Source organism: Chanodichthys erythropterus, chromosome 10 (genome assembly GCF_024489055.1).
Source record: "Chanodichthys erythropterus isolate Z2021 chromosome 10, ASM2448905v1, whole genome shotgun sequence".
NCBI classification, from domain to species: domain Eukaryota; kingdom Metazoa; phylum Chordata; class Actinopteri; order Cypriniformes; family Xenocyprididae; genus Chanodichthys; species Chanodichthys erythropterus.
In genome coordinates, this window is record NC_090230.1 from 25,725,180 (window position 1) to 25,797,268 (window position 72,089).

The window sequence follows — 72,089 nt, forward strand, 5'->3', positions numbered from 1 at the left end:
GGTTTTCTGCCATAACAAAAGTGGCTTGCAAAAATAGTTTAAGCAGCCAGAGAAAAAAACAAAAACTGATGGATAAAAAGTCAAGGGTCAGTGCCCGGTTGCATAAAGTACCTTAAGTGTAATTTTCCCTTAAGATCGCCCTTATGTTTCCCTTAAACTTAAGTCAAGTCAAGTCAAGTCACCTTTATTTATATAGCGCTTTTTACAATGCAGATTGTATCACAGCAGCTTTACATTGATAACTGGTACATAATTTTTGCTGCAGAGCAGCTCTTCAAGAGTAGTGTCAATGCAGGCAGATCAGAAGCACTGTTGAATAAATGTCAAGAATACTGTTGAATATCAAATGTCAAGTGTCCCCATCTAAGCAAGCCAAAGGCGACAGCGGCAAGGAACCCAAACTCCAACAGGTGACATCAGGTGGCAAACAAATGGCAAATAGGTGTTAAAATGGAGAAAAAAAAAACCTTGGGAGAAACCAGGCTTAGTCGGGGGTCCAGTTCTCCTCTGGCGAACAGTGCTTTGTTACGAATCAGGTTGCTATCATAAGTCTGATAGCAGAGGTGGAAAGTCCAGGGGTCAGAAAGTAAAAGTCCTGCCATATTTTTTTTTCCACCCACTGAAGCATTAATGAGATAAATAAGTGATTAACTGAGTGATGATTGAGCATTATTGAAGACACCTGATGATAACAAGCAGAATCACCAAAGGAGAAAATCACTATTTTTAAGTTACCATCATCGAGGTCAGGGTTTGCTTTAGTTGGGCTCTTGACCCTTGACTTTTTAACATTAGATTTTACTTGGGCAGTTTTAACTGCATTAAAACCAACCAGACAAGCAAAGTTAAAACATGATCAGGTGGTGTTGGTTATGTTTTCATATAATTCTTTGATCTAAATCACTGAACTCATTTAGAGTCCAATCTCTGAGTTAGATTTACATTATTGATTACAGCAGCACTGTGATTCTACAGCACAAGATCCAGTTATTTTTTTTTTCAAAATAATTCAAAGGTTTCATCAAAAGTTCTTAGAAAAAAAGGCTCACATTTAGACACACATATCAAGAATCAGCCTGTGAATCTCAACAATGGTGAGAATAATTAAGAATGTTGCAGTGCATTCTGGGTGCTACCAATCAAAATTCATCCACGGCTAACAGAAAGGATTTTTTTTTTTTTTTTTTTGATCAGAACAACTTTTAAGAAATCCTTCATATTTTATTGATAAAGCTGATCTTCTGTTTAATCACAGTGCTGCTGTAATCAGTAATGTAAATCTAACTCATAGATTGGGCTCTAAATGAGTTCAGTGATTCAGATCAAATAATGATTATGTGAAAACATAACCACCTGATCATCTTTTCTCTTTGCTTGTCTGGCTGTTATAACTCAGTTACAGTAGCCCAAACAAATTCTAACATTAAAAAGTCAAGGGTCAAGAGCCCAACTAAAGCAAACCATGACCTCTGTGATGGTATCTTAAAAAAATGTGATTTTCTCCTTTGATGATTCTGCTTGTTATCATCAGGTGTCTTCAATAATGCTCAATCATCACTCAATTAATCACTTATTTATCTCATTAACTTTAACACTGCTTCAGTGGGTGGAAAAAAAAATATGGCAGGACTTTTACTTTCTGACCCCTGGACTTTCCACCTCTGTCTGATAGTATCGCAACAATCAGAGGTGGGTAATCCAGGGGTCAAAGAGTAAAAGTCCTGCCATATTTTTATTCCACCCACTGAAGCATTAATGAGATAAATAAGTGATTAATTGAGTGATGATTGAGCATTATTGAAGACACCTGATGATAACAAGCAGAATCACCAAAGGAGAAAATCACAATCTTTAAGTTACCATCATCGAGGTCAGGGTTTGTTTTAGTTGAGCTCTTGACCCTTGCCTTTTTAATATTAGATTTTGTTTGGGCAGTTTTAACTGCATTAAAACCAATCAGACAAGCAAAGTTAAAAGATGATCAGGTGTTGGTTATGTTTTTACGTAATCATTATTTGATCTGAATCACTGAACTCATTTAAGGCCCAATCTCTGAGTTAGATTTACATTATTGATTACAGCAGCACTGTGATTCTGCAGCACAAGATCAACTTTATCAATACAATTTTTTTTTTTTTTTTAGAGTTCTGATTTAAAAAAAAAAAAAAAGAGCTCATTTAAACACACAAACATCAAGAATCATCCTGTGAATCTCGACAGTGGTGGCCATCATAAAGCATGTTGCAGTGCATTCTGGGAGCCACCAATCAAAATTCATCCATGGCTCCCATCATGCATTGCTGCATGAATAAATTATGAGCTGAATTGTCTTAGTAATTTCATTTATTCTTACTATTAAAATTTTGCTGTTTTTCTGTGACTTTTTTTGAAGCTTGTTTTCTGATGTTCAGAGTTGATCTGTTGATCAGAATATGTTGCTTGTCACCATTGTTGAGATTCACAGGCTGATACTTGATGTCTGTGTGTGCCTAAAATATTTTTTTTTTTTTGTGATAAGGACAACTTTAAAAAAAAAAAAAATTTGTATTGTATAAGCTGATCTTCTGTAGAATCACAGTGCTGCTGTAATCAATAACATAAATCTAACTCAGAGATTGAGCTCTAAATGAGTTCAGATCAAATAATGATTATGTAACAACATAACCAACAACAATAATTATCTTTTAACTTTGCTTGTTTGGTTAGTTTTAATGCAGTTAAATCTGCCCAAACAAAATCTAATACTAAAAAGTCAAGGGTCAAGAGCTCAACTAAAACAAACCCTGACCTCGATGATGGTAACTTAAAAATTGTGATTTTCTCCTTTGGTGATTCTGCTTGTTATCATCAGGTGTCTTCAATAATGCTCAATCATCACTCAATTAATCACTTAATTATCTCATTAATGCTTCAGTGGGTGGAATAAAAATATGGCAGGACTTTTACTCTTTGACCCCTGGATTACCCACCTCTGGCAACAATCAAAGTATTTATTTCAGTTCTATCCAGTTGAGGGTCGTATTCATCACGCCGGTATGGACGGTCTGTTGAGGAACTGTGGCACTGGCTGTTGTGTCGATGAGGCCTTCACAATGGATAATCTAGTCGACTTGATCTCTGCTGATACTTCAGGGCTGCGTTGTGGTCGTGTCAAGGCGCAGGTCCTTGGTCTCAGCTTGATACGGCCCGGATCCGGTTGACTACGGTAAACCTCGGGATAAACAGAAAGACTAATATTAGCGTAGATGCCATTCTTCTTCTGATGTAATGAGTACATCTGGTGTTATAGGAAGTGTTCCCGGTTCCGGCTGACCTAATTTATGCAGCCTAATAATCCTTTAACGGATTTGAAAATATGAATTGATAATGTGTTATGTGTATGCCAGGTTAAAGAGATGTGTTTTTAGTCTAGATTTAAACTGACAGAGTGTGTCTGCATCCCGAACAATGCTAGGAAGATTGTTCCAGAGTTTAGGTGCCAAATAGGAGAAGGATCTGCCGCCTGCAGTTGATTTCGATATTCTAGGTATTATCAGCTGGCCTGAATTCTGAGATCGCAATAAACGTGAAGGACTATAATGCATTAAGAGCTCGCTTAGGTACTGGGGAGCTAAACCATTTAGTGCTTTGTAAGTAATTAACAAGATTTTAAAATCTATACGATGTTTAACAGGAAGCCAATGCAGTGATGACAGAACTGGGCTAATATGGTCATACTTCCTAGTTCTAGTAAGAACTCTAGCTGCTGCATTTTGTACGAGCTGTAGTTTATTTATCAAGCGGGAGGAACAACCACCCAGTAGAGCGTTACAGTAATCTAGCCTTGAGGTCATGAACGCATGAACTAACTGTTCTGCATTTTTCATTGAGAGCATATGTCGTAGTTTAGATATATTTTTAAGATGGAAGAATGCAGTTTTACAGATGCTAGTAACATGATTTTCAAATGAAAGATTGGTATCAAAGAGCACACCCAGGTTCCTAGCTGACGACGAAGACTTAACAGAGCAGCCATCAAGTGTTAGACAGTATTCTAGATTATTACGTGAAGTAGTTTTTGGTCCAAAAATTAGAATCTCTGTTTTTCCTGAATTTAGTAGTAGGAAATTACTGGTCATCCAGTTTTTTATATCAGCTATGCATTCTGTTAATTTAGCGAATTGGTAAGTTTCGTCAGGGCGTGAAGAAATATAGAGCTGAGTATCATCAGCGTAACAATGAAAACTAACGCCATGCTTCCTAATGATATCTCCCAAGGGTAGCATGTACAGAGTGAAAAGCAACGGTCCTAGTACTGAGCCTTGCGGTACTCCATATTTAACTTGTGATCGATATGACATCTCATCGTTTACTACTACAAACTGATAACGGTCAGATAAGTGTGATTTGAACCATGCCAATGCAATTCCACTAATGCCAACATAGTTTTCAAGTCTTTTTAAGAGAATATTGTGATCAATAGTGTCAAATGCAGCACTAAGATCCAGTAACACTAACACAGAGATACAACCACGATCTGATGATAAGAGCAAATCATTAGTAACTCTAATGAGAGCAGTCTCAGTACTATGGTACGGTCTAAATCCTGACTGGAAATCCTCACAGATACTATTTCTTTCTAAAAAGGAACATAGTTGCGATGAAACTGCCTTTTCTAGTATTTTTGACAGAAAAGTGAGATTTGAGATCGGCCTGTAATTGACTAATTCTCTAGGATCAAGTTGTGTTTTTTTTAATAACAACCAGCTTAAAAGTTTTTGGTACATATCCTAGTGATAAAGATGAATTAACAATATTAAGAAATGATCTATGACCTCTGGAAGCATCTCTTTCAATAGCTTAGTCGGTATAGGGTCTAACATACATGTTGTTGATTTTGATGATTTAACAAGTTTAGACAATTCTTCCTCTCCTAAAGCAGTAAATGAATTGAATTTTTCTTTAGGGACACTACAATGCACTGTCTGACACAATACTGTAGTAGACGGTTGCATGGTTATAATTTTTTCTCTAATATTATCAATCTTGCAAGTAAAGAAGTTCATAAAGTCATTACTGCTGTGCTCTTTGGAAACATCAGAAGTTGAAGCTTTATTTCTTGTTAATTTAGCCACTGTATCAAATAAATACCTAGGGTTGTGTTTATTTTCTTCTAAAAGTTTTGAAAAATACACAGCAAAAACTGCAGTGTTAAATTAACTCTCCTGGGAGTACATGTGAGACCATACTCAAGAGTGTTAAAGTGTTAAAATAAGAGTGTTAAATTAACACTGAAGCGTGTTAAAGTTAATGAGTTAATTAAGTGATTAATTGAGTGATGATTGAGCATTATTGAAGACACCTGATGATAACAAGCAGAATCACCAAAGGAGAAAATCACAATTTTTAAGACACCATCGTGGAGATGAGAGTTTGCATTAGTTGGGCTCTTGTCCCTTGACTTTTTAAAATAAAAAGTGGTTTGGGCTGTTTTAACTGAGTTACAACATCCAGACAAACAAATGGAAAAGATGATCAGGGGTTGTTGGTTATGATTTCACATAATCATTATTTGCCCTGAATCACTGAACTCATCTAGAGCCCAATCTCTGAGTTAGATTGACATTATTGATTACAGCAGCACTGTGATTCTACAGCAGAAGATCAGCTTTATCAATATAATCTGAAGGATTTCACAAACAGTTCTGAGCAAAAAAAAAAAAATCTTTCTCTTAGGCACACACAGACATCAAGAATCATCCTGTGAATCTCAACAGTGGTGAGAATAATAAACCATGTTGCAGTGCATTCTGGGAGCCATCAATCAAAATTCATCCATGGCTCCCATCATGCATTGCTGCATGAATAAATTATGAGCTGAATTGTCTTAGTAATTTCCTTTATTCTCATATTTTATTTTGTTCCGTTTATTTGACTTTTTAGTAGCTTGTTTTCTAATGTTCAGAGTTGATCTGTTGATCAGAATATGTTGCTTGTCACCGTCCTTGAGATTCACAGGCTGATTCTTGATGTCTGTGTGTGCCTAATAGAAAGATTTTCTTCTTTTTGCTCAGAACAACTGTTTGTGAAATCCTTTAGATTATATTGATAAAGCTGATCTTGTGCTGCAGAATCACAGTGCTGCTGTAATCAATAATGTAAATCTAACTCAGAGATTGAGCTCTAAATGAGTTCAGATATTCAGATCAAATAATGATCATGTAAAAACATAACCAACATCACCTGACCATTTTTTCCACTTGTTTGTCTGGATGTTATAACTGTTAAAACAGCCTAAACAAAATTTTATTTTAAAAAGTCAAGGGTCAAGAGCCCAACTAAAACAAACACTCATCTCCACGATGGTGGCTTAAAAATTGTGATTTTCTCCTTTGGTGATTCTGCTTTTTATCATCAGGTGTCTTCAATAATGCTCAATCATCACTCAATTAATCACTTAATTAACTCATTAACTTTAACACGCTTCAGTGTTAATTTAACACTCTTATTTTAACACTTTAACACTCTTGAGTATGGTCTTACATGTACTCCCAGGAGAGTTAATTTAACACTGCAGTTTTTGCTGTGTAGGCAGATCTAGAAGTTTTTAAGGCCTTGTATTTTTTTCCGTTCTTGTTCCTCTTTTCAGTGGTTCTGCTTGTTAACAGCAGGTGTTCATCATTAATGCTCAATCATCACTTAAATATTAACTTAATTATCTCACTGCAACACAGCGTCAGTGTTTCTTTTACTCTGTAGTGTGGACACTAGAGGATGTTCCTGTGGGGTTGAAAGGGTTAAAGGTGTAAGATAAAAAGACATACCCACAAAATATATTTTAACAGTAACAAACTAAGTTTAAAAAAAAAAAGTTATATAATGGCAACACTGTTGTTATGTTCTTCTTAAAAGGAGAGAAAAATTATGAATGTAAAAATAAAATGTTATATCTTTAATTCAGTATGAGCAAATGAACAACTATTATGTGAGACTAGCAATTAATATTTTTCTATATTAGTTACACCCGTAACACTGGCAAGAAGTGGCTTTTCAAGTTTTGTCAGGGTACTTCTTACCTTCGTAAAATAACTGCTCCTTGCCCGTGCATCACCCTTCAGAATGTGACCCAGGGTCTGATTATTAATGGCCATTTGTTATGGCCAGAGAAAGTATGATCTGGGCTGCCTTTCCCAAAAGCATCATAAGTATAAGTTGATGACCTACAAAGACCAGGTCACGATGGTTGTGTTTTGATGATGAAGTTTTCATTGTGTAACAGCCTGATTCACTGATCACATCCAAAATTAACTGTTTATATAGATGTTTTACAATTTTTTCATTACAATAGTCTGAAGTTTTTTAAAAACACACACAGACATCAAGAATCAGCATATGAACCTCAACAATGGTGACAATCAAACAAAGTGCTTCATGTTGCAGTGCATGATGGGAGCCACCAATCAAAACCCATCCATGGCTCCCATCATGCATTGCTGCATGAATAAATTATGCAGCTGTAATTTTCATTGATTGTTCCTGTTTGCTTTTATTTTGCTGTTGTTTTGTTGTGACAGTAGCTTGTTTTGTGACGTTCAGAGTTCATATGTTTGTCAGTATTTTGTATTTATTTATTGTCACCGTTCCTGAGAATCATATGCTGATGATGTCTGTGCGTGTCTAAACACAATAGTTTCTGTGCGCAATGTATTATTGAAATTGTTCATGTTGCTGTTGGATCTAAAGCTGTAAAATCACGGAGCTACAACCACCAATACTGAAGTTACACATCAAACATTATCAGAGATTTAGACTCTGAGTGATATCAGGTAATTACATGATAATAATGTCATCGTCAAAACAAATTGTCATATTTTCTCTTGACATAACAAATGTGCTTTACAAACACAAAGTTGGAGCAGCCAGAGAGAAACTGCTATTAAAAAGTAAAGGGTCAAGAGCCCAACTAAAGCAAACATTCCATACAACATTTTTTCGCTTTCTTTCAATGATTCTGCTTATTAACATCAGATGTCACCACTAATGGTCAATCATCATTTAATTATTCACTAATTATCTCATTAACTGCAAAACTGCTTCAGTGTTACTTTTAACACCCTGGACACATATGTACACTGAGGGGTGTTCATTTAACACTGGGGATTTTGCTGCGTAGTATTAACGGGAACGGACAAAGGAACAGACAGAAACTCAGCATGAGGCAAACAAAAGAGAATAATCAGGATCACAGCTGAACAGATTAGCTTATCAATCAGTAACTCAAACAGGTAGGCAAATGGGAAAAAATAATCAACAAACAGAACATGACCAGATACGACTACAGTCACAAATTATTCAAAAGGTACAAATATTCCAAGCGTTCCAATGCAAAACGATTTGTGTGATGAAAAGAAACAAAAGCGATCATCATCTCCATTTGCCGTATCGATCATGCACACATTAAAAAATTGCTGCCCAAAGAAACGTTACGTCAGCTTTGATAGTGAAATTGCATTGGCTCTCGTGTGTCTCATGACTAATTGTATCATTACGTCAGCTTTAATTGTAAAATGTCATTGCTCTCACATGTCTTGTGACCGGTTCTTTCATACTAAAGAGATCGGATGGGTGTATTTTTTTTTTTTAACATCTTTTTATTTTTATTTTAACAGTACATATACAATACAGGATTTTCATAAAAAAGAAAGAAAACCCACCCTCCTGACCCCAACAGGAGAGCCATAAAGGTATATACACACCCATTTAAAAAAAAAAAAAAAAAAAAAAAAAAAAAATATATATATATATATATATATATATATATATATATATATATATATATATATATATATATATATATATAATAAAAGCCCAAGATCACATTATTAGTATTACTCAAGAGTCATTCCATTCTGTTCTAGAAAATGGAGGAAGGAGTCCCAGATCCTGTAAAATATGTGCTTTTTTTGTTTGATTGAGTAAGTCAGTTTCTCCATTGCTATACAAGAAGACAATTCTTTGATCCAGAGTGATAAAGATGGACAACAAGTACTTTTCCAGTGTATGGCAATCAGGCGTTTCGCTTGCAATAATCACAGATTTATAAGCTTCTGTTCATGTAGTTCCAAAGATAAGGCAGGTGGAAGTAGACCAAGAATACAGATTTTGGGGCAAACTGGGATGTCTTTAGCAATAATTTTAGATAATACACCGATTACTTTCCAAAAGGATTGTAAGTGCTCACATTGCCAGATGCAATGAAATAATGTTCCTTTGTGAGTTGTACATTTTCCACAGATATCTGGGATATTTGGATTGAATCTATTCAACTTTTCAGGTGTTATGTATGTTCTCATTATCCAATTATATTGGATCAATTTAAAGCGAGTGTTGATCGATAATGTTTGTGCTTGGACACAAGTTTTTTCCCATTCACTTTCTGTAACATCCATTTGGAGATCATCAATCCAATCCAATCTTTTATGATTTGTTGAGTCTTTAGAAGCAAATTGGCTGTATATCATAGAGATTTTACCTTTATCACTGGAATTTTTAACTGCCATTTCTTCTAAGCTACTTAAGGGAGGACACTGATATGAATGAGTCTTAGATCGTATGAAATTACGGATCTGGAGAAACTTAAAAAAGTGTGACTGGGGGATTTTGTGTCTTTCCCTTAAGATTTCAAAGGTCATCATTGTATTCTCTGCATAAAGGTCTGCTATTTTCTGTATGCCTTTCTGCCACCACAACTTAAAACCTGAGTGTGATTTGCCTGGAGCAAACATTGCATTGCCCCAAATAGGGGAGAGTTAAGATAATACAGGTGTCACTCCCAGCTCAACTTGTGATTCGTGCCATACTGAAATAGTGGTTTTAGCAAATGGGTTAGTTGTATTTTGTTTGAGTCTCCTTACAGAGTCAGAGTATAAATATGTATCAAGACTCAATTCTCCTGCGCCTTTTTTTTTCAATCTGAACCCATGGAGTATGAGATGGACTAGCAAACCAGAAACATGCGGCTCTCAATTGGGCTGCCTTAAAATACCATAAAAGATTAGGGAGTTGTAACCCCCCTCTTTCGAATGGAAGGTACAGAAGCGATAAGCGGAGCCTGGGGCGTTTCTTGTTCCAGATAAATTTAACAAATGTGTTCTTTATATTTAAAAAAAAAGGAAGGAGGAGGAGTTAGGGGGATTGATTGAATGGGTGTATATTTTGATCTGAAATCAAAGGAGTATCCTGTGTTATAAAAAGTAACACACAGGTGTCCTGACCAAGCGTCGTTATGTGACGAGTGTGAGAATGTTTTGATTTAGGGAGAAAGTTTCCGGAGTTAAAACCATATCCTCATCTGACGGGACGTATTTCCTGAGTAAGCTGAGAGCTGGAAAGAAAAAGTGCAGGGCATTTGACATTACTGACTCACCGGAAATTAAGGCCTACTGGAGCTCTGAGTGTTTATTATTTAGCTGAAAAAAAAAGCAAGAACGTCACATAAATTAACACTTAAATACGTGCAGATATTTTAGTTTCACTTCACTTTACTACAGACCAGCCTCACATCAGTGCATCTGTCATTTTATTAATGAACCAGAGTTTGTCTTTTCATGTTGTTGAAGATGTTTCACCCTGCTTTGCTCTGCTTGTGTTTGTGGCGTCTGGTTGGTGAGTTTGAAATGTGTTTTTATGACTTCAGTTCTTTCTGTGGTAAATGACTGGTTAAATTAGTCAGAGAAGATCAACATTCACTGTTATTCTCATATAACTGTGATTTTACTGTGAAATAACACTCTTATTTGAGTTAAAAGTCTCTCTTTTTAATAGTTATTGATCCATATAAAAATCTGTTTAACTATTTCTCCTGCAACTATTATTCAGCATCTTTTTTCTTTGTACTGCTGCAGAATATTATTCACTTCACATTTAAATTCACTTCACATATCAAAAGGATTTTAGTGAAGCTTCATCAAACCAACATCAAGTGATTTTAATTAAAGCTTTAATCTGTGAAAAACTCTGATCTTCAGGTGCTACAGGAGTGAAGTTTGTGCCCGTGTTTAAGGGAGATTCAGTCTATCTGAACTCTGATCTTACTAAAATGAAGTATGGTGATCAGATTCAGTGGTGGTTTGAAAATAAAAACACTTTAATAGCTGAAATCAATGTGACAGCCAACAGATTCACTGTATATGATGATGTTCATGTTGGGAGACTCAGAGACAGACTGAAACTGGACAATCAAACTGGATCTCTGACCATCACAAACACCAGAACTGAACATGAAGGATATTATAAACTACTGATAAACGGAGTGAGAAAGAATTTCTATCTCACATTCATTGGTGAGTTAAATTTGTTTCACCATTTTATGTTTTATTCACCAGACACAATATTAATCCAAACACCATTTTTCGTCTTTTCTGTTTTTGTTTTATGATATTATTCACTTGAAATCATAAAGTTATTTAAAAGTCTCTCTCTGCTCTGCTAAACTCTGTTTCTGTTTGGTGATACAGATGAAATATCAGTGAAGGAGGGAGATTCAGTCACTCTAAACTCTGAAGTAAATGATGATGTGATTCAGTGGAGGTTTGGATATGAAGACACTTTAATAGCTGAAATCAATGTAACGGCCAACAGAATCGCTGTATATGATGATGTTCTTGATGGGAGATTCAGAGACAGACTGAAACTGGACAATCAAACTGGATCTCTGACCATCACAAACACCACAACTGAACATGCTGGACATTATAAACGATTGACTGGACCAGCACCATTTTCATCACCATTATTAAATATATTCAGTGTTTCTTTCTATGGTGAGTAGAGATAAATTGCACTGTTCTTAAAGTATTCTTGTTTTTGTCATCTACTTACACAGTTAATGATTGAATAATTTAGTTTGAGATGATAGATCATATAAACACTGACTTAGCTTGAACTAAAAATCAGATTGTTGATTAGATTTGTTCATATTTCTGTTTATTATGCTATGTTTTTCAGCTCATCTCCCTGTTCCTGTCATCAGCAGTAACTCTTCACAATGTTCATCATCATGTTCATTGGTGTGTTCAGCTGTGAATGTGAGTCATGTGACTCTCTCCTGGTACAAAGGAAACAGTTTATTGTCCAGCATCAGTGTGTCTGATCTCAGCATCAGTCTCTCTCTACCTCTGGAGGTGGAATATCAGGATAAAAACACCTACAGCTGTGTGCTGAACAATCCCATCAGCAACCAGACTCAACATCTGGACATCACTCACCTCTGTCACACATGTTCAGGTACGGCAGTGCTGATATTAGTTGATGTCAGCGCTGATATTAGTGTTTATTGACTGATCTGATCTCAGTTTGATGTTTTTATTTCTCAGTCTGTCCACTGTTGTGGTCCTACTGAAGCTGTGATCCGATTGGTCCTCTCTGCTCTGGTGGGCGTGGCTACTGTCATTATTCTGGTTTATGACATCAGATCCAGAAGAGCTGAACAAGATCAGATTTCAAACAAAAACCGAAAGAGTTGTCAGAATATTAAAGGACTGTCTATTTACAATAAGTGCAAATACTCTGCCTTGTTGGCAAAGGCTATTTACATTAACTCCACCCACTGGCGTCTGGTTCGGCTAGACAAAGCTATGAAGATGATGAATAGTCAACAGTAGCTATAGCATAGGGGTAAGGAGCACTGATCAAAGTTTTGAAGCAAATCGACCAGAGTTCGAATCTGTCTTTTGCCAAACTCACTTTACTCCTTATGGAAATGAAGTGTCTAAAGTGTGTTTGATAATAAAGTGTTTATCGGTTAGGGTTAGGTGTAGGAAGGGCTTTATTGTCCCAATAAAGTGGCATCCATTTAATAATTTTAATAAATATAATAATTTACACTCTATGTTATTATTGCATACCGTTTAATGTACAACTATACTGTGGTGCAAATAGTTTCTGCCAATATGTATAAATAGCATCTAACTACTATTTACACTTAGCCTATTTTAAAGAAAACATCACAGTAAATTCCCCGGTGTTAACACTGCTCAGTGATTATATGGGAACCACCAGTAGGGTGTTAAAAATAACACCAAAGCAGTGTTAGCAAAGGGTTATGACACTTACACGTTCTGTCTATCAAGATAATCTTTACAAGTTAAAACAACATTTATACATTTTGAAGCCTAAATAAAGTCATCAGATATCAAAGGCTAACAGTAGGCTATAAACGGACTACAGCACGCCATGGTCGCGGATCAACGTCGTCACCACCAAGCTTCCTCAAACTTTATTTAAAAAACAATTATATTTAAAAACATGCTCTCTGATTATGATCGGCGCTGTGTATGAATACTTATCCACTTTTTCATGAGCAATGCTGTCCAAATGTCCTGTTTGTCATGATGACGTCTAAAGTCCCCGCCAAAGGAAGTAGTCCCTTTTAGCAACTTGTTAGCAACCGCCGTTTTTAAGACACAGTAAAGGTTTAAAAAAAATCGCAAGCGGGTTATAACGTGTGTTTTATGTCATAGATCAAAACGTGAAAATATTTAGAGGCTTTGTTAACCACAGACCTTATTTCAGGCGATTTAGCAAAAACCCATTCGAAAAACTCATAGACTTTACAGCGTTGGAACCGGAAGCCCTAAAATGCTAACTCGCCTCCGGGTTTTGCCTACAAAAATGCATCATCCCTGAGGTACTGTATGGCGGCATGTTTCATGCCACACTGCATGCTGGGAGTCATGAGATTTATACTGTGGTGGCTCCCAGCAAGCATTGCGGCATGAAGCACATCACCATTATTGAGATACATATACTGATTCTTGATGTTTGTGTTTTTGTTTTTGTTTTTTTTTAAAGAAATACAATATATTTTTTAAAAATATAAGAAATTGTGCAACATTCAGATACACAAAGATCAAGAATCAGCATATGTTTGTCATGAATAGCCGCTTTTCCACCGTTGGGCCGAAAGGTTCTCATTGTGTAACCATTTCATTTGGTGGTGATCTGGGCCAGCTGGTACAGATACGGTTTCGTTTTCCACTGTGGGGCTGATAACGGCCACTCTTTAGAATTCAATATAAAAGTGTCTGTCGTTGCCTTGGTAATGCAACGGTTTACTTATTATGATATGAGATATAAATAACGACCACCTAATGGAGGATGATTAGGTATTTCTTTAAATTCAATTATTAATTTGTGTTCACGTCACTCAAATAGAGCGCTTAGCCAGCTACAGAGAAACTGGTAGCCAGGCAAGAGACAAGTGACCAATCGACTTCATTTCACGGATTCTACCAGCACGACTCAACATGGTTAGACAACCGTGCTGAGAGCGGTTTGTAATCGTGTCGTGTCGTGTCGAAACACAACTGGAACCATTCCTTACCATTCTAAGAACCGTTCAGCGCAACGGTGGAAAAGTGGCTAATGTTGACACGCTTCATGCTGTAATGGATGCTGGGAGCCACCGTAGTATAAATCTCATGACTCCCAGCGTGTCAGCATCGATGAGAAACATATGCTGGTTCTTGATGTCTATGGGTGTCTACATTTGTTTACCCACAATGTGTTTAAAAATTAAAATTTAAAATGTCTGATCTGTGCTATTAAGTTACTGTTGGGTAAATAACTTAATAATAAGCAACCACATTCTATCAGCAATGGGACTAGACCAGGGCTGGGCAAACTCAGTCCTGGAGGGCCGCTGTCCCTGCAGAGTTTAGCTGCAACCCTGATAAAACTCACCTGTGTGTAATCCTGAAGACCTTGATTAGCTGGTTCAGGTGTGTTTGATTAGGGTTGGGGCAAAACTCTGCAGGGACAGCAGCCCTCCAGGACCGAGTTTGCCCAGCCCTGGTCTAGACAGTCAGTTCTCTTCTTAATTGTGTAAACCATATCACCTGATTGCTCTTGATTATGGTCTCCTTTGTAACAAATTACATACTTTTGTAAACACTGTTACAAAGACCAAAAACTCACAGAAAAAGTCAAGAGTCAAACTGCCCTACTAAAGGAAACACTGATTGCTATAATGGTGACAAATGACAGAAATAAAGTCAATCTGTTTGTAATAATAGAGATTTAATGTATTTTCAGTTGCTTTCATCTAAGGCTGTGGTTGAAGTCAGTTGTAGTTCTTGAGTTTCTCTTTCCTTCAGTGATTCTGTTCGTTATCATCAGGTGTCTTCGATAATCGAACAAACATCACTCAATTAATCACTTAAGTATCTAACTCTAACACTGCCTAAGTGTTACTTTTAACACCATGCCTATGGTCCCCATATGAACACAGAGCGGTGTTTATTTCACACCGGGGAATTTATTGTGTAGCCTGCTGCTATTTTTTAAATAGATTAAGTAGAATCTATTGCTTCTTGCACTTGTGTGACCGTGACATTGAAGTCATGTGACTGTGGTGTAGTTCATTTATAGCCCACATTTAGCTTTTTATTTCTGGTTATTGTGTTTACCCTTCAAAATTCCATTTTTTTTTTGTTTAATAATTTTGTTTGAGATGATAGATCATATAAACACTGACTCAGCTTGAACTAAAAATCAGATTGTTGATTAGATTTGTTTATATTTCTGTTTATTATGTTATGTTTTCCAGCTCGTCTGCCTGTTCCAGTCATCAGCAGTAACTCTTCTCAATGTTCTTCATCATCATCATCATCATTATGTTCATTGCTGTGTTCAGCTGTGAATGTGAGTCATGTGACTCTCTCCTGGTACAAAGGAAACAGTTTATTGTCCAGCATCAGTGTGTCTGATCTCAGCAGCACTGTCTCTTTACATCTGGAGGTGGAATATCAGGATAAAAACACCTACAGCTGTGTGCTGAACAATCCCATCAGCAACCAGACTCAACATCTGGACATCACTCACCTCTGTCACACATGTGCAGGTACGGCAGTGCTGTTATTACCATTTAATGACTGAACTAATCTCAGATATTGAGATCTCAGTGTTGTTTGTGGTCATGCTGACAGACTGTTTGTCCATTACAGAACAGGATCCACCTTACACAGTGCTGATCTCTGTTGGATCTCTGCTGATTATGGCTGTAATTTGGATGTTTTGGATCTGCAGGAAACGCAGAGATGCAGGTCAAGTGAACCTACAGCTTAAACATCTGTAAAAACACATTCTTCATGTATTGATTGAACATGTGTGTCATTACAGGTCAGACCCATAAAGACGAGACAAATGTAACACTCAACAAATACACTGGACAAAGGACGGTAAGTGTCTCTTACCCCTTTTCTACCAAGGCAGTTTGAGTGCTGGTTCAGAGCCACAGCCAAATTTCAAATCAGTTCTTTGTCTTTAGACCTAAAGCACAAGCTCTGAACCAGGAAAAGAGGTTTATAAGTAGCACCAAACCATTGCTGGTCTAGAAAGTACACTGTAAAAAATGACCGTGATTTTAACAGTAAAATACTGTAAAAATGCTGCAGTGAAAAACTGTCAATTGGTTTACAGAAAGTTTCCGTACTATATACGGTGAATAACTGTAATAGATCTAACTGTACATTTAATGTAATTTTACGGTAAAATACCGTTAAATTCACAGTTTTTGAAAGTGAAAAATAACAATTCATTGTAAAATTTACAGTGAAAAACCGTAAATTGACATTCCCACAATTCCCTGCGTGACACTTCACATTTGATATATTTTCGTTGAAATAACTCTGTTTCTTCTTAGTTTTTCTCATTTTTTTCTAATCAGTTATGTACATTAGGGTTTTATGTTACATCTAATGTTGTTAAATTAATGTTTATTGCATTTTTAAAATTTCATGCATGTTACCATGATGGTGTTTAGTGTGTGTGTGAATGACACTGTGTGCGCCTTCTATATGTTAGTGTTGTCCTTCTCAGCTTGTGGAAAATCTGCTTGTGATGAAGTTTGATTCGTCATGTGACTCTTATCACCACTATGTTTGGTGACTGTCAGTGTATTATAAAGGTACAAAACAGATATTAGTACTTCATTAGGTTGGTAAATTAACATTATATCATTTAATGAAATACGTTATTTTACCGTAAATTTAACAGATTTTTTTTTTTACGTTGCTACTGTATTTTTTACGGTAAAGTTCTGGCAACCACAGCTGCCGTTTTTTTACCGTAAATTTTACTGGGATTTTTTTTACAGTGTAAGAACCGCTTGCGTCAGGGGCTATGGGCCAGGTTACCGTGACCAGAAACTTGTGACAGTGCTTTGATGTCATGCGCGATCGGTCCGCGAGAAGCTGATGCATCTCGAACAAGATGCTGCTGCGCTAGCGTTGCTGTGAAAGATGAGAGGTACACAGCAAAATCCACAGTGTTAAATGAACACCCCTCAGTGTACATATGTGTCCACACTACAGGGTGTTAAAAGTAACACAGAAGCAATGTTGAAATTAATGAGATAATGAAGTGATACCTGATGTTAATAAGCAGAAACATTGCAGGAAAGAGAGAAAAAAAGATGTTAATTAATGTTTTATGGAGTGATTTGTTTCAAGTCACCGTGATGGAGGTCAGTGTTTGCTTTAGTTGGGCTCTTGACTCTTTACTTTTTATGATTAGCTTTTTGTTTCTTTGGCTGCTCCAACTTTGTGTAAAGCACATTTGGTGTGGCAAGAGAAAATATGATCTGGCCACAATATGTTTTGAAGCTTACATTTTCATCTTGTAATGATCTGATTCACTGATGTCATTCAGAGTCTAAATCTCTGACCATATGCTTGATGTGTAAATTTAGTATTGGTGATTGTATCCCTCTGATTGTACAGCTTGAAATCCAACAACATGAATTTCAAAAATACATTGCGCACAGAAGCTTCAGTTTTTAGACACACAGACATCAAGAATCAGTATATGAAACTCAAGATCAACTCTGAACATCATAAAACAAGCTACTCTCACAACAAAACAACAGCAAAATAAAAGCAAACAGGAAAAATCAATAAAAATTACAGGACAATTCAGCGGCATAATTTATTCATGCTGCAATGCATGATGGGAGCCGTGGATGAGTTTTGATTTGTGGCTCCCATCATGCGCTGAAACATGAAGCACTTTGTTTGACTGTCACCATTGCTGAGGTTCATATACTGATTCTTGATATCTGTGTGTGATTTTAAAAAACTTTAAACTATAAAAGCTCTGCTGGATTTCAAGCTGTAACATCAGAGATTTACTGTAATGAAAAATAATTCATAAAATATCTATTTATAACCAGTAAATCAGTCCATTTCACAATGATACTGTCGTCATCAAAATACAACCATCGCAACCTGGCCTGCATTTTCCAAAGAATCATAAGCAACTAATTGTCAACTTATGCTTACGATGCTTTTGAGAAACGCAGCCCAGATTACAGTTTCTTTTACCATAACAAATGTGCTTTATAAACACAAAGTTGAAGCAGCCAGAGAAAAACTAGTATTAAAAAGTAAAGAGTCAAGAGCCCAACTAAAGCAAACACTGACCTCCATCACGGTGACTTGAAACGAAACATTCCATAAAACATTAATTAACATCTTTTTCTCTTTTCTTCAATAATGCTGCTTAAGATCAGGTGTCATCACTAATTGTCAGTCATCACTTAATTAATCAATTATCTCATCAACATTGCTTCAGTGTTACTTTTAACACCCTGTAGTGTGGACACATATGTACACTGAGGGGTGTTAATTTAAGACTGGGGATTTTGCTGTGTGTATTTTCAAACAGAAACAGGGTTCAACACTGAAAGATGTATAAAACAAATAAATAAAAAAAAAATAAAAACATTATTAATGTTTACACAAATAAATTGTGTTAACATTAAAATTTCAAATTAGTAATAATATAAAATGACAGAATAGACATGAAAGAAGCAAAATTGTGTTTAGATTAATATTATATCTGGTGATTTAACAGCGCAAGAGATCAGTTCCTAATTCCTACTCTCTCAGATCTTAGTTTTTATTTGAGCTCCATCAGATGAGGCATTACATCTAGGAACATTCAACATACTGTCACTTTCAGACAGCTTTCCTGGCAGAAGGATGGAATTTAATGATTTTACTTTGTTTTTCAGCTTTGATATTTGTATTTTGTGGAAACCGTTTTATTAAAGCAATAACAACTGGAGCCGTTCTGTATCGTGAATACAGTAGAGCGTAACAACACCCTTCAGCCTTGACTGTATTTACAACACAGCACACTTTGAATACTACAGCTTACATAAAGTTAGTATTCATCCAGGGGGCGCTCAACATAATAAATGTAATAAAACATAGAAAGACTTTTGAACTTCAGAGAGAAAAAAACTTTATTGATAAAGACATGCAAGTACATATGACAAATGGACAGAAGCAATAGTCAAGTGAGATCTGTGTGTTTTACAGAGAAATATAAATAATAAATCCTTTCAAACTGTATTTTTAAAAATATGAATATGAGAGAGTTCAAGCTCAAATAATCATCAATAGAAAAAAAAAAAAAATAGAAGAAAAATGCACATGTAACAGCCTTTAAAGTTTTGCATTCATTTCAATACTTTCTGAAAAAGATGAACATATAAAACATAAAGCCACATATACTGTAAGTATATTTCACAAGTTGACATCATCAATCATGTACCTGATGTGTGAATATGAGCTTGATCTCGTTCAGCTCTTCTGGATCTGATGTCATAAACCAGAATAATGACAGTAGCCACGCCCACCAGAGCAGAGAGGACCAATCGGATCACAGCTTCAGTAGAACCACAACAGTGGACAGAGTCTGAGGAATAAAAACATCAAACTGAGATCAGATCAGTCAATAAACACTAATATCAAGAACATCCGAATAACAGGACAAATGATCTCACCATAGACAGAAACTCTGTATGCCTTCAATAAATTTGCTGTTATTATCATAAGCACATAAAGTCCAGCATGTTCAGTTGTGGTGTTTGTGATGGTCAGAGATCCAGTTTGATTGTCCAGTTTCAGTCTGTCTCTGAATCTCCCATCAAGAACATCATCATATACAGTGAATCTGTTGAACCATTTATTGATTTCAGCTATTAAAGTGAGTTCATATCCAAATGTCCACAGAATCTCATCATCATCCTTTATTTCAGAATTTAGAGTGACTGAATCTCCCTCCTTCACTGATATTTCATCTGTACACACAGAAGAAACAGAAACAGGGTTTGTCACAGAAAAATAAAAACTTTGAGTGTTTACGCAAATAATTTGTAATTTAAATGTCAAAAGAATAATATAAAACAACAGAACAGGCATAAAAAAGCAAATTGTGTTTATCTGGTTGTTGTTGTGTTCACTTAACAATGTTGAATGGTTAATGCCCACTAGATAGGGTTGTTGTATTATGTGGGAACAGGTATGCATGTACGTGAGAAGAGAGTTGTGGTTTGGACATGCAGTGCTAGTAAAGAAATTATGTGAATTACCTGAATGTAATACAAAAAGTGGCACGTGTCACTAAACTAGTGTTCTATACAGACATTGATAACTCAGTGTGGCACATGTATATCACGTGATGTCTTACCTGTTCTTTATCTCTTTTCCCGTTTAGTAATGTCGGTTTATCAACCAGATAACAGAAACGTCGAGAAACACCAAAGAGAAAAGATCGAATGGGCCATTAACACTGACTTATCAAAGAACACAGACTTAAAGGATTAGTCCACTTTTAAATACACTTTTCCTGATAAATTTACTCACCCCCATGTCATCCAAGATGTTCATGTCTTTCTTTCGTCAGTCGAAAAGAAATGAAGATTTTGAGGAAAACATTCCAGGATTTTTCTCCATATAGTGGACTTCAATGGAGCCCAAATGGTTGAAGGTCAAAATTACAGTTTCAGTGCAGCTTCAAAGAGCTTTAAACAATACCAGACGAGGAATAAGAGTCTTATCTAGCAAAACAATCGGTCATTTTTGAAAAAAATACAACTGTATATGCTTTATAAACAAAATATCGCCTTGAACATACTTTCCGTTTCCGCATTCTTCAAAGCGCTTACGCTGAATGTTCTACGCCTTCCCTATACTTACGGAAAAAAACAAAACTGGTGCCACGTTCGTTCTGTAAGTATAGGGAAGGCGTAGAACATTCAGCGTAAGCGTTTTTGAAGAATGCGGAAACGGAAAGTATGTTCAAGGCGATATTTTGAACCATTTCCAGTTCTTTCTGTTTACACCACTCCGGCTGTTGTGGTCTTTCACCGTACATTATTCGCTCTGCAGCTTCTTGCATTTAATGCGGCACTGCTCGGACGTCCGCTGGAACCCTTCGTCAGCCATCCTCTCAAAAACATGCTGGAACACCTTTTCGTGTGCAACCGTAAATTTTTAAAAATGGCGCCTCTTGTCATTCCCCTTGCATGCGCAAGTGACGATTCTCTGTCAACCAATCAACATTCTGCAGTTAGTGTAACTCCACCCTTTTGGTACCGGTACTATTGGTACTATTGTGCTTGGTTCCCCAACGGAAGGGTCCCAAAAAAGTGGTACGGTATGGTTCGGAATTCTACACATGTTTTAATTTATGCAAATTTGTTTTCTTTCTTTCAGGACAATAGTGGAGAAATACTGCACCTTATTCAGACCGAGACTCAGATGGATGATGCTACACTACTCTGAAATGGCTTTTTTAGAACTTTACTGGCAACACTAACACTGTGGTGGTTGGCTGGTTTTAAACTGCAAGTTGAGTGCAGTGCATTTTCTTCAAAATAAATTTATATATATATATATATATATATATATTTTTTTTTTTTTTTTTTTTTTTTTTTTTTACTTGACCAAAAAACTCCTCAGTATCTTCTTTTAAAAGAAAGCATGACTAGGGCACAAATTGCAATCATTTAAGTTTAATTAGCTGTCATTTTCCAGTGTATGCTCAAAAATGGGGATGACAGGTAAGAGGCTAGTTTATTGCTCTTTTATGTTGATTTGCTGTTTAATTCTTGTGATTCTTTTTTTTTTTTTTTTTTTTTTTTTACAGATTTGTTAGTTGTTTATGACTATTTACTTTGTATTTATGTTTTTTTTTTTAACAGGATTCACATCATAGTAAATTACAGTTCATATATGAAAGATAACCCAGATAGCAAACAATGATCGAAACAACGTGATATCAATGTTAATGTGTCAACGTTAACCTCACTGAATCAATATCACTTTCGCACCTTCAATTAATGTTGAAAAAATTGTTGAAATTTCAACAAAAAAATCAATGGCAATGTCATTGACTCAATGTTTACACTCTCAGAAAATGAAACACAACTAAAACTGACTTAAAGCCACACAGCCTGAACTCAACTGAAGATAAAAGAAGACAATAAATCTCTCAAGATCTCAACAGAAGCTCTTTTTGAGAATAAACAGACGTTTAGATGTTGATGTTTTATTGAAAATGTTTGGTCACCATTCTGGTGATCGGTGTTTCCTTTAGTTTGACTCTTGGCTTTTTGTGTGTAAGTTTGTGATCTTTATAACAGTGTTCACCAAAACACAATTTGTTGCAAAGAAAACCAGAAACAAAGATGATCGAGTGATATAGTTTTTGTCATTATAAAGCAAAATCATTTACTAAATGAACTCCTGAGCAAAAGTGTATATTTGCTTTTAATAGGACTATTCACACTTTGTGTTCTTTTCATATGAACCAAGAGACATTTGTCTTACCTTATATGACGAAACCACTTCACTGATGGGTCTGAATGTGTGATTGACGTATTTCTGTGAATCTCAGAAGAGTTCAAGTTTCTCACTGCAGGTCTCCTCATATCCTGATGAACACGTCTCATTTCTCTTCTTCAGGAGAGACTTTTTTAATGCAAGAATAAATGAAGGATTGTCTTTCGATGACATTCTCCTGCAGACAGGACACTCTTGAGTTTTCTTGGTTCTCCAGAACTGTTGAAGACACTCTTTACAGACACTGTGACTACATGATATAACAACAGGATCCTTGAAGATTTCATGACATACAGCACAAAAAACAATAATCTTCAGATTGTGAAGCCATTTTCAGTGTTTAAGCTCCAGCAATATAAACTTTACTTTCGCTTTCTGAATGATGGTTTCATAAATCAGTCACCATGAGAATCACAAAGATCTGCTGTCTGTTCAGAAACAAACTCCTCGAAAATCCTTCTTGAAAGGGTTTCTCTTCATTCATTGATCATGTAATGTAATGTTTCTTCTTTCTTTTTTTTAAGAGTGAAGAAAGTCAGTCAAACAGAAAAGAGAAATAATAAACCAGTCTCTTGGTAAGTGTGATGTATGGTATCTGATCATCTTTTGGGTCAAAGAACAACATTTAGGTTAAATTTTAACCAAGCTAAAATTGAATCTCTCAAGTATGATGCTAGAAAACCTTGAATCAAGCACTAAAGGACAAAACATTTTCCGCCTCTTCTTATATATGTCATGGCAGGCCAAACCAAAGGTTACCACAGGCCCTAGTTTGGGCACCTCTATTCTATTCTATTCTATTCTATTCTATTCTATTCTATTCTATTCTATTCTATTCTATTCTATTCTACCTGGATACCAGAAAGTCTCAATGAGCTTTCATGACGTTTTACACATGCAGATTGTGCCCTGCATCTAAGAGAGAAGATCCTTCCTCAGGGGAATCCACCAGGGTCCTGAAAGGCGTGCTGTCATGGTCCAATTCCATACCAAGAAAAGAGAAGGACAGCTTGATTTTTCTCCTGAAGTCCCAGTCGGCTTAGTGCTCGAGGACTGTGTGTGTATGAGTGTTTTATTCTCTTCCCATGATATCATGTCAGAGAGACACAGAATATCAGAGGAAGTTTTGTGAAAGTGGTAACTGGATTTCTAACATTGATCTAAAGGAAGTTGTGGCCTACTGGAGCTAAAAATGACAATGATAAGAGGATGTAAATTCATGAGAAAGAGCAAGGCGGTCACATGTAATAACACAAAGATTTGGTGGTTATTTCACAACACTTTAGTACAGCAGTATCGCATCAGCTCATCTGTCATTTTATTGCTAAAGAGGTTTTAAAGAGTTTGTATTTTCATATTTGTGAACTGAAAGTGTTGAAGATGTATCAACCTGTTTTGTTCTGTTTGTGTTTATGGCATCTGGTTGGTGAGTTTTAAATGTGTTTTTATGATTTCAGTTCTTTCTGCATCAGATTCACTAGTATGACATATCAGACTGACACATGCACTCAGACTAATGACTGTCTTTCTTTAGGTGCTACAACATCAGTCCCACCGACCACTTCACATCCTCCATGTCCTACTACACATCCTTCTACATGTCTTACTTCATGTCCTACTTCATGTCCTTCTTCAGAGCCTTATTTATCTCCTCCATGTCCACCATTCCTATTTCCCTGGATCCCGGTAGTGGTGATTTCTGCTGTCACTGGAACTCTGCTGATCATGGCTGTGACTGGGCTGTTTTGTATCTGCAGGAAACACAGAGGTCAAGAGAACCTACAGTTTAAACATCTGTGAAAAACATATTCTTTTAACATAAGTTTTAACTTACAATGTCTGTCATTACAGATCAGACTCATGAAGACAAGACTGATGCAACTCTCTACAAACTCACTGAAAACATGACTGTAAGTGTCTCTGTGTCATTTCAATCATTTCACGTGTATTCATTTTAAAGGGTCATGAAAAATTTCTGAGATTTTAACAGAGGTATGTGTGTTGAACACCATTGAAGACAATGTTAGCATCTGTTAGATTTAATAGTAGGGGGGAAATGGTAAAATTTTAGTTTTTATACACTATTTTCGTCTTCCGGGTTTAAAATCTTCATCCTGTCCACGTCACAGGCTGTGACATGGCAGAGCACGATAGTACTTTGATGACTCATCGGTGTTTCATAATTATTAACGAGACTGAGTTTTTTATCCAATGAGAAGACACTCTCTTAATTATTCATGACACCATGTGGATCTTTCCAATGACGAGGACGGTTAACGGCACTAAACAGCGAGAGAGACTAACTGACTGACGGTGCGTGTCCGTTGGCGCGGAGCGAGCGGGTAAGCGCGAGTGTTTTCGGTTCATTCCTATGGAAGTTGAGCCGCGCGTAAGTTAAATGTGACGCTCAACTTCCATAGGAATGAATCTAAAAATGCTCTGGTCGCTTGCTCTGCTCCAGTCGACACGCAGCCTGACTGACTGAGTGCTGATATTTGATATTTTCAAATATATGCATGTATAGTGTGTATATAAACAACTATATATTTTATAATGACTGTAATTACACATGTACATTAATATGTTTTAAATAGAATTACGATTACTGTAGGATATATGTAGCAGGGCATTCAGTAACTCTTGAAGAGACAAAAATAGTGTCAGTGTGTTTCATTAGATTTTAACTTTTCCAGTTTTTTAAAAAAATTTAGTATTTCCTCACGTTTTACCACTGATTTTTAGTGACAGTCGATATGCATGGGCTACTGGCGATGAGAGTTTCCCCCCTCCCCTCTCCTCTCCTCTCCTCTCCTCTCCTCTCCTCTCCCCTCTTCTCACAGCCACCACGCCCATTTAAGTTGCATTTTTCAAAAAGATTGTGAGCTAGACTTGAGCTGAAAGAGGGGGGTTTCATGACCCTTTAACAGTTGAATTATCAAAGGAAATGCAGAGCATAGATAATATTGCTGTTTAAAATGTGTATGATTGCATACTGCAAACTCCTTTACAGACTTGATGAACATATTTTGTGTTGTGTCATGTTTTATGGTTTCTCTTGTTGGTTTCATTTTTTATGACTGTTATTAAAGTTGCTCTTCCATTTTGAATGTTATAATAAAATAAAAGGTCTAAAAAAACATGAAAGACACAGAGACTACTCCATTATACACAAACACAAAACATACACTTCCATTCCATAATATTCACTGATTTATATCCCATAATTGGCAGCACATTTCTGTTATTTATTAATTGTCATTGATCAGGGTTGATTTTCTCCTTTGATTCTTTTGTGTTTGTGTTTGTCTGACAGGAATCTGAGATGACGAAGGTGATTTACACGTGTTTCACCAAAGAACAATGATCAAACTCTCTGTGTGATTCTTCTTCACAATCACAAATGATGTTCTGATCACAAAAGCTGCATCTGTGCAGCTTTGCTCACACTAGATTATTTAGTATAACATGCTTTTTTTCTGCATGTTTCCGCCTGCCCTCATCAATAAAGTTTTGTCACTCTGAGGTTCAAGAGTTTCTATGTGTTTCTCTTTTTTTCTGTTCTTCCAGTGATTCTGTTTGTTAACAGCAGGTGTTCATCAATAATGTCCAGTAATTACACGTTTAATTATCTTGATTGAATGATCTTGTTTTGGTCTTGGAAGGTCTGGTCTCGACCACACCTCTGTGGCCTGTTGCACGAAGCTAGTTGAACAAACTCTGAGTTACAGAGTAGGATTAGAGTTGACAAATCCAGATAAATCCAACCTTGTTTATTCCAGGATCAGTTCGTTATAATCATTCTCTGTCAACCCAGGTATAATCCAGATTTTACAATCGCTGCGATTGCCGATCACACAGAACATGCAGATCGTCTGCTTACTTCACTTCTAGCGAGAGCCGTGCAATTCACTTCTCTTCTGAAGATCGTTATGGAAAATATCATGAAATTAAATGCATTTACAAGGCAGGAATAAACACTGATGCAGTGAAAGTTTGAGAAGGCAAAAGGAAATATCTGACTATATCAATGCATGTGAATCAAAGAAATATGCCTAATAATTTATAACTTAAAAATGTATATTAGTTTCACAAAGAGCTCGAATACATAAACACTTCATTTGTTTAAAAGCTTTATATATCGATGAATGTGTTATATTTATGTCAATTTAAAAAGTTTAATATTGTCAATTAATATAATAATAATAATATGAATATATATGAATTATACATAATTATATCATATAATATAAATATAATAAATAATTAGCAGCAAAAGATGAGCAATTTTGTCTCTAAAATGTATTCACTATAAACTGATTTAATTTGGAGTGAGAGATACAGGGGGAGTGGCTTTATTGCATCAGATACATGTCACTTTACAGTCACAGCTGATTGGTCCAGTTTGGGTTTGCGATAGACATTAAAGAACCAAAATGGTGTTTTGATTAATATTGTATCTGGTGATTTAATGACCACATCAATTTTTTTTCTTAGTGTAAAAGAGACTCAAAAGAGACATTCTAAAACAAATAATGTGAAAAACACTTAATGTACCTTCAGTTATTACTGTATTTACAACACAGCACATGCTGAATACTACAGCTTACATAAAGTTAGTATTCCTCCAGGGGGCGCTCAACATAATAAATGTAATAAAACACAGAAAGACTTTTGATCTTCAGAGTGAGAAAACTTTATTGATAAAGACAAATAAATCTGACAAATGGATAGAAGCAATAGTCGAGTGAGATCTGTGTGTCTTACAGAGAAATATAAACAATAAAGCCTTCAAAACTGGATTTTTAAAAATATGACTGTGGCGAGGGGGGCGTGGTTCAGCGAGGTCTGCAACCGGAGAGAATAGCGGGAGACGCTTGGTAAGTGAGTGGGTTGAATAGATGGCACGGAGAAAGGGGAGAAGCAGGAGTGGGGTCCGTCCCGGCAGCAGGGAGCTCTGGGTCCGTAGGAAGGTGCCTGTCCCGTTCCGCCCCGCCCTCGGGGCGGAACACGAGGTGGGCCGGGCGGACGAGACCTAGGAAGAGGGACAGGTCTAGAAGAGAGAGAGGGGGACAAAAGAGAGGGAGAGAGAGAGGCAGCTGGAAGGGGTTCGCCACCCCCTTGGCACGCCACCAGGTGATCCTCCGCCAATTGGATGGCTGAGTCCAGCGACGTGGGGCGGTGGCACTGGACCCACTCTGCAGTTTTTTTCGGGAGCCGAGTGATGAACTGCTCCAGCACCACGTGATCGACGACCAGGTCCACGTCGCTTCCCTCAGCCAGCAACCATTTGCGGCACGAGTCCCGGAGCTGCTGGGCCATCGTGAAGGGCCGGCCGGACTCACCCAGGTCGAGGGAGCGGAAGCGCTGTCGGTGCTGCTCTGGGGTCCGACCAACCCGCTGGACGATGGCCCGCTGTAGGTCTTCATAGACCAGGAGGTTCGGGACGGGGGGCTGCTGTGCCGCCACCTGTGCTTCTCCTGAGAGGAGCGGGACCAGCCTCATCGACCACTGGTCCCGCGGCCATTTACACGCCTCAGCGGATCTCTCGAAGAGCTCTAAGAAAACTTCTGGATCATCCAGTGGGCCCATCTTGTTTAGGGGCAGGTGGACAGGCACAGCGGGCTGTTCGGTGGGCTGTTCGGTGGGCCCCCGGGGAACCTCCCGGTCAATCCAGCTCCGGAACGACTCGCGGTCCTCCTGCTGGGTCTGTAGGATGGCTTGAAAACACCGCTCCTGATCGCCTCTTAGCTCCAGCAGGGCCTGTTGTTGTTCGCGGTGCAGGACCGCGAGGGACGCGATGATGTCCGCAAATGTGGCTGAGGACGAAGATTGCATGGCGACGTGCTCCCGTCTTCCTTCCCGGGTTTCGGCACCAGTGTAGTACACTTAAGTTCGTAGTTGGGGGAAGGAAGAGGTCAGGGTCGACGAACAACTGCTGACTGAGACTTTATTAACTTTCAAAAAGGTTCAACAGAAAGACTGTGCAACGCAATTGTCAAAGATACTAGAAAAGGCAGTTTCAACACAACTGTGCTCCTTTTTAGAAAGAAATGGAATCTGTGAGGATTTCCAGTCAGGATTTAGACCATACCATAGTACTGAGACTGCTCTCGTTAGAGTTACAAACGATCTACTCCTATCATCCGATCGTGGCTGTATTTCTCTATTAGTGTTATTAGATCTCAGTGCTGCTTTTGACACTATCGATCATACCATTCTTTTAAAAAGACTTGAAAACTATATTGGCATTAGTGGAATTGCTTTGGCATGGTTCAAATCGTACCTATCTGACCGTTATCAGTCTGTAGTAGTTAATGAAGAGATGTCGTATCGATCACAGGTTCAATATGGAGTACCACAAGGCTCAGTACTAGGACCGTTGCTTTTCACTCTGTACATGCTACCCTTAGGAGAGATAATTAGGAAGCATGGTGTTAGTTTTCACTGCTACGCTGACGATACTCAGCTCTATATTTCCTTGCGCCCTGACGAAACCTACGAAACTGATATCCTAATCTTTGGACCAAAAACTTCCTCACGAAAAAACCTTGAATACTCTCTAACACTTGACGGGTGCTCCATTAAATATTCGTCCTCAGTTAGGAACCTGGGTGTGCTCTTTGATACCAATCTTTCATTTGAAAGTCATGTTTCTAGTATCTGTAAAACCGCCTTCTTCCATCTAAAAAATATATCTAAATTACGACATATGCTCTCAATGACAAATGCGGAACAGTTGGTTCATGCATTCATGACCTCAAGACTAGATTATTGTAACGCTCTACTGGGTGGTTGTTCTGCTCGGCTTTTAAACAAACTACAGTTGGTCCAAAATGCGGCAGCTAGAGTTCTTACTAGAACCAGAAAGTATGACCATATTAGCCCAGTTCTGTCAACATTACATTGGCTCCCTATTAAACATCGTATAGATTTTAAAATCTTGCTACTTACTTATAAAGCTCTAAATGGTTTAGCTCCCCAGTACCTAAGTAAGCTCTTAATGCATTATAGTCCTTCACGTTTATTGCGATCTCAGAATTCAGGCCAGTTGATAATACCCAGAATATCAAAATCAACTGAAGGCGGCAGATCCTTTTCCTATTTAGCGCCTAAACTCTGGAACAATCTTCCTAGCATTGTTTGGGAAGCAGACACACTCTGTCAGTTTAAATCTAGACTAAAAACACATCTCTTTGCTCTTGCATACACATAACACATTATCAATACATTAACATTTTTCAAATCCGTTAAAGGATTGTTACGCTGCAATAATTAGGTCGGCCGGAACCGAGAACATTTCCTATAACACTAGATATACCTGTACATCAGAATAAGAATGGCATCTACGCTAATATCTGTCTCTCTGCTTATCCTGAGGTTTGCCGGGTGCTGGATCCAGGCCGTATCCAGATCAGATGGAGAACCTGTGTCTGGACCTGACTACAATGTAGCCCAGGAGACAATGGGCCTACAGATCCAGTTCTGGCTGCATCTATCGTTCAGATTTTTAATCCCCGTATCCGCTTACATATATTTATATATAATCTATTTTTAATCTCTATAATAAAAATGTATAATTCAGATTTTGATCTCCATATCCATTTACATATATTATATATATCTTCCAAGGGTTTTTTTCCCTCCTAGGACTTTTTTCCCAGTGCTAGCACGCTGGGTTTTTCTCCTAGGGGTTTTTTCCACCCCTGGGAGTCAGCCGACATTGGCTTAATGTAGCACCATCTTGTATATGTTACATATTACCACGCTTGGTTGTACAGCTTATTTTTAACCACTTCCCTTTTTCTGTGCTTCTAATATGTAAAGCTGCTTTGAAACAATTACCAATTGTAAAAGCGCTATATAAATAAATTTGACTTGACTTGACTTGACAACAACAAAAATAAACAATCCACAAGGGCTTCACTCCACGAACCTCAACTCGACTCAGTCAACAGTTCCCCTCTCTCTCACACACTCCTGCTTCTCACAGCGTTTTGTCCTGTCTCCGCGCCAATCACTGGAATGAGAAACAGGTGTTCGTGATTTGTATCCAACCCACTCACTTACCAAGCGTCTCCCGCTATTCTCTCCAGTTGCAGACCTCGCTGAACCACGCCCCCCTCGCCACAATGACATTGAAAGAGAGAGATCAAGCTCAAATAATCATCAAAAGAGAAAATAGAAAAACAAATGCACACCTAAACAGCCTTTAAAGTTCAGCATTCCTTTCAATACTTTCTGAAAAAGATGAACATATAAAACATAAAGCCACATATAAGTAAATTTCACAAGTTGTATATTTAAAAACTGACATCATCAATGAAGAATGTACCTGATGTGTGAATATGTGCTTGATCTCATTCAGCTCTTCTGGATCTGATGTCATAAACCAGAATAATGACAGTAGCCACACCCACCAGAGCAGAGAGGACCAATCGGATCACAGCTTCAGTAGGATCACAACAGTGGACAGAGTCTGAGGAATAAAAACATCAAACTGACATCAGATCAGTCAATAAACATTAATACTGAATCAGGAATATTTGAAGGACAGGAAAAATAATCTCACCATAGACCGAAACTCTGAATGCCTTAAATAAATTTGTTCTAAATATCAGTAGCATATAACGTCCAGCATGTTCAGTTGTGGTGTTTGTGATGGTCAGAGATCCAGTTTGATTGTCCAGCTTCAGTCTGTCTCTGAATCTCCCATTAAGAACATCATCATATACAGTGAATCTGTCGGCTGTTACATTGATTTCAGCTATTAAAATAATTTCAGTTCCAAATATCCACTGAATCACATCATCATCCTTCATTTCAGTAAGATCAGAGTTTAGAGTGACTGAATCTCCCTCCTTCACTGATATTTCATCTGTATCAATAAACAAGCACAGAACAAACAGAAACAGGGTTTGTCACAGACATATACAATTTTTGAATGTTTATGCAAATAAATTGTACTTTAAATTTTAAAACAATAATATAAAACAACAGAACAGGCATTAAATAAAAAGCTAATTGTGTTTAGATTATGTGTAAATTAAAACAAAACACATGAATCAATTATTTAACTCACCATAGATTGCAAGGATGAAAAGTTTATTCTTTACTGCATATACTCCAGCATGTTCAGTTGTGATGTTAGTGATGGTCAGAAATCCAGTTTGATCGTCCAGCTTCAGTCTGTCTCTGAATCTCCCATCAAGAACATCATCATATACAGTGAATCTGTTGAACCATCCATTGATTTTAGCTATTACAGTGTGTTCATATCCAAAGCTCCACTGAATCTCATCAAGAATGTTCATTTCAGTAAGATCAGAGTTTAGAGTGACTGAATCTCCCTCCTTCACTGATATTTCAACTGTTTCACTAAACACACAGAAAACAAAAAGAAACAGGGTTCAACACAGGCTGAGAGGGTTATCTGATAATTTACTAAAGTAAATAATTCTTTATTTACTTCATTTAATTTAGTTTAAATTTGATACATTTGATCAATAATATCAGAAATCAACAGAAGTGGGGTTTGGATTGATAATTGTACCTTTGTTTTGAAAAAAAAAAAAATGTCACGGGAAATGACAAGGAGTCAATTGCAAATGCAGAAAAATGATTTAATAGAAAAAACTTCAGCAGAGCAGAGAAAGCAACAGTCAGAAAATCATGGATGCAGATGGCAAAAGTCTCTTGGCAGCGCAGGGACTACAATGGGCAGCCAGTCCTCAGAGTAATATCCAACAGGAAGAAAGTCGACAAACCTGCGAACCGTTACAGTACCCCTCCTCCTAGGAGAACTTACCTGGGGAACCAGGGCAGGCGGATTAATAGGGGAGTGAAAAACACGTTTCAATTTGGAGACATGAAAAACGGGATGAATTCTCCTGTGCGCAGGAGGGAGTTTGAGGCGGACTGCCACTGGGCTAAGAATCTTAGTGACAGTGAACAGGCCAGTAAATTTAGGAGGTAATTTACTACAAACGGAGCGGAGAAGAATGTTCTTAGAAGATAGCCAAGCTTTTTGACCAACGATGTAGACGGAAGGCTTTGAGCCTTAGTGCGCAAAAACACAGCGCCTGAGAACACCAACGATCTGACACCACAGGGCATAAAGCACAGACATTAAATAAGGATCCTCCAGCTGGCGCTGATCAACTAATCAGCCGTGGAAACACACACACACAAAGAAATGAGTCGACAAACCTGCAAACTGTGACAAAAACAGGTAAAAGATTTAACTCACCATAGACAGATAGATCGAAACTCTCTCTAGTACTATTGGTCTGTACCAGTTCATAACGTCCTTCATGTTCAGTTCTGGTGTTTGTGATGGTCAGAGATCCAGTTTGTTTGTCCAGCTTCAGTCTGTCTCTGAATCTCCCATCAAGCACATCATCATATACAGTGAAGCTGTTGGTCTGTTTATTGATTTCAGCTATTAAAGTGTGTTCATATCCAAACCTCCACTGAATCACATCATCATCCTTCATTTCAGTAAGATCAGAGTTTAGAGTGACTGAATCTCCCTCCTTCACTAACTTATCATGAGAAGAACCAAACACACCTGAAGAACAGAATTTTTCACAGATTAAAGCTTTAAAATCATGTTGGTTTGATGAAGTTTAATTAACTTATTTTAATAATTGAGTTTTCACGAGTTCACACTTACAAATAAGTAAATAAATTGGTAAACGTATTTGGCGTGCTGTCCGGGGAGAGGGCTCCGAGCTCGGTAATCGGCCCGAACACAGATAAAATCAGACCACAACACAGTCTACTTTGACTCACAATCTGCTCAGTCAATGACTTTTATCACTTTTTACCAGAGTTTCTACAACAAAGCAAAGAGCAGGGGTTACCAAAGTCAGTCTTAAGGCCTTTACACACCGAAAACAAAATTCACATGCGAAACTTTCGCATGTTAAAAAATAAATTTGACCTCACGTTATGTCAGTCACATTTACAAATTTTTTCGCAACAGATTCATTAATACGCGTCGGACTCAGTGTGCAAGGTCTCTGTGCGTGATGAATTTTTACCAATTTCGGACTCAGTGTGCAAAGGCCTTAAGTCCTGCAGAGTTCAGCTCCAACCCCAATTAAACACATCTGAACCAGCTAATCAAGGTCAAACTTGGCATACTACACTCAAAGAAAAAAAGGTTACACATATGTGTAACAATCTAGTTTACACATTTTGTGTCAATATTGCATAAAAATGTGTAACTTTTAACAGTAACTTTTACTGTTCTTGCCATAACAAACACAGTTAGAGCCATGTTTTTCTTTGTAGTTTCTTATAACAAATGTGTTGTTACCTCTAACATTGTGCCTTTTGAGAAGCATTTAAGATGCTGATTCATGTTTTTACTGCTGAGTTTATTTGTGTATTTACGAAATGAGAATTGATCTTTCTGTTCCCTTACATGCTCCTATCTACCATCACTGAACACACCAATGATAACGATGATGAACATTGTGAAGAGTCTCTGCTGAAGACAGGAATCAGACCGCAGCAGGTTTCAGTTTGACTCAGAAGACGAACTTCAGTAAAACTGCTACTGTGAGATGGCAGACGGGTTTAACTATTTATTTTCATTTTCCCATACAGTGAAAGTGACAACTGAATAAATATACAAATATACACAACACATTTTAAATCACTAGAGTTAGGCTCTATTTTACCATGAAGTGTAGTTTATACACTATTCGCATGATATTCTATTAGCCATTTAACAGTCAGATATTTACAAAGAGTGTGTTAAATGATAAAAATAAAGAATCCATTAAGAACAGTTAAGTCTTAATAAGATAACTCTGTATAAATATAACATTTGATTGTATGCAAATGCAGCGAGTGAAAGTAGGAGGGTCAGACTCTGGAGGATTCACACCAGCTCCAGTGTTTTTAACAGATAGTTTCATCAGACACTGAACAACTGAAGAAAATGTTTCACATGCTTGTTTCGTTCTGTTTGTGCTGGTGGAGACTGATTGGTGAGATATAAATATATTTTTTGGTTTAATTTAATGAAAAAGCTGCTGCATTAGACTATTTCCGTTGGCTGTAAATGTACTAAATGAATAATGAATATTGTGAGATCTGCTTACTTTGAATTCAGGTCTCTGTTGAAGACCCTGAAATTTCCAGGTCTAGAAATGTCATAAAAATAAAAGTCATGGGAAATAATGGAAATCTCTAGTGAATGTAAATGTTTCTGTTTATGATCTGCATGGAGGCTCAGAAAGACAACTTTCCTTGCAGTTGCTTTCAAATATCAGGCCATTTTTAACCTTTAAAAAAATAAATTTCTAAAAATACAATTTTATAAATACAGCTACAAAACTACAGAATATAACTTTAAAACAAATGAAAGATCAAAGGTTCACACAAACATCTGTTCATCAATATCACCTGTCATTCTGTGTCTCTGCTGCTGTTGTGAATGTTCTTCAGCTCACATGTTAATAATAAAAAACTACAGCTGATCTCAGGATTTATAAACCAACAAAACCTGTTCATGTTCTTCAGGTGTGTTTGGTGATTCAGTGTCAGTGATGGAGGGAGATTCTGTCACTTTATACACTGATCTTACTGAAATAAGTGAAGAAGAAGACATACTGTGGAAATATGGAGCTGAAAACTCTCTCATAGCTAAAATGAAGCAAAAGAAGCAAACCTTCATCACATCTGATGGTCCTGATGGGAGATTCAGAGACAGACTGAAGCTGGACGATCAAACTGGATCTCTGACCATCACAAACATCAGACCTGAACATGCTGGACTTTATCAACTAGAGATAAAGGGAGTGAAACTGACAACAAAAACATTCAGTGTTTCTGTCTATGGTGAGATCATTTTTCCTTTCCTTCAATTATTCTTATTAAATTAACTTCTACAGTACCAAATGTCTAAACATGTCCATATTTCTCTTTATTCTCGTTTTTGAGCTTGAAATTTTGAGTTTGTGACAGCTTGTTGAAAATCTCAATTCTATTTTATCATTGTTTTCTTCAGAAGCCCATTATTGTGATTCTGCTGAAGCTGTGCTCCGATTGGTCGTCGCTGCTCTGATGGGCGTGGCTGCTGGGGCTGCTGCTGTTCTTCTGGTCAATGACGTCAGATCAATAAGAGGTTAAACGGAGGAAACAGAACAGATATTATAAATATTGTGGCATATATTGGAGTTTTAATCAGAAAAGATGAAAAAAGATGAGTGGTATAATTGTTCATTGATGGCGAAACAAAGCTTTGCTTTCCTCTGAACTGGATCGTAAAATCTTCTTTACCTGATTCTGGTGTATTGGGATCATCTGGTGGCCAAAAGTTAATATTCTGCAATATTTCATTTTATTCTAATACCATCCATTTTACATTTCTCTGTTAATTATACTGCTTTCAGTTTTCCTTAATTTATGTGATGTTATTTTCATTTTGTTTTATAATTATATGCAGCAACACAAATACAAATGTAAAAATATTTGTCACACCAATAAATCGCTGTAGAATTGAACAGAAAACTGAATATTACTTATTGAATACTTATTACTGATACAGGGGGAGACCGGGATGGTTGTAACACGGGTTAGTTGTAACACAAGAAGTTACAAATCACCTGATTCTCTTCACACATGCTCTGTTTAATCCTTATTCCACATGTGGGAAAGTAGAGCCGTGTGGCAGACACAGCAGATTCTAGCACAGAAAAACTCATTTTGTCAGAAAGTAACTTTTTTTACTTCCTTTATTTTTTTAATGGCAGATCCTGCTTTGTAGTTAAACTCAAAGTTAAATTATGTTTATTGTGTGTCTGTAAATATTTTTATTGTAAGCTGTAAGGTGAGCTAGTTCGTGGCTACAAGACTCTGGGTTCCCAGCTAAAAATTTTACGTTCCCAGAACGTCCCCACTGGTGTTAAGGATGTTGCCTAGTAAAGTTTCCAGAACGTTCAGAGACTGTCAGGATGTGGAGTATTTTTAAGGGTTGGGGAACATTATTTGGTGGACCTTCAGGGAACATTAAGGACGTTCTGGGAATGTTTAGGGGACTGTTCCTAGGACGTTCCCTCTAGGTCTCTGCACTACATTCCCATAACATTTGCAGGACCTTTAGGGAACCAACCTAGAATATTATTTTTTTGGTCCTATTTAGGTTCTTCTGTCACGTTTACTGAATGATTTTAGAACCTTTAGTAAAATTACAGGATCTTTTAGGGGACCTAGAATGTTACTGCAGCTCTTCTTTCACACTGGTTCTTGGTCTGCAGATCCTTAATCTGTCATTTTGAAAGCTCTGCATAAGGAACAATGGCTTCTGCTGCAGCACCGGATGTGAATAGGCTGTCTGAGGAAAAACATGGAAGTGAGACGCCGCACAGTGCAGCATAGTCCTGAATGAAACATCCTCATATAAATAACTAACCATCTGGCAATGTTCTGTTAACATCCTTGTATCGTTATTATGTGACCATAGAATAACCGATATGGAATGTCCTCCTAAAGTCATATCGGGAACCTCATTAAATGACCAAAAGGTGACTATGTGTCCACACCACAGTGTGTTAGAGTGACACTGAAGCAGTGTTGAAGTTAATGAGATAATTAAGTGAGTAGTTAAGTGATAATTGAAAATTAGTGATAAACACCTTCTGTTAACAAGCAGAATCACTGAAGGAAAAGAAAGACGAGCAGAAACACAAGAACTATAGCAGACTTCCACAGCCTTAGATGAAATCAACTGAAGATAAAAGACATTAAATCTCTCAAGATCTCAGGAGAGGAGGATTAAACAACAAAAAAGAGCATTTCCAGCTTCACTTATTTCTAACCAGATTGACTTTATTTCTGTCAGACGTCTAGAGAAGCTCTTATTGAGAATTAACAGAGCTTCAGATGTTGTTTATTGTTTCGTTTGATGTTGCCATGATAGAGGTCAGTGTTTGCTTTAGTTGGCCTCTTGACCCTCGACTTTTTAATGTTAGTTTTTACACACACAGATTTTGCTATTTACTGTTATATATATATTTTTTGTAAATGATTAGAGAATCAATGTAATGAATAGTTAAACAATAAATATCATGAAAAAAAGATAAATCACATGACATTGTGATTGTCTCCTTTGGTGATTCTGCTTGTTATCATCAGGTGTCTTCAATAATGATCAATCATCACTCAATTAATTTCTCATTAACTTTAACACCGCTTCTGTGGGTGGAATAAAAATATGGCAGGACTTTCTGACCCCTGGAATGTCCACCTCTGAATACACCTATTTGTTACAGAATAATGAGTTTAGTTTTGGTTTAAGGCTCTAATTTCCCTGCCTTTATTGTAGTTTAAACCACTTGTTTTCAAATGCAAACTCAAATTAAGTTTTCAACTTAAATGAATTAACCAAGAACAATTAGATGAACAATTCACATGAATTCAACACAAAATGTATAAAATATATATGAACCAAATAATACTTCTTCTCCCGGTTTCACAGACAAGGCTTAAGCTAATCCTAGACTAAAATGCAAGTTTGAGCTGTTTCAACTGACAGCAACTTGCACTGACAGATCTTAAAATATGAACCATTGTTTTGTCTCAAGATGTACACCAGTGATGTTTTTTTATTTTTTTTATTTTTTTTTAGTGTGTACTTGTGGTGTGTACAAATCTGGCAACCAACTTTTACACACGCAACTGCATCACTGACAACATTTTGGTAAAACATCTGCACATCTCCAATAATTTCTTTGTTACATTTAATCTACAACTCCCCATTTGTTCACCACCAACCCCTCTACCAGTTACCTTCAGCGCTCTCTCTCTAAACTTCTCCTCTCCAGTCATCCCACCACCTGCCCTCTAGATCCCATCCCCTCACACCTTCTACAATCCATCGCTCCTACACGTTTACCAGCACTTACACACACCATCAACACATCTTTCCACACTGGCATTTTCCCTAACACATTCAAGCAGGCTCGGGTAACCCCGCTGCTTAAGAAACCCACATTAGACACGTCTCTTGTAGACAGCTACAGACCTGTTTCTCTCCTACCATTCATAGCAAAAACACTTGAACAAGTTGTTTTCAACCAGGTGTCATCTTTCCTCTCACAGAGCAACCAATTGGATGTCAATCAATCTGGTTTCAAGAGTGGTCGCTCGACTGAGACTGCACTGCTGTCGGTCACTGAATCCTTGCGGATTGCAAAGGCTGATTCCAAATCATCAGTTCTCATTCTGCTCGATCTATCTGCTGCTTTTGACACGGTGAATCATCAGATCCTTCTGTCCATCCTCTCATCACTGGGCATCACAGGTACTCCACTTCTCTGGTTTGAATCCTATCTCACAGGAAGGTCTTTCAGGGTTGCCTGGAGAGGGGAGGTATCCAAAGCTCATCAACTGACCACAGGAGTTCCTCAGGGTTCAGTGCTTGGACCCCTCCTCTTCTCCATTTACACTACATCACTTGGTCCCATCATTCAGGCACATGGTTTCTCCTACCATTGCTATGTTGATGACACACAACTCTTCCTTTCATTCCATCCAGACGATCCCACAGTAGCTGCTCGAATCTCAAGCTGTCTGGCGGACATATCGGCATGGATGAAAGAACATCATCTACAGCTCAACCTGGCTAAGACTGAGCTTCTCGTCTTCCCTGTCAATCCGACTCTAAATCACGATTTCAGCATCCAGCTTGGCACATCCTCAATTACCCCATCAAATTTGGCCAGAAATCTTGGAGTAATCCTTGATGACCAACTGACCTTCAAAGACCACATTGCAAAGACAGCTCAGTCATGCAGATTTGCACTTTACTACATCAGGAAAATCAGGCCCTTTCTAACAGAACATGCAACACAACTTCTGGTCCAGGCCCTGGTCATTTCTAGGCTTGATTACTGCAATGCTCTTCTGGCTGGACTGCCATCATGCACAATCAAGCCTCTACAAATGATTCAGAATGCTGCAGCACGTCTCGTCTTCAATGAGCCCAAAAGAGCCCACGTCACACCTCTCTTCATCTCTCTTCACTGGCTACCACTTGCTGCTCACATCAAATTCAAGGCGCTGACACTTGCTTACAGATCTACCACAGGCTCAGCACCCTCCTACTTCCACTCACTCTTACGAGTCTACACTCCTACCACAAGCCTACAGTCTTCAAAGGAGCGAAGGCTTGTGGTACCGTCACAGAGAGGCACGAAATCACTCGTTCACTGTCCCTCCCTGCCTTCATCCGAAATGCTGAATCCCTGGCAACATTCAAAAGACAGCTGAAAACTCATCTCTTTCATGAGTACTTAACCTTATCTTTAAAAAAAAAAAAAAACTTCTTATACTTATCCTTTCACTTCCTCTCTATCGTAGCTTATGATACTCTGAGCACTGCCTGAAACTTGTATTATGAGCACTTCTTGTCTATTTGCCTCGTCATGACGACTCACTTGTTGTATTCCTTACTTGTAAGTCGCTTTGGATAAAAGCGTCTTCCAAATGAATAAATGTAAATGTAATTCACAGCACATAAGCCAAATTTCAACACATACAACAAAACTTGCCTTTTCCTCTGAATTAACAGTGTTTTGTTAGTTTTTTGATCCAGATTACACCATGAAATACAGCGAATAACTCCTCTAATTTTGGCTCGATGCTCTGGATAAACAAGGCCATACAGGTAAGCTCCTTCACAAAACTTTACAATTGATCAGTATTTTAGCTTTAAACAACTCTTATCTAATTCTTATCTCTCTTTTGGTCTCGTCTGCACCTCACAGTGGACGGAGTCAGCATCGCTGCTGAACACACTGAATTTGACACTTTACACCTGCAGTGCTGATTCCAACTCTAATTGGGTAAATGTTCCTGCAGTAATTTGCATATTACTAATATAATTAATACATTTATTTTTTTTTAGCTTTTTATCTCTGCCTTTTATCACATACCAGTTATACTACATAAATAAGCCGAAAATATTTTTTTTCTTTTTTGGACTGCAGATTAACTAACTTGAGTCTGGGTTACACACTGACATCAGTGTTGGGTCCAGCAAACTAGAAGACATTCTCAAATTACAGCTTTAGTTGCAGCGTCCATGACGGCTGGAGACTCTGGTGTAGCAGCCATGATTCATGAACACTTTATTTTTCTCAGATTCGCCAAAGTAACAAAATCTGCAATCAAAACTCATCATGAACTCAAGCTTTTCTTGTCAAATGTCCCCAAGACCAAATATCAGAGGCAGCCAAATTTCTCTAAATGAACAATTACATTCACAGGTTACTGTGTGCTTAATTAACTCTCATTTATGAATTTTGCTTGAACACAAGATAATTGTAAATAATTGTTTTTTTAGTCAAAATGGACCCTGCAATGTTTGTTCTCTTTTATTTTATCTGCTCAAACATCAGTGTGTCTGGTTTGATCTGTCGGTAAATAGACAGCTTGTGCTGGATGTTGGTGTGTGTGTCAGCAGTTTGTGGCTGAGGCGTTTCTCCATTTTCTCTCACAATCTCAGAATCTTTCACTCCACACAAAACATCTTATACTGAAATAAAGTGAATCCATCAACAGTCAAATAAGAGTCAAAGGTCAGAAGTCAAATATGATTGACAGTTCACAACACCAAATAACACACCAGTAGACACATATATCTAATCCAATATTTCACTCTTCTGCTATTAGTTTTCATTCAGGGCCAGAATTCATATGAAAATGTAAGATCAGCAAAAGCTGATGTGTGAGCGGAAACTAACTGAGGCGTGGGGAGGATTCACACTAAACCAGATAAATATCACAGTTTAGTCATGGTTCAGGTCAATCTGAGTGTTTTCAGACATTTTAAGAGTTACTATCGTGAGCTTTACAGTGAACCGATGAAGAAAATGTTTCTCAAATTACTTTTGACCTGTTTCTGTTTGTGGCGTCTGGATGGTGAGTTTGAAATGTGTTTTTATCACTTAATTTGCTTCTGAAACATTTCTGCATTGATAAAGCAGATCAGCATGTCTGTTTTGCTGATGTCTAAGTGTGTCGCATTTAACTATTAAATAGTTTTGTACAATACAACATATTAGTTAGTGTTAAAAATGATTTATCACATTTTTGAGTGTATTATTATTTCCTTCTCACATAACACTTCAATACCAAAAGTAAAGAAAATTACAGAAAAAGCAGTTGTTTAAACTACTTTAGTGCAATTGTTTGTCTGTTACAACAGACATGTTGATTGGTTTTATCAGTGAAGAAATGTTTTCTGTAAACACCTGCAATTGCTGAAAAAGAAGCAATTTAACAAAAGTCAAGGGCCAAGAGCTCAACTAAACACTGTTCTCCACGGTGGTGACTTAAATGAAACATCTAAACCTCTGTTAATTCTCAGTAAGATCTTCTGTATACGTGTGACAGAAATAAAGTCAGTCTGGTTAGTAATAAGTGAAGCTGGTAATGCTGTTTGTGGAGTTGTTTAATCAGATATTCAGAGATTTCATGTCTTTATCTTCAGTTCATCTAAGGCTGTGGCTGAAGAAAGTTGTAGTTTGTGTTCTTATTTCTCTTCCTTTCAGTGTTTGTTCACAGCAGGTGTTTGAATGAAAGAATGTTTCAGGAACATCAAACTAACCTTTAAATAACATTCTACTAACATTAAGGAAACTGGAAAATTTCATGTTCTTGGAATGTTACAAATCATTGTCACAAGTCATTTTGAATTTTAAATCAAAATTAAATTGAAAGAACGTTTGAGGAACATTATAACATATAAAAACGTTTCTCTAACGTCAAGAAAACTGGACATTTTTAATGTTCCCAGAACCAACACTGAATATTTAGAGAACGTTCTTATAACAAAATTCTGTTAGCTGGGAATCTCATATAGAAATAATTAAACTGTGATTTTACTGTGATTGTAAGTTTGCATTCAGGTCTATACTCAGTTATTATGGATTGATTGATTAATTAAAATAATATAAATATGAAGCTCAAATACTCAAGCATTAGTTTTATTGTGACATTAAACATTAAAGCAAAAGTGTCTTTTTTAGTTATTGTTCCATAGTAGAATGTTCTGTTGTAGAATACTGTTAACTTCACATTTAAATGAATAAAAGTATTTTAGTAAAGCTTCATCAAACTGACATCAAGTGATTTTAAAGCTTTAATCTGTGAAAAACTCTTCAGGTATGTTTGGTAGTGATCCTGTTTGGTCAGTGTCAGTAAACAAGGGAGATTCAGTCACTCTAGACTCTGATCTTACTGAAATGAAGGATGATGATGAGATTCAGTGGAGGTTTGGATATGGAAACAGTTAAATAGCTTTCATCAATAAACAGAACAACAGATTCACTGTATATGTTGATGTTCTTGATGGGAGATTCAGAGACAGACTGAAGCTGGACAATAAATCTGGATCTCTGACCATCACAAACACCACAATGAAACATGAAGGACGTTATGAACTACAGATCAACAGTCACAGAAAGAATTTCTATCTCGAGGTCATTGGTGAGTTCAATATCAGTATCACCTGCTTTATATGTTAATCAGCACAAAGATTCAATTATTAATCCAAACTCTGATGATATTAATTTCAAATTTAAATTTCAAAACCATTTTCTTTCGTAAATGGCTGTTTCAATCTGTGTTGAACCTGTTTCTGTTTGTTCTCCATGTGTGTGTTTGATACAGTTAAAATATCAGTGAATGAGGGATTCAGTCACTCTAATCTCTGATCTTACTGAAATGAAGGATGATGATCTGATTCAGTGGAGGTTTGGAAACACTTTAATAGCTGAAATCAATAAACGGGTCGACAGATTCACTGTATATGATGATGTTCTTGAAGGGAGATTCAGAGACAGACTGAAACTGGACAATCAATCTGGATCTCTGACCATCACAAACATCACAACTAAACATGCTGGAGAATATCAACTAGAGATCAACCGTATGATGTTTGATTTTCATCTCACTGTCATTGGTGAGTTAAAAAATGTTTACACCTGTTTTTAAGGACAAAAGTAAAATTAACTCATACATCGTTTTTGTTTATTTTTGTTTTATGATATTGTTTGTGTGAAATTTTAATTTAAAAATATTTAATTAAAATATTATAATCTGTTTATCTGTGACAAACCCTGTTTCTGTTTGTTCTCTCTCTCTCTCTCTCTCTCTCTCTCTCTCTCTCTCTCTCTCTCTCTCTCTCTGTGTGTGTGTGTGTGTGTGTGTGTGTGTGTGTGTGTGTGTGTGTGTGTGTTTGTTTGGTGATTCAGTGTCAGTGACGGAGGGAGATTCAATCACTCTAAACTCTGATCTTACTGAAATAAAGAATGATGATGTGATTCAGTGGAGGTTTGAAGACACTTTAATAGCTGAAATCAATCAACAGAACAACAGATTCACTGTAAATTATGTTCTTGATGGGAGATTCAGAGACAGACTGAAACTGGACAATCAAACTGGATCTCTGACCATCACAAACACCACAATGAAACATGATGGACATTATGAACTTAAGATCAACTTTTTCAGGAAGACTTCTTTTATTCATCTCACTATCTACGGTGAGTTAAATATAAGTTTCACATGTTTTATTTATTACTTGCTCACTTCAACACGAGGTCAATAAAATGGCACTTATCACTGACACTATCCTTGACAGGAAAATATACATTCTTTGTCTTAGTGAAACTTGGCACAAGTATCATTGTCTTGATTATCTTAATTTGAACATGTGTGCCCCATCTGGATATAAATATATTGACGTGTCTCGAGCTTCCGGTAAGTGTGGTGGCCTGGCTGCAATATTTGTATTAAATGTATCAATCGATGTCATTGATGCTCCTACTGTTTCATCATTTGAATGTCTGGTTTTTAAAGTCAATGGTGTTTCACCTGTTCTTGTGCTGCTCATTTATCATCCACCAAAACCTAATCCTTTATTTTTTTCTGAGTTTACTGAGTTGCTGACACTTCTTAGTCCACTCTGTCAATCTATGGTCTTGACTGGTGATGTCAATTTCCATATTGATAATCCAAATTGTGTCATAACTGCTACTTTTTCGGATATTTTGGATGGTTTTGACTTTAAACAGCATGTTACTTTTCCGACCCATAGGCTGGGCGGCCTGGGCCATATATTGGATGTAGTTTGTTCTGCTGGTGTTGGTATCCAATCTCTGGATAGTATTGACATGAGTATAAGTGACCATAGACTTATTACTTCTAACATAAATGTTATGTCTTCACGATCCATTTCTGAGCGCACGATCAAATTTCATAACATCAAGCACATGGACTTCACTCTTTTTTTTGACTTCTGCTTTCCACTACTAACTCGGTTGAGCACTATAATTTTATGCTAACTTCACTTCTGGATGAGTTTGCACCCGTGCAAGAACGGGTTGTTACTTTTAGGAAACCCTGTCCATGGTTTACCCCGGATTTACGTTTAATGAAAGGTTCCCTGCTTGGTTATTATGAACTGCCTTGCATCAATCTGCCCTTTTATGACTTCAATTGTGAACTAGATTGGCTTCTGGAATTGTTCCTCCATGTCATGATCATAACTGGGAGTGCCCTTGTCTGCCACTAGAGGGCACTCCAATCTGGTCTTTTGGTTATCATCACTCTGAACTTCATTTCCTATAACCCACTTCCCGGACTCGTTATCCTTCATTGCACCAGCTGTTTTGAGTTTGTAATTAGTGTTCTGTCTATTTATACTCAATTGTTTCTGTCTTTGTTTGTGTTTTGTTGTATTATGTTATGTGCACTTTTGTATCTCTGGCTTTCTGTTTTTGTGGACTGTTTCTGTGGAGTTTTACCCTTGCCTGTTTCCTGGATTACATGTTTGGATTATCCCATTAAAGCTGCGCTTGGATCTTACCATCCTGTCTCTGTACATTCCGTAACACTCCAGAACTAAAAATAGCTGCCATTACACCAGTCCCTAAGAAGACTGGCTGTGATGTTTCTGATTTGTCCAATTACAGGCCTATTTCTAACCTCCCATTCTTGGCTAAAGTTCTTGAGCGTGTTTTGGCTATTCAGTTAAATAATCACCTAGCACTGAACAGTCTCTTTGAACCTTTTCAATCTGGGTTCAGGAGAGGGCATAGTACTGAAACCGCTTTAACCCTCTGGAGTCTGAGGCTGATTTGGGGCCTGGAGAAGTTTTGACATGCCCTGACATTTGTGCTTTTTTCAGTTGTTCATAAACATATCAATGGAAAAAGTGTCATTACACTGTATTCAGCACAAACTAGGCTACAATAATATGTGAGGAACATGTATGTACATGTTTGTGTTTTTGAAGGAATAACATTTATGCGTGGTTGTTGAAAAAACAAAAAACTTAAGTCACTGAAATAAGGCCAAAAAAAGTATAATAAATCTGTGTTCATAAGACTTTAGGGTATTGGAGGTTGTAGACTAGAGTTTTTGCTTCAAAATTATGTAAAAATTATGCTGCCTACTCCTTCATATAAAACAATATATTGATTTAGTTTTTGTAAGACACTTTTTTGCCAAGAAACACAGTATGCGAGGAGGCGTGAATCACCACTGAAAATGGGCCATTCTCACCTGAGAAGACAAAAGAATTGAATAGTAATGAGCTGAAATGACTTGCATATTAATGAGGCATTTCAGTCAGGTAGGCTGTGAAAAAAAACCTTCTGTGATGTCTCAAGCTCATTATGATATATGAAACATACAGAAAAATATTATTACAATATAAAGTAATGGTTTTATATTATACTTTAAAATATAATGTATTTCTGTGATGCAAAGAGTCTGAATATAGACTTTTAGTTTAAAAGCATGCACATTTGGAGAAATATTGGATTCTCATATGCTTATGTCAATTTTCTATACAGAGTTATTTTTATTTAATATTCATTGTCATTACTATGAGCGCTGGTGTTTTCAATTCATCCTTGAAGTCGGAGGGCGCTCTGTGCATTTTAGTCCACAAATTCATCTAAAAGAAGAAGAGGCTATTCCATGAATGGAGTTTCCAATTCATACAGCAGCAGGAGGGCGCTAAAGAAACAAAAACTCATCTAAACTTCATCTGTAGAAGACAAGTAAACAGGAAGTAACTGCATGTCTTCTAGAGATCGCTAACCATGATTTTTACATCCAGATAAACACTTTTCAAGACAATAAATACACGATTGAGATAATGAATGCATGTATTGACTGAATTAGCGTCTGAATAGCGCTGGCTCCGTGGGCGTGGCCGCATTAGCAGATAATGAGCTGAATCACAGTCTTCTGACATGGCTCTCTTTTCATACAGATTACATAAACAAAGAAGGTTTGTTTTTGATTTGACTTACATGATTTAAAACCTGACATCTTAACGTTTTTTTAGACATAAGTGTAATTTTTTTGTCATTAGTATTCACTAAGTTACAGTTCATTTTCTGAGAACTATCAGATTGGAGTTCGTTCAGAGGGAGAGGAGAGATCACGCATCATGTTAGTTTTCTTTATTTTACAAAAAGCACAACATTCTGTTTTTACTCTGAGTGTACACAAATGAAAGAAGTTATTCCACAGATTAAAATGGTGTATAACTCTTAATTGTATGTGCAACATTGACGGAGTATTTTGAGTCTCTTTCACACTGATAAGAAAAAAACCACGGTGGTATCGCCGGCGATACCGTCAGACCTCAGAGTGTTAATTAGGGTCGTAAATGATCTTCTTATCGCGGCAGATCCCGGTGCATGCAGTATTTTGTGCTGCTTTTGACACTATATGTCACTCTCTTCTGCTTGACAGGCTGGAAAATTGGTTGGGTCTTTCTGGAGCTGTCCTCAATTGATTTCGGTCTTATTTAACAAATCGTGCCCAGTTCGTTGGCTTGGGTAACTACAAATCTGATACCATGCCTGTTCAACAGGGAGTTCCTCAGGGTTCAGTATTGGGTCCAATTTTATTTAACATTTATATGCTTCCGCTTGGGCAGATCATCAGGAAATATGGTCTTGGGTATCACTGCTATGCGGATGATACGCAGATTTACATCACCACTTCACGAGTTCACACTTACAAATAATCAGATAGAAAAATATATGCGTAGTAGTATGCGTATTTGGCGTGCTGTCAGAGGAGAGGGTTCTGAGCTCTGTATTTTGGCCCGAACCCAGATTACTCCCCCCATTCTGGTTAGTATTCTGGAAAGTAACCAGTGCAGGTGTGAGGAGACGGGGTGGTGGAGGAATGCGGTCAAACTGTCGAGGAATATGGGTGAGTTGACCTTGTCTTATTTATATATGCTTTCACTCGTGCTGATTGGGTAGATATGTTGATTACTGATTGCTGACAGCTGGCCGAGATGACGTGATTAGTCAGATTATTTGAACGTTGCTCCTCCCGAATTTTGTTAATAAAACATCATTTCACAAGTTCACACTTACAAATAATCAGATAGAAAAATATATGCGTAGCAGTATGCCTATTTGGCGTGCTGTCCGAGAAGAGGGTTCCGAGCTCGGTATTTTGGCCCGAACCCAGATTACTCCCCCCAAAAACTGCAAAGAAATGCAGGACAGCAGCCAGAACATTACTGATGACCCCCAAAATTGCCTTGCTTAGGCTGAATGTGCTGCTAGGAGTTAGTAAAGGGCCAGTAGAGTTATTGTCATATGGATGAAGAAATTGGACAGCGCTGAGCTCCTGCAGGAGCCGAGGCGACAGCACTGCTGTGGCAGTGGAGGAATTAGCCAGAAGAACTGAGCTCCTGTGGGAGCTGAGGTGACATCACTGCTGCAGCAGTGGAGGAAATGGCCAGAAGAACTGAGCTCCTGCGGGAGCCGAGGTGACGACACTGCTGCGGCAGTGGAGAAATTGGCCTGAAGAACTGAGCTCCTGCGGGAGCCGAGGTGACATCACTGCTGCGGCAGTGGAGGAATTAGCCAGAACTGAGCTCCTGCGGGAGCCGAGGCGACATCACTGCTGCGGCAGTGGAGAAATTGGCTTGAAGAACTGAGCTCCTGCGGGAGCCAACATCACTGCTGCGGCAGTGGAGGAAATTAGCCAGAACTGAGCTCCTGCGGGAGCCGACATCACTGCTGCGGCAATGGAGAAATTGGCCTGAAGAACTGAGCTCCTGCAGGAGCCGAGGTGACATCACTGCTGCGGCAGTGGAGAGAATAGCCAGAAGAACTGAGCTCCTGCGGGAGCCGAGGGAATATCACTGCTGCGGCAGTGGAGGAATTTAGCCAGAACTGAGCTCCTGAGGGAGCCGACATCACTGTTGCGGCAGTGGAGAAATTGGCCTGAAGAACTAAGCTCCTGCGGGAGCCGAGGCGACATCACTGCTGCGGCAGTGGAGAAATTAGCCAGAACTAAGCTCCTGTGGGTGCCGAGGTGACGTCATTGCTGCGGCAGTGGAGAAATCGGCTTAAAGAACTGAGCTCCTGTGGGAGCCGAGGCAACATCACTGCTGCGGCAGTGGAGAGAACAGCCAGAACTGAGTTCCTGTGGGAGCCGAGGTGACATCATTGCTGCGGAAGTGGAGAGAACAGCCAGAACTGAGCTCCTGTGGGAGCCGAGGTGACATCATTGCTGCGGAAGTGGAGAGAACAGCCAGAACTGAGCTCCTGTGGGAGCCGAGGTGACATCATTGCTGCGGCAGTGGAGAGAACAGCCAGAACTGAGCTTCTGTGGGAGCCGAGGTGACATCATTGCTGCGGCAGTGGAGAGAACAGCCAGAACTGAGCTTCTGTGGGAGCCGAGGTGACATCATTGCTGCGGCAGTGGAGAAATCAGCTTGAAGAAATGAGCTCCTGCGGGAGCCGAGGTGACATCACTGCTGCGGCTGTGGAGAGAATAGCTAGAAGAATTGAGCTCCTGTGGGAGCCGAGGGCGACATCACTGCTGCGGCAGTTGACAAGTTAGCCAGAAGAACTGAGCTCCTGTGGGAGCCGAGGCACATCACTGCAAGTTTCCGTTGTATTGGAATGATGGTATTAGTTGAGTTGGATATGGCGGCTTGCAGGTATGTGTGAGAGAACGAGCTGGAGCTAAAACTAGCTGATAGGTGTTCGTTGGGCTTTCTTTAATATGGGAGCAATTAGATTGGATGTAGTTCTTGAATGCTTCTGATGACTATCAACCAAATGTTTGAATCTGATGCTGGGAGAGGCCTTTTTGGGTGGCTGTAGTTGCTGCTCCTATGCAGAATGGACTGTAGGGTTCTAGGGGAAAGAGCTTGAAGAATGTAGTTGAGAGAAGTGTCAAGGATAGTTTTAAGTAAGTGGTTTATGGAAATATCAGCTCTGAACAATAAGGTACAGGGGTTGGGTCCACATTCCAGGCAATTCTTGCCAACAGCTTGAATTCTAAGAGGATCTGATGTTGTTGGCAACAGGGTTTGGTTCCAAGGCTGTAGCATTTGGTGGGATGGGCATCAGTGTTGTAGTAGACAGGGTGAACGGCGTTTTGCTTATGGGAAAATAGGAAGAAAGGCCGAGACCGAGGCAGCCTCGTGCTCGGGTCGGCCCCTGGAGCCAGGGGAGGGATGAGGAGGTTAGAAAAGAGGGAAACTGAGAAAGGGAAATTGGGGTGTCCGGGCCTGCACCGTTAGCAGAGGCAGCCTCTTGCTCGGGTTGGCCGCTGGAGCCTGGGAAGGAACAGGGTGGTTCGAAAAAGAGGGAAGCTGGGGAAAATAGGGCGTCTAGGCCTGCAGCGATAGCAGAGGCAGCCTCACGCTAAGGTCCGTAGTTGACACTGTAGACCAAAAACAAAAGAGAGGTAGGGTGAGAGATGGTGGGATGAAATGGCTGAGACGGCTGAGCTTGCTCCGCTAGTAGAGGCATCCTCACGTTAGGAGGGAAGGCATTCGCCAAGAGGGGCAGGCATTGTTGGATGGTGTGCGGCGCCGGTGAAACCCGCGGTGTGTGGCCAAGCGGATGGAGGAGGAAAGTGGGGAATCTGGGGCACGACCCAGGCTTGCTGCTGCTGTGGCCTGACGCTTGTTTCTAGCACATGAATTGAAGATACAAGAGTGAGGATGTAAGATGAAAGACTGGCCTTGTGGAATTACTCGCATCATGAAGTTTAAGTAGCTGAGCGGAGATAGTAATTCCTGTTTAGAACAGTTTGGACTGTTTAGGAAGGTGGAAGCGAACATAAATGTCCTATTGATTCCTTATGCCTGGAAATTAACTGTATTCGAGTTAAATCCCAGAAATTCAATGGACGTGGCTGGACCCATCATTTATCCGGGGCGATTGGAAACCTGAGCTCAGCGAAAGAGATATTTAAGAAAGATTATTAAACTTTTACATATTATTTTCTCAGAAGCAGCCTGAAATCCTTTAAACCTGCATATATTCACCTCTGACACAATGGTTTGATACTGTAAATGACAGTACTGTTTGTACTATCATTGCTGTTTGATGATCATTCAACATCAAACGAAGTACAGTATGATTTGGATGATCCTTGTTCTTTTAACTGTTGCTGGTTTGAGTCACAAGCGCCTTCATTTAGTGAAGCTCAAAAGAGACACATTTGTAAAAGACAGAGCTTTGCATAATAAAAATGTGCACCTTGAATTTATTTAATTGTTTTCAACAATCACTAACATTTAACCATGGACATGCTGCTTGTTTAATATTGTTTATTTATATTTATTATATTTTCCATCCAGACCTGGAAATTACTCAATTCCATACTTTCCAAACTGTAATGTAATTAGTTTATTCATTGGTTATCTGTCTATGGTTTGTTAAGTTACTTACAGATTTCTGCTTGTTATAAAACAGATACAGACGAAAAGGGAACGGTAAGATTTATTTAAATGCATCAAAATAACGATTTGAAAAGAATTTGTCCTACCAGTCTCTGCTGGTAGGACAAGTAGTGAAGCAAATAGTGAAGTAGTGAAGCAAATAGTGAAGCTGTGGTTATACTTCAAAACAGAAATACATATGACTTAGTTTCTAAGCGATTTGTTGATTAATCGCAGGACAGCAATGACAGTAAATTCTGAGTTTCAATGAATCTATGCAACCGTGCGTGCAATCTTAACGTCATAGGCTACGAGCATATACAGCTGATTGACCCTGCGTTCCATTCGGAAGGGCTCATCCCTATTCCCTAATCCCTTCAGAGGGTTTACCCTCCGGAGTGAGAGCTTCGAAGGGATGAAGGGTGTAGGGGTAAAAAAAACTGTTCTTTTGGAATGCACTTCAGCGTCATCTTAACGAGACAATCAAGGATGATAATAATAATAATAATAATAATAATAATAAACTTTATTTTATATAGCGCCTTTAAAGTTATATCTCAAAGCGCTTCACAGAAACATATAAATACAATAAACATACATTTGAGCAGAATTAAGAGGAAAAAAAAAAAAAAAAAAAAAAAAAAATAACTTGTATGCAAGCCTAAAAAAGTAAGTTTTAAGTGAAGATTTAAAAACACTAAAAGAGTCAGCATGTCTGATCTCATTGGGAAGAGCATTCCAGAGTTTGGGAGCAAAAGAAGAAAAAGCCCGGTCACCCATAGAGCGTAAACGTGTAGAAGGTACAATTAAAAAGCCAGAATCAGAAGAACGAAGATTGCGTCTTGGGGTGTATGCAGTTAAAAGTTCGGACAGATATTGTGGCGCTAAACCATTCAAGGCCTTGTAGGTGAGCATGAGAATTTTAAAATCGATGCGAAACCTGACCGGTAGCCAGTGCAAAGACTCCAAGATGGGAGTGATGTGCTCACTTGTCCTGGATCTTGTCAGGATTCTGGCTGCTGAGTTTTGGACATACTGTAATCTGTTTATGGTAGATTTGGAAACCCCAGCAAGCAGAGCATTACAATAATCGATACGAGAAAAGATAAATGAATTGATCAGTTTTTCAGCCGCCGAGAAAGATAACATGGGGCGCAATCGTGCAATATTTCTAAGATGAAAAAATGAAGTTTTGACCATATTTTGGACATGAGGATCAAATGTTAAATTTGCATCAAATATCACCCCCAAATTTTTTTTTTATTTTAGTTTGAAACTCCAAAGCAGAGCCATCCACCATTAAGGTTACAGCATCAGCTTTACGAATTTGTTGGGGTGAACCGATGAGCATAACCTCAGTCTTATCGCTGTTAAGACAGAGAAAATTATGAGACATCCAAATTTTTATCTCAGAGATGCAGTGTTCTAGAAAGCCAACAGCCGTATTATCGCCAGGTTTTGAATGAATATAAATCTGGGTGTCGTCTGCATAAAAATGGAACTTAAGACCCAAGGATCTGAGAAGTTGACCCAGGGGGAAAATGTACATACTAAAAAGCAAGGGACTCAAAACAGATCCCTGGGGAACTCCAAATTGCACTGCCCCAACTTTGGATCTGCATCCCCCCAGGGACACAAACTGCCTTCGATCGGAGAGGAAAGACTTGAACCATTTTAATACTGTGTCAGTAACACCAAAAACAGTTTCCAAACAATTGAGTAAAACAAAATGATCCACTGTGTCAAAAGCTGCACTGAGATCGAGAAGAATAAGAATTGAAAGACAGCCAGAGTCCGCAGCGATTAACAAGTCATTTGTGACCTTAACTAATGCTGTTTCAGTGCTATGTAATTTGCGGAAACCAGATTGGAGGGGCTCAAAAAGATTATTGACAGAGAGGTGAGCGTATAATTGAGAAGCCACAGTTCGCTCAAGCAATTTAGCGAGAAAGGGTAGATTTGAGATGGGACGAAAATTATTAAGGTTGTCCCAGTCTGCGTTGGTCTTTTTTGGTATAGGTGTTACAGCAGCAATTTTAAGTGCAGCAGGCACAACACCCATGCGCAGTGAGTCATTTACTATGCTCAGGACAACAGGGCATAAAGAGGCAAAACATGATTTGAACAATTCACAAGGTATGGGATCAACTATGGAAGTGGTAGATTTCAATTTTGAAACCTCCTTTCCAAGGGAAACAGAATCATGTGAAGCAAAATTTGAGAAATAGGTGCCAGAAAAATGTGTGATCCTAAAAGCCGAATCAGACGAAACAGGAGTAATAATGCATTTGCGAGCATTGGCAATCTTTGAACTGAAATGATCAAGAAACCTATTACAAAGATGAACTGAGGTAGGTACACTAGAGGAGCTGTTTCCTTTGAGAAGTTTGTTAATGGTATGAAACAGTCGTCTGGGGTTATTTTGGTTATTGTCAATTATCTGAGAGAAATATTGAGACCTGACTGAAACAATCTCTGCCTTATATTCAAGTATATGGTCTTTCCAAGCTTGGTGATGCACATTCAGGCCAGAAAGACGCCACCTTCGCTCCATCTTACGACAAGCTGCCTTCATAGAGCGCAGCTCATCATTATACCAGGGAGCAGAACGCACAAAGGCCACAGACCGGGATTTCATAGGTGCAAATGAGTCCAGACCAGACATAAGAACAGTATTTAACAGTGAGATTTTGTCGTCCAGAGGGTCAGAAGGAGAGAAAACACTTAATGACGACTCAATACAGGCAGAGAAGTCAAGATAAATTGTCCAAGCTGCACATTTTGTTTAACGTTATTATTTATTTATTTATTTATTTTAGGTTTACCGCATGTAGGCTATATTGTATCTATGTATTTGAAACATTTGAATGGACTGATAAATGAGCAGTAAAGTATTTTTTTTTTTGTTTTTTTTTTGAAGTACAATGTCATTTTGACCATAATAATGTACCAAATCTAACTCGTATAAATAATACAGTAGTACAGACAAATATTATACATACCTTTATAGTTAAAATCGAACTCCTAACCTCCTGTACCCATTCTGTGACGTCAAACAACTTCCCTGTGCAAAGGATCATGGGGGCCCGAAGTGTCCATCAGTTGTTCCCTTCGAAATCCTTCATTCCGAAGGGCCCTTTGAAGTGGCCAGTTTTGAGCACTTTGGTTTGGAACGACCCTTCAATATGGCGGCCATGATTATTTTCACTCCGAAGTGCCCTTCGGAGGGCGATATATCCCGTTTGGAACGCACCGTGAGTGTTTAAACCACAAGCGGCACGTTAATTAGGACGGCAAACTTTACAGAAACAGTTTAAAACGTGAATTCCCCCGATCAGCATTGATACAGATGTCATAATGTGGAAATTAATTCAGGGACGGAAAACGAGAAGGATTTTAACTGTACTTTTACAGGGTTGAGCCGATGGGGAGGAAAGTCCGAGCTGGCTGGGATTGAATCTGCGCTGCGGCGCGGCTCTGGCTTGCTGAAGGCCTGCTGCGGCGGCCTGATGCTGGAACAAGGCCGTTCCTTCGCGAGAAGAGGCGGCATTGCCCGAGACTTGAGCTTGGTGCTCGACTGCGTTGTTGTCCATTTCTTTATGACAGGAATGATAGAATGGGCAGGACTAGGAAATACACGGAAGGAGATCGCGAATGTTTCGACCACAGTGACGAGAGTCGGCCTCGGCGTCTTGGCATGCGGGGACCCGTTTGTTTGGGCTGACGCCCACATTTGAAGCACACATAAAACACATCTCTAAAACTGCATTTTTCCACCTGAGAAACATAGCTCGACTTAGACCTTTTCTCTATTTTGCAGACACAGAAAGGCTTATACATGCCTTCATAACAACTAAGTTGAGAGCTATTGAGAGTTAAGAGCTATTACTGTAATGCCTTGTTCTCTGGCCTTCCAGCTAAATCGTTGAGTAAGCTACAGTATACACAAAATTCTGCCGCTCGTGTGCTCACTCGTACTTCTCCTCATGAACACATTATAGCGGTTCTTTCACAATTACAATGGCTTTTCATACAAAGCCCCTAAGCTATGGAATGTGCTTCCTCTGCCCGTCAGAAATGCACCAACATTGGGTCATTTTAAAAAGTTGATTAAGACACATTTATTAAGACAATACATTTATTTTCTCTAATGTATTGTTGTATTGCTTGTGTTGTTTTTGCTTTATTTTATTACTGTAGCGCTTTGGGTTTAAGAAAAGCACATATAAATAAGCACATTATAAATAAAATGTATTATTATTATTATTATTATTATTATTATTATTATTACTAGTAGCTAGATCAAAATAAGTATTTTATCATGCCTAATTAGTTAAAATTACTAATTACCTTTACATTAACAGCAGGTTTATACTTAACTTTCTATTACATTTTTAAATGTTCCACTTTTGATCATCTTGGTTCCTCTCAATATTTCTTGAATATCTCCATTCATCCTCATTTCTCTTTATTCTCTCATGTTTTTCAGCTCGTCTGCCTGTTCCTGTCATCAGCGGTAACTCTTCACAATGTTCTTCATCATCATCATCATCATGTTCATTGGTGTGTTCAGCTGTGAATGTGAGTCATGTGACTCTCTCCTGGTACAAAGGAAACAGTTTATTGTCCAGCATCAGTGTGTCTGATCTCAGCATCAGTCTCTCTCTACCTCTGGAGGTGGAATATCAGGATAAAAACACCTACAGCTGTGTGCTGAACAATCCCATCAGCAACCAAACTCAACATCTGGACATCACTCACCTCTGTCACACATGTGCAGGTACGGCAGTGCTGATATTAGTTGATGTCAGCGCTGATATTAGTGATTATTGACTGATCTGATCTCAGTTTGATGTTTTTATTCCTCAGACTCTGTCCACTGTTGTGGTTCTACTGAAGCTGTGATCCGATTGGTCCTCTCTGCTCTGGTGGGCGTGGCTACTGTCATTCTTCTGGTTTATGACATCAGATCCAGAAGAGCTGAACGAGATCAAGCACATATTCACACATCAGGTACATGATTGATGTCATTTCTCACACACTGATTTGCTTATATTATTTGTGAGATTTATTAATTAATGGCTTTATATTTTCATCTTTTTCAGGAAGTATTGAAATCTAAAGCAGAACGCTGAACTTTAAAAGATTCTTCATGTGTGTTTTTGTCATAATAAACACTGATGATTATTTGAGCTTCTCTCTCTCTCAGTGTCAGATTTTTTTAATCTTATTTGTAAGGCTTTCTTGTTTATATTTCTCTCTGATAAAAACAAATTAATAAAGAGACACACAGATCTCACTTTACTAATACTGCTGTTCATCTGTCATATGTATTTGCTTGTCTTTATCAATAAAGTTTTCTCACTCTGAGCTTCAAGAGTCTCTCCATGTTTTATTACATGTTTTATTACATCCTGGAAAAATAGTAACTTTATGTATATTTGACCTATTTCAGCACTGTGCCACATATAAGCTTTACATTTTGAAAATATTATTAAAAAGACTATTTGTAGATTTTTTTGCTTACATTATTATTAGCTTTTTATTAATTTTCTTTTTGTTTGTCTATCCACAATAATAACTTCCCAAGCTTCTCCTTTAATCTGAGCAAACACTGATTTGGGACACATTATAATATACTTTGAGAAAACACATAAACAACAAATCAGTGCTCCATTTCCTCGAACATGCAATGACAAAGTCTTTAAAACTCTAGTGTGATTTGTCTCTGTGTCTCATCGGCAGATCAACACCTCCATCCCTTAATTTACATGTTATTAGGGGTTATTTGCTCAGTTTGTTTCTGTTACTGACTCCACTAGTTCTGTTTGATTGGCAGTGGTGGAAAGAGTACTTACAAATTTTACTCAAGTACAAGTATTGCTGCTTTATTATTAAAGTAATTTACTTGAGTACATGGAGAAGTACTGAAAAATAACATGACTCAAGTAAGAGTAAATAAGTAGTTTGCTGAAAAAGTACTCAAATTACTGCGTTACAAAGTAATTTAGTATTATTTTTACCCAAAACAAGGCGATATGGAGCACTAAACACTCATGTTTCATTCGTACTGGAAGCCAGAGGGCGCCCTCGCACAGAAAGACCACAAGTGAAATTCATAGAAGTATTAAACAGGAAATCCCCTATATGGACATCAGATATCCCTACAGCTGAATAATATGCAGATAAGAGCCGTTTTGAACAAGCGGCAACCTCCCCCAGTTTCTCTTGAAGCCAATAGAAACCATAACAGTCTGACAAAGGACAGAGACACACGAGGGGCTATAAAGGGAATAATAATGAGGAGAACAAGAACCAGGTGTGAGAGATGAGCTAACGAGCAGGAACAGGTAAGGGCAGAGACACAAGCACAAGGCAAGCTGTCAAAACAAAGCCACGCACCAAAACACAAAACACGAGCACAAAGACAGGTGATCAGACCCGAGACCTGACATTTCTCATTTTACTTCGAAGCATGCGGACCAGAAGAGAGTGGCATGCTAGCAGCATCTGCTGGTCCAAACCGTGTAAAAGGTGTGAACACAGTAGGCATGGATGGCACGTTCAGCAAAATAGTAGTTTTCGTTAAAGTCAGTGTAATATACAAATTGTAATCTATAATCTATCACTAAATAACATTAATGATAAATAAACAGTAGGCCTATAGGCCATTCATTTGATGCACCTATTTTGTGTATTGGCAACAAGCCGATACTAACAGAACAGCAAACCCACGGATGTCAAACAGACCAGAGCAGTACTCAGGTTTCTGTAAATCCAGTCGACGACTTCCGAAGAAATCAAAGACGGTTGTGCACTGTCCATTCTTGCAACTGGCCGTTCCCTGCCTATGAACACCAAACTTTACCAAACAAGCCAACACTCCCCAAAAGAAAGCCAAAACCAGTCGAAAATATTGGGTTTAGTGGCATGAAAAAACATAGATTAGCCCATGGCTGTTCTTGGTAGGGTTAGTGTAAAATAATGGTAAGTTTTTGGTGTGGTGTGGTGTGGTGTAGTGTAAGGGGCATCAAATAAAATATATAAACTGACTTTCAACATGTATTAAGCTCTTCGACAGCACACACTCAAATGATGGAGGCTATCTGTGTTGTTCCAGCCTTGTGTGAGACAGAAAACAACATAATTTGTGCAGCTCGCCAAGCTTTAATTTGTGGCTCACATGTGTAACGAATATTTAGCGATATTACAAGTATTTAATGAATTAATGTTTGAAATGTATGAATATAATAAATCATAAAGCCTTATGATTAATTATGATACATGTCACGAATGTGGTTCCCTCGGTCCCTCCTCCGGACCACTGGAGGGAGCCTTGACTCTGTTTGTCTGCCGCCTGCCGCCTGCCACGACCATTGTCGTGTCCCTGTCCCTGTTTATGCCTCTGCCTTTGCCTTGTTTGCTTTGTTGACTCTTCTAATAAAAGCTGCAAATGGATCCACACTCTGCCGATCCGTCATTACAGAAGACTTCGCCGCACAGCGATCCAGCAGCTCTCCAGCAGATCTCGTCTGAACTATCTGCCCAGGCCAACCAGCTGGCGGTGCATCAACATCAACTCACCCACCTAACCTCCCTTACCGAAGAGCTGGTGAAGACGCTACAGGGTTTCCAATTCAGCCCTCTGCTACCGCCACTCCAGGCTTCGCGGCCTCGCCGGCAGTCAATCCATGCCTCGCATCGACGGCAATCCTGCCAGATGCAAGGGGTTCCTCCTCCAGTGCTCCTTGTTCATCAACCAGCAGCCGTCTCTGTATCCCACCGAGTCCAGTCGGATAGCGTTTGTGTGTTCCCTGCTTTCTGGGAAAGCCCTGGATTGGGCCACCATGGTGTGGCAGGATGGCGGTTCCACATTCCCCACTTTTCAGGATTTCTTACGGAGCCTTAAAGAAGTCTTTGAACACCCCGAAGGAGGCAAGAGCGCAGGCAATCAACTACTCGCCCTCAGTCAAGGTAAACAAACAGCCGCTGAGTATGCACTGAACTTCCGCACGCTAGCTGCACAAACTAACTGGGTTGAAGACACTTTAAAACTACTTTTCAGAGGTCTGACACTAGAATTACAAGCCGAGCTCGCTTGCCGAGATGAAGGAAGCTCGCTCAACACGTTCATTGAACTTGCCATTCACACAGACAATCTGCTACGAACACGACGCCCGAACCGCTTATCTGCCCCCATCAGTCCCGCTCCAGAGCCCATGCAACTCGGCTACACTCCATTGCAACCAGAGGAGAGCGAGAGGAGACGTCAGCTTCATCTTTGTCTTTATTGCGGCCAGGCCGGCCAAATTAAGATCAACTGCCCTGTACGGCCCCAAGCCTCCAGTTCTAAAGCCGTGAGTTCTCTGCACCAGTTCAACCATTCTGCTAGCTGCTTTAAAATTCCCATCCAAATTACTGTTAATGACAGACATATACTCACTCACGCTCTGCTGGATTCTGGAGCCGCTGGGAATTTTATATCAGAGTCATTCATTAAAGAGCATGGCATCCCTAACAGACTGTAATTCCCTGTTAACAGTGGAGGCGCTAGATGGGAAGCCCGTCGGCGGAGGAAGAGTGGTTCACATCTCCGCTGAAGTTTCGCTACAGATAGGAGCACTTCACCACGAACAAATCCGCTTTTATGTCATCCACTCACCCAGCAACCCTGTAATCCTTGGTTTACCATGGCTCAGAACGCATAACCTTCATGTTTCCTGGAAGGACTGTCAAATTCTACAGTGGGACGCAAACTGTCATAAAAGCTGCCTCAAACCAGTAACCCCGCTACCCATTCAAGCTACTTCTTTCCACGGCACTGATACTGAAAAACCCAACATCCCTGATGAGTATGCCGATCTGGCCATGGTTTTTAGCAAGAACAAATCCACCGAGCTACCTCCTCATCGCCCCAGTGACTGCGCTATAGACCTACTGCCTGGTACCACGCCACCCAAGGACAGGATCTTTCCCCTATCACAACCCGAATCAGCAGCTATGAAAGCTTACATTGAGGAGGAGCTGGAGAAAGGATTTATCCGGCCATCCACCTCACCAGCCGCTTCAGGGTTCTTCTTTGTCAAAAAGAAGGATGGTGGTTTAAGACCCTGTATCGATCACCGAGGATTAAATTATATTACGGTCAAGATCCGGTACCCTCTACCTCTGGTTCCTCCAGCCCTCGAACAACTTCGTCAGGCTGCTTACTTCACCAAACTGGACCTTCACTGCGCCTATAACCTTATCCGCATTCGCGAAGGAGACGAATGGAAAACCGCATTCTCCACCGCCACTGGTCACTATGAGACACTTGTCATGCCGTTCGGGCTGTCCAACAGTCCCTCCGTCTTCCAGTCATTCATGAACGACATCTTCCGAGACATGCTCAATCACTGGGTAATCATCTACATAGACAACATCCTGATTCGAAGAACATGTTCAACATGTGCGGGCGGTCCACCAAAGGTTAATCCAGCATCAACTATACGCCAAGGCGGAGAAATGCGAATTTCATCGAACCTCCACAACCTTCCGGGGCTACGTGATCAGCCGTGAGGGCGTGGCGATGGATGACAACAAAGTTAAAGCAGTTCTGGAATGGCCGCAGCCTCATACATTGAAAGAGCTACAACGGTTCTTGGGGTTTGCCAACTTCTACAGGCGGTTCATACGAAGCTTCAGCAGCGTTGCAGCCCCACTCACGTCTATGAACAAATGGCAGTCCTCCTGCCTCGCCTGGTCCCCCGAGGCAGTACAGGCTTTCCACGAATTAAAGGAACGGTTTACCTCAGCACCCATTCTCCGCCATCCAGCCCCCGAACTCCCTTTCATCGTAGAAGTGGATGCATCCAGCACGGGGAAAATGTATCCCTGTGCATTCTTCTCACGGAAAATGTCGGCAGCTGAACGTAATTACGACGTGGGCAATCGAGAACTGCTAGCATGAAGGCAGCTCTGGAGGAGTGGCGACATTGGCTGAAGGGGGCGAAACATCCATTTACCATTCTCACGGATCACAAGAATCTGGAATACCTGCGCTCCGCCAAACGTCTCAACCCACGACAAGCTAGGTGGGCTCTGTTCTTTACACGGTTCCAATTCGTGGTGACGTACAGACCAGGCTCGAAAAACACCAAGGCGGATGCATTGTCTCGGCAACATGAGGAGGTGGAAAGGACAGAGTGTGCAGACAACATTATTCCTCATACCCTACTTATCGCTCCAGTTCAGTGGGATATCATTACAGAGATTACTCAGGCCAACGAACAGACCACACCCCTTTCGACATGCCCACCAGACCGCACATATGTCCCCGACCAGTTTCGTGACAGGCTGATTCAGATTGTACATGACTTCCCTAGTTCCGGCCATCCGGGCATTACAGCCACTTTCAAGCTACTGCAAAATCGGTTCTGGTGGAATTTCATGCTGGCCGACACCACTCACTTCATCTCCAACTGCTCACCCTGTCAGACTACCAAAGCTTCGCATCAAGCACTATCTGGTTTACTACCACCTTCGTCCATGGTCTCACATAGCCATTGAATTTGTCACCGATCTTCCAGCATCTCAGGGTCACACTGCCATCCTCACAGTCATTGACCACTTTTCTAAAGCATGCAGACTCATCCCTTTGGCCAAGTTACCCACAGCATTTGAAACAGCTGAGATGCTTTGCAACTATGTGTTTCGGTTCTATGGACTACCCGAGGATATTGTGTCAGACAGGGGACCGCAGTTTACTTCTCAAGTGTGGTCATCTTTCTTCAAGAACCTCAATGTCAACATTAGCCTCACCTCTGGGTACCATCCAGAGTCCAGTGGCCAAACTGAGTGCATGAACCAAGAATTAACTAGATTCCTACGCACTTACTGCCATCGCAACCAGAATGACTGGAGTCGTTACCTGCTCTGGGCGGAGTACGCCCAAAACTCTCTGCAAAAACCTGCCACTGGCATCACACCCTTTCAATGTATCTTGGGCTTTCAGCCTCCATTATTCCCCTGGTCAGGAGAACCGTCCAGCCTACCGTCTGTCACTGAGTGGATGCAAAGAAGCGAGGAGACCTGGGACCAAGCTCCCCATCACCTACAGCGTGCCGTAAGAAGACAGGAGATACTTTTCATGTTTCGCTGTTGAAACCCTCCGGGGACCCAGGAGAGGAGCCAGGGGGAGGAAGCTTATCGTGTATGAGAGCTGATCGATTTCCCATGGGCCCTCATTCCTGGGACTGATTGCACACACACCTGCTACACATCACATTCACACTATTTAAGACACACACACACACACCGCAAAGTATTGATTTGCCGAGGTGATCATTACTGAGCGTTTTCCTGTGGACTGCTACCTGTTATTGTTTGGACTGTTTATCTCTTGTGACCCATTGCCGCCTGCCACAATCTCTGCCTGTTTCCTGGACTGTGTTTGTATTGCCGCCTGCCCTGATCTCTGCCTGTCCCTTGACTCTGTTTGTCTGCCGCCTGCCACGACCATTGCCTGTCCCCGTTTATGCCTCTGCCTTTGCCCTGATGTCTTGTTGACTCTTCTAATAAAAGCTGCAAATGGATCCACACTCTGCCGACCCGTCATTACAATACATATATCGACCCAAGAGGGAATTATGCACATATATTGTGAATTAATTACAATGAATTTTAATCAATAGTTCTAGTTGAATAGTTGTTTAGAGAAACTATCCTAGTTTGTCCAGCAAACTTTTAGTTTCCTCACAGACTATTATAAAAATGAATGTTATTCTCTGGCCATGAGCATACGTTCCTATTATAGCATCAAAGCGTAAAGCAATGTTACTGGATCAAACGTAGAAGTGACCTGGTTTTTCTGAATGAGCAGCAGAACAATCAAGCATGAATGTAATGTGTTTAATATATGAAAACTACTAATACAGAGGTTATACATCTAAATATACACAGAGGATACACATATATACAAAAGCGAAAGTAAAGAAAAGCAAAGCGAGAAGACAAATAGCAAAACTTACTAACAGTCCTTGAGAGCCAGCAAAGAAATCAGTTTCATTAGGTGGTATTAGATGTATCGCATCTAAGATAGAGAAACGGTACTTGCATTAGTTTGTGCTGAGTTTCAAAAGATACAGTTGATGGTTCAGTATGGCTGCAGTTCGTTGGCTTCTTCCGTTTCCGCGGGAAGATTTGAACTGAGGACTTGAAAGTTCATTTCGCCGGAGATGGTTGTCCCGAAAGATGATGGAAGTGCGGTCGCCAGAGACGTCCGGGAGAGACGTGCACAAGATGGTGATGGACAATTCAGAGACAATTGAGAGACCAAGCAAAAATGTTTGTGCTTGTCTTTTATGGACAAACAAGCCAACACCCCTCCTTGGTTGAAACAGCCAATGGTAAAAAGTGCGATCTTGGCGGGCAAACTTTTCCTTTGTCTTGTCTTGCGGCTCGATTTGCATAATTTATGAAGTGTTAGATCAGAGTACATTTTTCTTCAAAGTACCTTTAAAAATAGAACAATGCATTTTACAGTAATGTGACATACATTGTCGAATAAGGCATAAAGAGAGCTTTACAAAGAAACATACAAGAGAAGTTATAGTTTACAGTCAAATGTTATCGTTAGAAATGACACTAGCACGACTACAGTCCTAGCTAAACTTATACAGTAGGGATACCTATATGCAATTTGAAATACAAGCAGGTACACTTAGGCATAGTCATATTTTGCACACACAATCTTCAATATGTGTGTGTGTATGTGTTTGTGTGGGTGTATGGTGTATGGTGTGTATTGGGATTTGGCTGGTCTGGTCCTTAAACCACATGAGGGACTCTTTTGAAGTCTCCAGAGCTGGGGACTGGGGTTCTCTGGTTAGTTTCTGACAGGGCCACAAAAATGCCAAAGTGCCCATCTCTCTTAGACCGGCCTGAGCCGATACATGATTTACATGCACAGTTCAGGGATCATATCTCCCGCCTCATTGAATTGGTTCCCCATTAAATTTAGTCAACTTTAACCTGTTAGCCAGCACCCCCGCTTTTGGAAAATCCCAAAAAATGACATACCCAAACTAAAACAGATACAGTTCATGAACCCTTTGCACTAAAAGCATAAGTAAGGTCTCATTTGAAAGCAGACACTTTGCAGTTTATGGCAATCTCATAATTAATTATTGTCACAATGAAGAAAATAGTTAAAAATAGCTTTGAAATTTTGAAAAGTTATTAGAAATTTATTTTTATGAAATATATTTATGAAAATGAAAGTGAAGTTGGCCTTGTGGCAATCTAGAAATGCACTGCAGCTAAAGCCACATGTCTGACCATGTTATATTTCAAATCTGAGGATGATAGGTTTAAAACTCTGAGTTTTATTACATGTTTTTCAAGACCATGTCATGAGACTTTATTTAGAAAGGACTCTAAAATGTTAACTGATGTTTATTGTCATCTATTCAAGGGTATTGTCGATATTGTGTTTGTGGTGCTAACAGCCCCATTCAGTGTCAGTAGTTATTACCCTGGGGCATGTGTCAAAAAGTGATTTATTGCTTCCGGTACCACCCCCTTCCGGACCACCCATGTCGTTCCCCTCCCCACATGACCTTGAGTGTCCAGCTGTGTCAACACAACCTTTGACCCCGATGTCATTGACCTGTGACCTTCGGATATTAGGATGAATGTAATGTTGTTTGTGTTTGTCCATCTGGCTGTTGACCCGTGACCTCCGGGAGTGAATGATCGTTTGACCCGGTTGTTTGAACAGATATTTCGGGGCTGTCACATTCCGTCACAGGGGTTTTTGTATGTGGACATCCTCTTCGTCTCAATGAGAAAAAATAATATTTTACCAATAGGGTCAATGCAATATACGCACTCTCTGTCTCTCTCTCTCTCTCTCTCTCTCTCTCTCTCTCTCTCTTTCTCTCTCTCTCTTTCTCGTCACACACGTAATACAGATCTATTTAAAATAAATGAAAATATATTTATATAATATATTAAACTGAATAATGAACAACATTGGAACAATCCAATCCCTCTCCCACTCTCTCTCTGTCTTTCCAAGTGAGCAGCTCACACCCAGCCAGGCAGTGACAACAATGGTCCATGCTGCATTCTATGGGACACTTAGTCTGTTACCTTTTCCAGAGAAACTGTTCAAAATGTTTAAATATGTTCTTAAAAATCTTTAAAGTTTTAATAAATCTTCCTATAAGGGTGATGCTTAAAATAAATCTCTGTATGTTTAAAAATGAGCTAGGAATATTGAGTGATTTGATTTAAAATGATTCCAGATATAAAGTCTCTATGTGATGGACATACCCTATTAGGGCTGAACATTAGGGATGAGATTTACACACATTACACTGAATAATAATAATCAAACATCTTACTAAATAATATAGTTTTAGCTAGATGAAAATATAAAAAATATCTTACACATCTTACTAAATAATAATATAGTTTTAGCTGGATGAAAATAATAATATCTTACATTTCCAGGGATCAGGAAATGTAATTCCTTTAAACATCATGAAGTTTTAATACTTATAATCCGACTCTCTCTCTCTCTCTCGCTCTCTCTCTCACACACACACACACACACACACACACACACACACACACACACACACACACACACACACACACACACATATATATAGGCTCTGTGATCAGCGGATCCGCCATTATATAAAAACAGTAAATTATAATAATATAAGCAATCACAATTATAAGTTATTTGTAATTTTTAATTTTGAATTTGGTATTATCTATCTATCTATCTATCTATCTTATATATATATATATATGATTGTTTATAGTTATATGAAAAAACTCTGTCAAATGTTTTCATTATTTGAGTAATTTCGCGACGCAACACGGGTCGCCCCACCCCTACAGCCCCAGCTGGGGTTAAAAGCGGGTCATCAGAGTCCGACTTTCACATCTTAATTGGAACTCTGCCAGAAGTCTTCCAGAAGCTACTTCGTTGTCCAGAAGAAAATGTCACGAGGTAAGAATATTTATTTTAATTTTGCTGTCTTGGTGTGTTGAAATTGCTATCGTTCATTTTTACTTTACGAGGTTGTTCCGATATAGGATTTTCAAAAAGCAATGTTTTACTTTTGTCCTCAATATAGCGTGATTGTATTTTTCTACATTACAAATATATCATGATCAAATAATTAAAACATAACTTCATGCGCAGACTTTTATTTACGGCCAATGCCGTTTTCCTGTTCCGGGTTATACCGTTATCAACTTGGTTTTAAGTAATGATTTTTGGTTCTGATCAGTTTCTGTTACGGTTTTAGTACGATTCAAACATAAATAGTGGTGTTTGATGTGATTTTACACAAATGTTTTAAACGTAATGTAAATGTTCAATGTTTTCGGGAGTGCTATTCACTTTTCGGGCACAAGATGGAGCCATTTTACTATTTTGCTTGTTTACCAGTAGATACAATCGTTTACATGGTATTCCCTTTTTGACCACAAGATGGAGCCATTTTGCTATTTTGCTTGTTTACCAGTAGATGCTATTCTGGTTTGGATGCTAAATACAGGCATTTCTGCATGTGCTGTGTTCTTGGTATTTCTACATTTTTTAAAAGTAAACATATTATATTGTATTTTGGATTACTGTACATGCTTTAACATGATATGTAAATGTTTAATGTTTTCGGGAGTGCTATTCACTTTTGGCTACAAGATGGAGCCATTTTTGCTATTTTGCTTGTTTAACAGTAGATACAATTGTTTACATGGTATTCCCTTTTTGACCACAAGATGGAGTCATTTTGCTATTTTGCTTGTTTACCAGTAGATGCTATTCTGGTTTGGATGCTAAATACAGGCATTTCTGCATGTGCTGTGTTCTTGGTATTTCTACATTTTTTAAAAGTAAACATATTATATTGTATTTTGGATTACTGTACATGCTTTAACATGATATGTAAATGTTTAATGTTTTCGGGAGTGCTATTCACTTTTGGCTACAAGATGGAGCCATTTTTGCTATTTTGCTTGTTTAACAGTAGATACAATTGTTTACATGGTATTCCCTTTTTGACCACAAGATGGAGCCATTTTTGCTATTTTGCTTGTTTAACAGTAGATACAATCGTTTACATGGTATTCCCTTTTTGACCACAAGATGGAGCCATTTTGCTATTTTGCTTGTTTACCAGTAGATGCTATTCTGGTTTGGATGCTAAATACAGGCATTTCTGCATGTGCTGTGCTAGTTCTTAATAATAATAATAATATGCATAAATATGTGAAATTAGTCTGACATTGAATCAACCGTTTTAACAGGTCTATTTGCTCCGTAGGTTCAAACATCGAACTGAATGCTTTTGATTCAATTGACTTTTGTGAGTAAACATTATTATTTTTACTTTTACTTCTGTTCATGTAAATTACAAAATTACAAATGTCATCTGTCTTATTTTACAGTAACAACACCAACATTTAACATAGGCGGCGCAGACCCGGGTAAATACATGTTCTCACGTGATATGTAAATCATAAAAATTACAATTGTCATTTGTCTTATTTGCAGTATCAGACCAGGCATTTGTTGCAGAAACCTCAGACAATGGTAAATATATGCTCTCATGTGATATGGTTTTAGTAATGTTTATGTCAAATCAGCATGTCAAATTTCCATATCTATTTTGAAATATGTGATAATATGTTTTGTTTTAATTTAGAATTAATCCAGCTAGTCACACAACCAGGCTTTATAGATCTCACACAAGAGCAAGGAGGGGCCGAAAGGCAGGACCAGGGCGCCACCCCCAGTGAGATCGTATTAAGAAATGGCACCCCGCCTATAACGCCGTCATCAAGAAACAATGACGATGTAATATCTAACGCAGACACAATACACCTTACTTCAGATGAAGATCTTCAGGGTGATGACTACGAACCACCCGCAAAGAAAAGAATCATTGGTGTCGTCACCCCTATGAGGATACATATACCCACGGTAAATGACGGTAAAGAACATTATTCATTATTTTAGGTTCATTGACTGAAATAATCCTGAAAATATGAAGTATAGGCGAAAATCTTGACGTTATCTGCTATTTTTTTACAGAAAGACAAACGTCAGCGAGTGTACTAAGATGGTCTGATTCACAGCTAAATGCTTGGGACCAGGCGTCATGGGCAAGCGAAGATGACGCACCAACGAGAGGCGGCCAAACCCCGTATCCATCACAAGAAGAACCAGTAGAACAAGACCAAGAAGATCAAGAAGAAGAAGGAGAAGACGGCAACGTGTCAGTGGTTTCGAGCAATAGTTCATCTCGAGGTCACCAGCGCAGTGAGCGCATTGAAGCAACGCTCAATCATACCCTTACCGAAGTGCTGGCAATACACACGCGTATGGGTGGAATTGAAACCCGTTTGGATGATATTATCCGCCTTTTAAATGAGCAGATGATAATGAATGAGAGAGGGTTCGGGTGTGTACTATCTAACGGTAATGAAAATCTGAGAGAGAAAAGACTGATGGTGGATCTTCTATGTGCAACTCACAGAGATGTACAAGAAATCAGACATTTTCACAATTGAATGTTTGTCTGTTTTATTACACTATGATTTGTATATTCTTTCACGTGTTATGAATTTTAAAATTTCCGTCTGAATGTTTTTATATTTTGTAGCAAACCGTTTTGATACCGTTACTGTTTTTGAACAAAATAAATATTAAAATGGCCGATGAGAAATGTTTTTGTGGAGACAAAATGCATTCCTGTCAACCAGACCATTCTCTCACAGAGCTGTTACAGCGTGAGCTTGACTTGCATACTGATAACTCTGACCAAAGGTGTGATAGATTACGACAGATGTTAAATATGTATCCAGAATCTGTAGAAATGTCTTTAAATGATGTTTCGTTACAACGTTCTTATAATTTGGATGATTTAGAAATGTTTGTAGCACAATCACACACCGTTGACCTGTGTGATCGATTACAGAGTTTATTAAATGACAACTCCATACCCAACGTACAAGATGGTGCCGGTCTAAATAATGGCTCAAAATGTAATGATCCTACACTCTCCACAGATAGCGGCGGCAATATCCCTCCATCATCTATCGGTGATGCTACCCCTACCGGTACCGAAAATTCTGATCAGCCAACGTCTGACAACTCAGCTCGCCCAACAGGTAATCAGGCTGTTGAACTCCCGTCCAGTAGTATTACCGATAGACCTCAGACACAACGTCCCGACATTGACGCACTGATTAGACACGGTGGTTCCGTAAACGGATATCATGTTTTACCAAGACCACGCTTCAACAGCGTACAATTGCGTAGGACAATGAATCTGAGAGAAATCAACTCTAATGATTTGGCCTCATATCATAATTTTTTACACAATACCTTCAGCGATATAGTGACGTTTGCGCGAGATATTGGTGGAGACGGGTGTGTTATCAATTTATCCATGTCCGCTCCTTCTTTGAGAACTCCCATTAATACTGTTTTAACATCATGGAGTAATTATGACGTCGGTATGTTTCTGGATCAATTTGAAAAAGTTTTACAGAGTGACGACCAGATATTGATGGATGACTCGTTCGAGATTGATGCGAACATAGCCATTAACAGACAAGGCGGTGGTCGGGTACGGCGCAAACTCACCGATTTGGCTTGTCACGAGGTGATTAAGCGTAAAAAAATGTCGTTATTCTGCCCGTTAAACATCTCGAATAATCTATGTTTCTCCATCTGTCTCGCTCATTTTCTCAACCCCCACTTACCCGAGAGCGAACTAGAAAGAATGGCGACCATTATCCACAACAATGCGGGGTTCTCCATCCACAATAAAATTGGACTGGACAACATAGCGTCATTCGAAACCCTGTTAGGTATCAAAATCGTCGTTTTTTACAGACCGACCGCCGGTACGATAGAAACATTCAAAAATCAGGATGAACCTCATCCTAAAACAGTATGCCTCTGTAAGGCCCGCCTAATAGGTCCAATGATGGTTTCCCACAGGACGGGGAAGGTTTAAGCGTGTATGCCTTTTCAGCGTCTCTGTGAAGTTCACTTAATTTCACTCGTTTAATCTGACTCCAATTTCAAATGATTCTTATTCTAAGGGTTGTGTCTCCAATTAGAAATTAATCATTTGTTATGTATTAATTTAGATATTCGATTATTCTGATTACCTTATATCTTAAATTATTTCGTTCACTGCAGTCCCAGTATCGCTTTAGAAGAGTTACTTCAGCCGATTTGAGCACTCTTCCCGGACACAAACTCGTCAGTTTGACCTTAAACATTGGATGCAGGGTAAATATCTACCTTTAAGTCGGTCGCGCTCTGCTTACTCGTAACAAAAAGCATAGTTTTGATATATTTACGAAAACTGCAACTTATTTAAGGCAGTGATTGTCAGAAATCGAAATGGACTTAATTGACGTGCCCTATGCTCCATCTATTAAACCTTTCGTATGAACAATCCTGAACACAGATTTGAGGTAATACCTTCGCTTTGATCTACTAGAAATAATGGATTAAGAATAATACAGAATCAACCAAATATAACATTTTATTTGTCAAGTAAAAATATATCATGCCAATTACATTACAATTAGACAATTAGAAGCCAATTCAGAAATGATAAATGCATAACATCGATTACTCAAAGAAATGCATATACACAGGGATGGGTGAATGTCCTCAGACGTTCACCCATCTCTGGGGGGCCTCTCCTACAGATGATCCCCCCTGACTGCTTTGCTCTTTACCTTTTATACCAGAACAAAAGGATCGTAAATGTTTATTACACCAACACCTGTTTTGGGGGAGAGGAGAAGAGACACCACCCAAAAAGAGGACAGAATTTTCCTTAATTTTCCATCTTCTTCATAATTCTAGTGACTGCTATGAAATTGAGACCGTTTTACCAATCGCACTGAGACAAATTAAATGATACCAAACATGAAAAGGGAAAAACAATACATACAAAAGTTACATTATATGTTTTGAATAACTTTCAGTGACTTGAGGCAGGGGGAAGGAGAGTGTGTGTGTGTGTGTGTGTGTGTGTGTGTGTGTGTGTGTGTGTGTGTGTGTGTGTGTGTGTGTTGGTTTTTGTGGTTTACGAGGACTTTTGACCTGAATACGCACCGGCATTACGGGGACATTTGGGTTTATGAGGACACAGGCCATGTCCTTGTAATTCCGGCAATGTAGATGCCTTTCTCTATGTCCCAGAAGCACCCTCTCCAATTTTCGCGGCATGTCCTTATATACCACAAAAACCTGATTTTATACCATACACTGTGTATCCTCTGTGTACGAGAGTGCGCCCCTGCAGCCGGGTCCTGGTACTGTACCGGCGTCATCGAAAATTTGCATTTTTCACACAAGTGTAAGTATTGAGGCCTGTGACTGGTCAGATCGGTACTGGTAGGCGGGAAATCACGAAAACAAGATGGCGCCGACGGGCGGAGCCTAATTCTGCAGCTCCTATTGGTTGCATACGCAATGAACAACAGCGAGACAAGATGGCGCCGGTGGGCGGAGCTTCATTCAGCTTCAGCTTCAGCATAGGTCTGTATAACAAGCGAGTTAATGCAAAATACTAATTATCTAAGTGTTATTGCCTATAATTTTTTATTTGTGAATTAAATATATGAATAAA

At 38.9% G+C, this 72,089-nt stretch overlaps 2 protein-coding genes and 2 long non-coding RNA genes across 6 annotated transcripts in view; all 4 read left to right on the forward strand.

Annotated features, from left to right (window-relative positions):
- The first annotated feature begins 10,467 nt into the window (after positions 1 to 10,467).
- Positions 10,468 to 21,611, forward strand: LOC137028220 (carcinoembryonic antigen-related cell adhesion molecule 5-like). Its single transcript, XM_067396992.1, has 8 exons — positions 10,468 to 10,644; positions 11,007 to 11,321; positions 11,496 to 11,801; positions 11,986 to 12,264; positions 15,587 to 15,880; positions 15,984 to 16,082; positions 16,159 to 16,217; positions 21,543 to 21,611. Exons 1-8 carry the CDS (start codon positions 10,587 to 10,589, stop codon positions 21,609 to 21,611), a joined length of 1,479 nt encoding a protein of 492 aa, XP_067253093.1. The 5' UTR covers positions 10,468 to 10,586.
- Positions 21,612 to 22,596: 985 nt separating this feature from the next.
- LOC137029284 (uncharacterized) lies at positions 22,597 to 26,154 on the forward strand. 2 transcript variants are annotated; one of them, XR_010896271.1, is made up of 4 exons: positions 22,597 to 23,245; positions 24,205 to 24,438; positions 24,522 to 24,580; positions 25,984 to 26,154. It is a non-coding gene; the product is annotated as an uncharacterized lncRNA (long non-coding RNA). The 2 variants fall into 2 exon arrangements; XR_010896270.1 differs by lacking the exon at positions 22,597 to 23,245 and having other exon boundaries at positions 23,940 to 24,438.
- Positions 26,155 to 34,861: 8,707 nt separating this feature from the next.
- LOC137028221 (CD48 antigen-like) lies at positions 34,862 to 56,542 on the forward strand. Its single transcript, XM_067396993.1, has 5 exons — positions 34,862 to 34,880; positions 35,205 to 35,522; positions 55,910 to 56,200; positions 56,290 to 56,433; positions 56,526 to 56,542. The coding sequence occupies exons 1-5, from the start codon at positions 34,862 to 34,864 to the stop codon at positions 56,540 to 56,542; spliced, it is 789 nt and encodes a 262-aa protein (XP_067253094.1).
- A 15,507-nt stretch (positions 56,543 to 72,049) lies between these two features.
- LOC137029286 (uncharacterized) overlaps positions 72,050 to 72,089 on the forward strand; it is a 2,750-nt gene continuing 2,710 nt past the window's right edge. For both annotated transcript variants that reach the window (XR_010896272.1, XR_010896273.1), the window contains exon 1: positions 72,050 to 72,089. This exon is cut by the window's right edge and continues 310 nt beyond it. This is a non-coding gene — a long non-coding RNA (uncharacterized lncRNA).

Coding starts and splice junctions, on each gene's coding strand:
- LOC137028220 (XM_067396992.1), top strand. CDS start 10,587: ATGTTGTTGAAGATGTTTCACCCTGCTTTGCTCTGCTTGTGTTTGTGG. Junction 11,322..11,495: donor TTTCTATCTCACATTCATTG/GTGAGTTAAATT, acceptor TTGGTGATACAG/ATGAAATATCAGTGAAGGAG. Junction 11,802..11,985: donor ATTCAGTGTTTCTTTCTATG/GTGAGTAGAGAT, acceptor TATGTTTTTCAG/CTCATCTCCCTGTTCCTGTC.
- LOC137028221 (XM_067396993.1), top strand. Junction 35,523..55,909: donor ATTCAGTGTTTCTGTCTATG/GTGAGATCATTT, acceptor CATGTTTTTCAG/CTCGTCTGCCTGTTCCTGTC. Junction 56,201..56,289: donor CCTCTGTCACACATGTGCAG/GTACGGCAGTGC, acceptor TTTATTCCTCAG/ACTCTGTCCACTGTTGTGGT.